At 41.4% G+C, this 55,674-nt stretch overlaps 10 protein-coding genes across 11 annotated transcripts; 5 read left to right on the top strand and 5 right to left on the bottom strand.

The window, feature by feature from the left end:
* The first annotated feature begins 19,743 nt into the window (after window positions 1–19,743).
* Window positions 19,744–28,149, top strand: LOC117146903 (chondroitin sulfate synthase 1). 2 transcript variants are annotated; one of them, XM_033313512.1, is made up of 7 exons: window positions 19,744–19,761; window positions 20,201–20,392; window positions 22,477–23,333; window positions 23,450–23,590; window positions 23,649–23,814; window positions 25,923–26,336; window positions 26,440–27,449. In XM_033313512.1, the coding sequence occupies exons 3-7, from the start codon at window positions 22,569–22,571 to the stop codon at window positions 27,447–27,449; spliced, it is 2,496 nt and encodes an 831-aa protein (XP_033169403.1). In that variant the 5' UTR covers window positions 19,744–19,761; window positions 20,201–20,392; window positions 22,477–22,568. The 2 variants fall into 2 exon arrangements, with proteins under 2 accessions (XP_033169403.1, XP_033169404.1); XM_033313513.1 differs by lacking the exon at window positions 19,744–19,761 and having other exon boundaries at window positions 19,768–20,392; window positions 26,440–28,149.
* On the bottom strand, window positions 24,005–25,783 carry LOC117146904 (alkaline phosphatase, tissue-nonspecific isozyme). The gene is made up of 2 exons (XM_033313514.1): window positions 24,406–25,783; window positions 24,005–24,341 (listed from the first exon to the last, which is right to left on the bottom strand). The coding sequence occupies exons 1-2, from the start codon at window positions 25,640–25,642 to the stop codon at window positions 24,136–24,138; spliced, it is 1,443 nt and encodes a 480-aa protein (XP_033169405.1). The 5' UTR covers window positions 25,643–25,783; the 3' UTR covers window positions 24,005–24,135.
* A 31-nt stretch (window positions 28,150–28,180) lies between the features above and the next one.
* On the bottom strand, window positions 28,181–29,959 carry LOC117146905 (DALR anticodon-binding domain-containing protein 3). The gene is made up of 3 exons (XM_033313515.1): window positions 29,223–29,959; window positions 28,778–29,093; window positions 28,181–28,715 (listed from the first exon to the last, which is right to left on the bottom strand). The coding sequence occupies exons 1-3, from the start codon at window positions 29,957–29,959 to the stop codon at window positions 28,428–28,430; spliced, it is 1,341 nt and encodes a 446-aa protein (XP_033169406.1). The 3' UTR covers window positions 28,181–28,427.
* Window positions 29,960–30,529: 570 nt separating this feature from the next.
* On the top strand, window positions 30,530–32,537 carry LOC117148013 (protein krueppel). Its single transcript, XM_033315174.1, has one exon. The coding sequence runs from the start codon at window positions 30,646–30,648 to the stop codon at window positions 32,371–32,373; it is 1,728 nt and encodes a 575-aa protein (XP_033171065.1). The 5' UTR covers window positions 30,530–30,645; the 3' UTR covers window positions 32,374–32,537.
* A 790-nt stretch (window positions 32,538–33,327) lies between these two features.
* Window positions 33,328–34,995, bottom strand: LOC117147601 (dnaJ homolog subfamily C member 25 homolog). Its single transcript, XM_033314551.1, has one exon. It carries the CDS (start codon window positions 34,753–34,755, stop codon window positions 33,754–33,756), a length of 1,002 nt encoding a protein of 333 aa, XP_033170442.1. The 5' UTR covers window positions 34,756–34,995; the 3' UTR covers window positions 33,328–33,753.
* Window positions 34,996–35,153: 158 nt separating this feature from the next.
* On the top strand, window positions 35,154–36,178 carry LOC117147602 (E3 SUMO-protein ligase NSE2). Its single transcript, XM_033314552.1, has 2 exons — window positions 35,154–35,371; window positions 35,421–36,178. Exons 1-2 carry the CDS (start codon window positions 35,293–35,295, stop codon window positions 36,038–36,040), a joined length of 699 nt encoding a protein of 232 aa, XP_033170443.1. The 5' UTR covers window positions 35,154–35,292; the 3' UTR covers window positions 36,041–36,178.
* An 863-nt stretch (window positions 36,179–37,041) lies between these two features.
* On the bottom strand, window positions 37,042–37,750 carry LOC117147662 (nuclear nucleic acid-binding protein C1D-like). The gene is made up of 3 exons (XM_033314638.1): window positions 37,645–37,750; window positions 37,316–37,592; window positions 37,042–37,252 (listed from the first exon to the last, which is right to left on the bottom strand). Exons 1-3 carry the CDS (start codon window positions 37,692–37,694, stop codon window positions 37,046–37,048), a joined length of 534 nt encoding a protein of 177 aa, XP_033170529.1. The 5' UTR covers window positions 37,695–37,750; the 3' UTR covers window positions 37,042–37,045.
* A 175-nt stretch (window positions 37,751–37,925) lies between these two features.
* On the top strand, window positions 37,926–40,462 carry LOC117147661 (CWF19-like protein 2 homolog). Its single transcript, XM_033314637.1, has 3 exons — window positions 37,926–39,199; window positions 39,254–39,976; window positions 40,041–40,462. Exons 1-3 carry the CDS (start codon window positions 37,976–37,978, stop codon window positions 40,167–40,169), a joined length of 2,076 nt encoding a protein of 691 aa, XP_033170528.1. The 5' UTR covers window positions 37,926–37,975; the 3' UTR covers window positions 40,170–40,462.
* Window positions 40,463–41,319: 857 nt separating this feature from the next.
* LOC117147868 (UPF0454 protein C12orf49 homolog) lies at window positions 41,320–42,998 on the top strand. Its single transcript, XM_033314945.1, has 2 exons — window positions 41,320–41,891; window positions 42,016–42,998. Exons 1-2 carry the CDS (start codon window positions 41,790–41,792, stop codon window positions 42,565–42,567), a joined length of 654 nt encoding a protein of 217 aa, XP_033170836.1. The 5' UTR covers window positions 41,320–41,789; the 3' UTR covers window positions 42,568–42,998.
* Window positions 42,999–43,047: 49 nt separating this feature from the next.
* On the bottom strand, window positions 43,048–44,310 carry LOC117147867 (probable isoaspartyl peptidase/L-asparaginase CG7860). Its single transcript, XM_033314944.1, has one exon. It carries the CDS (start codon window positions 44,214–44,216, stop codon window positions 43,218–43,220), a length of 999 nt encoding a protein of 332 aa, XP_033170835.1. The 5' UTR covers window positions 44,217–44,310; the 3' UTR covers window positions 43,048–43,217.
* Between the last annotated feature and the right edge of the window lie 11,364 nt (window positions 44,311–55,674).

The raw sequence follows: 55,674 nt of genomic DNA, 5'->3' as shown, positions 1-55,674 counted from the left end.
TTAGCAACCCGAAAGTTTCAACTGATTGACTGAATGGCAAAAATAAAATTAGCTTTAAATATGTTTTTCGCAAGCAAGAAAATGAAGGAAATTGAAAACGCAGCTTTTCAATGTGAAATTATTTTGTACTAATTGTTACTCACACCAACACATACACACACACACACACATTTAGAAACGACATGCACACACATACACATTGAAATGTTTGTATTTCTTTTTAGGAGTATACTTTAAATTAAAATACATTTTTTGGAAAATTTTCATTAATTATGTACAAAATTTGTTAAAAAAAACGAAAACTATTTCAAAAATGCCATGTACACATATTTATACACAAACGCACACATACACACACATGAAAAGAAAAAGAACAAAACGAAAATGAAACAAAAAGAGGAGAAAATCAACCGCATACACAGACAGAAATTGTATTAATTTTTTATTCTATTAAATTATTCTTATTATTATTTTATGTTTATTATTATTGTAATGATTTTTTTTGTAGCTTGTATAAAAATATATATATATACATACTCTATATTTAATAACTGATTGATTAATTTTAAATAATTAATCAATGGCGAGCAAACATATTTAATTCAATGGAGAGCTAAACAAACTTATACTAATAACTTAAATTTAGTGTTTACGAATTAAACAAAAATTGAGAATCAAAAAACCAACAACAAAACACACACACGGAGAATAAACAAAAACTACAAAATCATAAAGCCTTTATTTTTTTATTAATTACGACGATCGCGATGAGTTGATGAATTTATTCGATTTTTGTTAAATGCGCAAAAGCAAGAACAACGAAACAAATCAAACCCGAACTATGAAAAAAATGGAACAAAAATGCAAATGCATAGGAGTAAATTGAAATATAGACAAAATATATTCGAAATATACTCAGATATATATACATATTTATATATATACACAATAACAATCAAATTCTGCTCGTTTTACTGATCTGTGGGCCAACGTTCTTCTCTCATCGACCATTTTTATTAGCCAACTCAATTTTCGAAATGGCATTTCGCCGCAGACAGTCAGACAATTAAGCCCATAAATTAAATTATGGAGCAATTATATCTCGCTTTTTATAACCGACACACCAAATTATCCAAATGACTCTAATGGCCCAAAAAGCTGATTGTCAAATGACCTATTTCGCAGATCTTTCAGATTTTTTTTGGGGCTCTTTACACTTCCGGCCAAACTTTTGATTCGATTGTATGTTTTGCATAGAGAAATATATCACAATGATGTCTATACATCTTATAATTGTATAGTGAGTTGGATTCAAGATCCTTGTTCTTGGTATTTGCAATCCTTACCTTTAATCTACAATTATTCTGCTAGAATAACTACATACGTAGACCTACTGAGTACCCATGCGCTATCAAAATGCTTTCGAAATTTGAAATCCCGCCAGATTAGCGAAGTGAAATCAGTTAGCCTGATCGAATACCAAGTTGTTGGCACTGCTGCTGATGTTGTTGCCGTTGAATGAAATCGAATAATTAAATATTGGCATAGTCACACCTTGTTGACAATTATTGACAGGCTGATTGGCAAACAAATGAATATACTTTACCCATTGCCGTTTTTGAACTGTCGAGGGGCGCGGCCAGTGGCACGACAATTGGCCCTGTGACTCTGGCTTTGTGGCACTGAAAGAAATGCTTCAGCTCGATCTTATCAACTCTGAAATGTGGACTCGTTGAAGAGTAAAAGATTGTCCTTCTGCTCATTTTCATTGCAGTTATAAATAAAATATAGTATAACACAATAGAAAGTATCTTCGTATCTCAATTCATTCGAGTGCCAAAAATGCCCTTGTAATACTCTTTTTTCTCGCCGTGTAGCGTGTGTGGGTGGGTGGTGGTGGGAGGTGATAGGTGGTGGCTGTGGGTGTGGCGGCTACCGAAAGACGCCCAGCTCGACGGAGATCCGAATCCGCAGCATCCGTCATCGTCATGGGACGCAGATTAGATCCAAGCATTGAGCTCTGCCATTGCCATTGGCGTTGGCGTTCCACGATTCGTGTTGACACTATCTCTCGAAAATCGATCGCTGGAACATCTGGGAGCTGGCATTTGGATTTGCATTTCTGGCGCTATCAGCCGATTGAGTTGGCCGGGCCAAACCCTTCGGATCCGGCGATTGGACCCCAGCCACACCATACGTATCCATAATAGCCATAAAATCCAACGCAGAGATGGTATCTGCCACTCGCTTATTTATGTGTCACACCGAACACGCTCACGACATTTAAGCAGCACTCAATGGCGTACTACTCGTATTCATACTCATACTCATACTCATACTCGCACTCGCACTCATACTCGCACTCACAGCCACACTCATAATCATCAATTATCCGACGCTGTCTGATTTTTTCATTCGCAGTCGCGCGGGTAATTGCCGCAAATATGCAAAGCATGTGTAAAACTTTATTGATATACAATGTGAATAAACGTTTGCCTAACTTTGTTTTGATTGCAGCTGTCACTGCACCGCACTCACTGAAATCAATTCACCTCTCGATTGCTCGGCCACGACTTTGCGATACACTTTTATTGGCGATCGCTGGCGATTTCACGCTCAAATAGATCATGAAACGGATGCACTGAAAGAACAGAAATCAAATCAGGAATATATTCAATGTAAACATTTTCTTGGATGTTCATTAACATATTCATTGAAGAAAGCGATGCTAGTTGAGTGCACATATAGTTCTCTTATCTTGGCATGAACTTTTTCTCAGTGCACCACCCGATTGGCCCATTCACGAAACAGTTTATCGAATCCAACTCTCGGACAACACAAGATCACGCGAGGCTGGCAGGTCTTTTTCGATGCGGTTGAGCTGAATGTCGAGCCTGGGCTAAAGCTAAATCGCAAGCGTACGTATCTGTCAGATACGAGCGCACTTGTTCGGCGGACAGATAGAGGAAACGATATAGAGAAATCGCCGCTAAGACAGGCGATGACTTCATCTATCAGCACTGCAATTGCTCCCCAAGCCGATCCATATATCAGGCAATGCGAGATCATTAAAACGGAATTAACTGAAATGGAAATGGCAACAAATCGAACGCCATTATAATCGGTATATCAAATGGATGCAACTTATGGAGTTGCATTTGAAGAAACATGCTAACTGGTTTCCGCTAGCTCGCTTATCAATAATCAATATCAGTCCACAATTCTGCCGCCTCTCCTTCTGCGAATTCCGCCCACTCGAATTTATTGGTGTCACTCCCGCAATCAGTGAACTTGCAGCGCGAATGTATCTCGTATCCCGCGGATCGCCTGGCAGCCTGCGTCGCTGATTGTTAACTGATTGCATACAAATGCGCACCAAGGAGGTCAAATCATGTTGACACTCGTGTCGCCGACTAATTGCACCTACAAGCTCAGCAGACCAGATCAGCTCGGGTTATTTGGGTCATTCCGGGTAGGGTATTGATCAGCATTAGTTAACTCAGTGGAGAAATGATTAAACATAAGCTTCAAGCATTATTTTGGCCAAGTTAAAGGGTATACTTGCCACTCACAAGCTGCTCTGAAAGTTGGACAGTGGAAACACATCTGATATCACTACAAATTGGATCTCTCCAATGAACAGATTCGCATCGGAAATAAACAGAATAGCGATATGTATGGCTGAAGAATTGTGGAACCGATTCGATTAGCATGCCGGAGATTTCTGCGTAAAATTAACACGAAACCCGAAATTCTCCAAATGCCACGCTCCAATTCGAATCATCCGTCGAATGTTTGAAATGTTGATTGTTTCCCTGGCCACGCGATCTGACATAATAATAATAATAATGAACATAAAGCCTGAGGAAATTTCAATTTCAATTTCGATTTTATATATATTTCATTTTTGTTTCGATTTTATGAATTAAAAACCAATTTGGACGTGGGGACCTGGACATGGCCAAAAAAGGGGCCAAAACAAATCATGGCGTCGACAAATTTGGAACTAATTATAAATGCAGGCGGCTCGGCCAAAAGTGGAGCGCTCCGTTCCAGTTTCAGTTTTCGGATTTCAGTGTTTAGTGTTCGTTTCCAACTCTGAAATTGAAAAGAAGTGTACTGAGAAAAATTAAGTGAACTGCGTGCCTCAAGATCAGTTAGCTAGCTACGTGCAAACTAAGTTTTCCAAAAAAGCATTGCATACTTAATGGCATAGTATGGTTTTGCGGGCATAAAAGAATATTGAAATGCAAAACAACATTTTTTTTTATCAGTGTAGCGGCTAAGCAATGGCAGTGGGCGGACAGTTAAAAGCGGAATGAAATGAACCATACTGAAGCGAACCGGCATGGAGAAGTCATGAATGAATACCCCGGATTGGATGCCCAGATGGACGTGGATGTGGATGCGGGAATGGTTTGGAAATGGATTGGAACGGGTGGGCGGCTTCGCTCGGGGCGTTGGCGGTTCGCCGGCAAAGTGTGAAACTAATTTGTCAGCATGACAATAACAGCCAAAAGCCATAAACATCATAATAATATTCAATAAACATCAGCGAAATGCGCCAATTAACCGCCACCGATTTGGCTGCGGAACAAGCGAACTTAATGCCATCGAAAATACGGAAAGCGAATAGACACGCCGCCGAATGGAAATTGTGCAAGTATTTCACATTAATTGAATTATAAACGCTGCCGGCTAATAAAATCGATGATGTAAATTGCACTCGCTGGCATTTAACACCTTCGCCGCTGGAATTTCATCTATTTGGATGCCCTCCCGCTGTTCGGATCACCGCGGGGCATATGCACTTCCATTCCATGCCAGGAATTCTGTTTCCCAATCTCGATCAGTTGGATGATATATGCAACTTCCGTGGTGAATGATGATCTCCGTTTGGTTTTGGCTAACAAACGGAAACTGCACACATTTGGCACCTTAGGTATGCAATCCATTAAAAATTGCCATCATAATATATATACAAATTATTGTAATAGATACAATTTTGAAACAGCCAGCTCAAGTCAGATTAGTCAGTTGAGAAAGTATCTCGAATGCTCAGGTAATTGTATCTTATGGATACTGAGTGGAGTGTGCTCACAACTTCGGCTTGAGTTTGGCGCACGATTTTGATACTTGATTTATTTATGATACCAGCAGCTAGTACCGTACCGTCCCCACCCTCGCACCATCAACCCCCCTCCCCTCACCCCCCGCAAAAAGGGGAACATGTTTCAGTGCCAATTGCATGCAAATCGCATGCGATTGCAGCCGCTTTGAGCTACAGCCAAAGCCATAGCCATAGCCAAAGCCAAACACAAAGCCTCCGATCGGGTATTGGGTCCGATCTGGTCGGACTGGATAGCTATATGTCTCTGCTTCTGTGCCGATCTCCCCCTCCCCATCCTCACCCCTTTGGAGCCCCTCGTTGAGTGGGGAAGTTGCGAGCAGCCGATTGCCGCGGGGCTGTGTAATTGTAACGCAACAATCAAAATCAATTGCTATGTAAATAAAATTGCAAATTAAATTACAAATTGATTACCTCACTGAGTCATTAATTAAAGAAAATGCTGTACGTTGAATGGAACTAAGATATTTAAGCCAGACCTGCCATTATGCTCGCTGTGGACCAGCGGCTCCAAATTGCAAACATTCTTCATCAGGCAATCTGGGTTTTTGGTTAATAACGTAAATTGGTGGCTTGAAATCTAAAAAGACTCCAACATTTAGGAATTTTCATTAGAAGTTCGCTATAAAAACATAGCAATTCATTTTTGTCAAAATTTTCGCATTTTTTGTAAGGGGTAACATCATTAAAATTAAAAAAAAATGGCGAAAAAATTTAATTTTAATTTTTAAACACAGTTCGATTAAGAATTTAATTACGAGCTCAACAGGGCATAACATTCATTATTTGGATCATTATTTCAAAAGTTATGATCAAAAACTTGTTTTTTTTTTGCAGAAGAAAATGAAGAGAATAATTTTTGGAAAAATGCAATTTTTACTATTGGTTTTTTCTGTATAACTTGGCTAAAAATGGTAAGGCAGTTGAAAGAATTACCGTATTTTACTCCTAATTACCAATACTAACTATAAATATTACTTTTTGACGGACTTAGGAAAACTTAATTTTTGTCAAAAATTTCGCATTTTTTGTAAGGGGTAACATCATCCAAATTTGCAAAAAATGGCTAATAATTTAATATTAATTTTTGAACACAGTTCGATTAGGAATTTAATTACGAGCTCAACAAGGCATAACATTCAATATTAGGATCATTATTTCAAAAGTTCTGATCAAAAACTTGTTTTTTTTTTTGCAGAAAATCAAGGGAATCATTTTTGGAAAAATTCAATTTTTATGATAGGTTTTTTCTGTATAACTTGGCTAAAAATGGCCAGGCAGTTTAAAGAATTACCTTATTTTACTCCTAATTAACAATACTAACTATAAATATTACTTTTTGACGGACTTAGGAAAACTTAATTTTTGTCAAAATTTTCGCATTTTTTGTAAGGGGTAACATCATCCAAATTTGCAAAAAATGGCGAAAAATATTTATTTTCATTTTTGAACGCAGTTTGATCAGAAATTTAATTACGAGCTCAAAAAGGCATAACATTTAATATTTGGATCATTATTTCAAAAGTTATGATCAAAAACTTGTTTTTTTTTTGCAGAAAATCAAGGGAATAATTTTTGGAAAAATGCAATTTTTACAATTGGCTTTTTCTGTATAACTTGGCTAAAAATGGTCAGGCAGTAAAAGAATAGCCTTATTTTACTCCTAATTAACAATACTAACTATAAAAATTACTTTTTGACGGACTTAGGAAAACTTAATTTTTGTCAAAATTTTCGCATTTTTTGTAAGGGGTAACATCATCCAAATTTGCAAAAAATGGCGAAAAATTTGAATTTTCATTTTTGAACACAGTTGGTTTAGGAATTAAATTACGAGCACATCGACGCATTACATTAGATATTTGGATCATTATTTCAAAAGTTATGATAAAAAAACATGTTTTTTTTTTGCAGAAAATCAAGGGAATAATTTTTGGAAAAATGCAATTTTTACAATTGGCTTTTTCTGTATAACTTGGCTAAAAATGGTCAGGCAGTTAAAAGAATTACCTTATTTTACTCCTAATTAACAATACTAACTATAAAAATTACTCTTTGAGGGACTTAGGTAAAATTAATTTTTGTCAAAATTTTCGCATTTTTTGTAAGGGGTAACATCATCAAAATTTGTAAAAAATTGGGAAAAAATTGAATTTTCATTTTTGAACACAGTTCGATTAGGAATTTAATTACGAGCTCAACAAGGCATAACATTCAATATTTGGATCATTATTTCAAAAGTTATGATCAAAAACTTGTTTTTTTTTGCAGAAAATCAAGGGAAAAATTTTTGAAAAAATTCAATTTTTACGATTGGTTTTTTCTGTATAACTTGGCTAAAAATGGTCAGGCAGTTAAAAGAATTACCTTATTTTACTCCTAATTACCAATACTAACTATAAATATTACTCTTTGGGGGACTTAGGTAAAATTAAATTTTGACAAAATTTTCGAATTTTTTGTAAGGGGTAACATCATCAATTTTCATTTTTGAACACAGTTCGATTAGGAATTTAATTACGAGCTCAACAAGGCATAACATTCAATATTTGGATCATTATTTCAAAAGTTATGATCAAAAACTTGTTTTTTTTTTGCAGAAAATCAAGGGAAAAATTTTTGAAAAAATTCAATTTTTACGATTGGTTTTTTCTGTATAACTTGGCTAAAAATGGTCAGGCAGTTAAAAGAATTAACTTATTTTACTCCTAATTACCAATACTAACTATAAATATTACTCTTTGAGGGACTTAGGTAAAATTAATTTTTGTCAAAATTTTCGCATTTTTTGTAAGGGGTAACATCATCCAAATTTGCAAAAAATGGCAAAAATTGAATTTTCATTTTTGAACACAGTTCGATTAGGAATTTAATTACGACTCAACAAGGCATAACATTCAATATTTGGATCATTATTTCAAAAGTTATGATCAAAAACTTGTTTTTTTTTTTCAGAAAATCAAGGGAAAATTTTTGAAAAAATCATTTTTACAATTGGTTTTTCTGTATAACTTGGCTAAAATGGTCAGGCAGTTAAAAGAATTACCGTATTTTACTCCTAATTAACAATACTAACTATAAAATTACTTTTGAGGACTTAGGAAAATTAATTTTTGTCAAAATTTTCGCATTTTTTGTAAGGGGTAACATCATCAAATTTTCTAATTTTTTCATTTTTGAACACAGTTCGATTAGGAATTTAATTACGATCTCAACAAGGCATAACATTCAATATTTGGATCATTATTTCAAAAGTTATGATCAAAAACTTGTTTTTTTTTTTCAGAAAATCAAGGGAAAATTTTTGAAAAAATTCAGTTTTTACAATTGGTTTTTTCTGTATAACTTGGCTAAATATGGTCAGGCAGTTAAAAGAATTGCCGTATTTTACTCCTAATTAACAATACTAACTATAAATATTACTTTTTGACGGACTTAGGAAAACTTAATTTTTGTCAAAATTTTCGCATTTTTTGTAAGGGGTAACATCATCCAAATTTGAAAAAAATGGCGAAAAAATTGAATTTTAATTTTTGAACACAGTTCGATTAGGAATTTAATTACGAGCTCAACAAGGCATAACATTCAATATTTGGATCATTATTTCAAAAGTTATGATCAAAAACTTGTTTTTTTTTTTCAGAAAATCAAGGGAAAAATTTTTGAAAAAAATTCAGTTTTTACAATTGGTTTTTTCTGTATAACTTGGCTAAAATGGTCAGGCAGTTAAAAGAATTGCCGTATTTTACTCCTAATTAACAATACTAACTATAAATATTACTTTTGAGGACTTAGGAAAATTAATTTTTGTCAAAATTTTCGCATTTTTTGTAAGGGGTAACATCATCCAAATTTGCAAAAAATGGCTAAAAATTTGAATTTTCATTTTTGAACACAGTTCGATTAGGAATTTAATTACGATCTCAACAAGGCATAACATTCAATATTTGGATCATTATTTCAAAAGTTATGATCAAAAACTTGTTTTTTTTTTTCAGAAAATCAAGGGAAAAATTTTTGAAAAAAATTCAGTTTTTACAATTGGTTTTTCTGTATAACTTGGCTAAATATGGTCAGGCAGTTAAAAGAATTGCCGTATTTTACTCCTAATTAACAATACTAACTATAAATATTACTTTTTGACGGACTTAGGAAAACTTAATTTTTGTCAAAATTTTCGCATTTTTTGTAAGGGGTAACATCATCCAAATTTGAAAAAAAATGGCGAAAAAATTGAATTTTAATTTTTGAACACAGTTCGATTAGGAATTTAATTACGAGCTCAACAAGGCATAACATTCAATATTTGGATCATTATTTCAAAAGTTATGATCAAAAACTTGTTTTTTTTTTTGCAGAAAATCAAGGGAAAAATTTTTGAAAAAATTCAATTTTTACAATTGGTTTTTTCTCTATAACTTGGCTAAAATGGTCAGGCATTAAAAGAATTACCTTATTTTACTCCTAATTACCAATACTAACTATAAATATTACTCTTTGAGGGACTTAGGTAAAATTAATTTTTGTCAAAATTTTCGCATTTTTTGTAAGGGGTAACATCATCCAAATTTGCAAAAAATGGCTAAAAATTTGAATTTTCATTTTTGAACACAGTTCGATTAGGAATTTAATTACGATCTCAACAAGGCATAACATTCAATATTTGGATCATTATTTCAAAAGTTATGATCAAAAACTTGTTTTTTTTTTTCAGAAAATCAAGGGAAAAATTTTTGAAAAAAATTCAGTTTTTACAATTGGTTTTTTCTGTATAACTTGGCTAAATATGGTCAGGCAGTTAAAAGAATTGCCGTATTTTACTCCTAATTAACAATACTAACTATAAATATTACTTTTTGACGGACTTAGGAAAACTTAATTTTTGTCAAAATTTTCGCATTTTTTGTAAGGGGTAACATCATCCAAATTTGCAAAAAATGGCTAAAAATTTGAATTTTCATTTTTGAACACAGTTCGATTAGGAATTTAATTACGATCTCAACAAGGCATAACATTCAATATTTGGATCATTATTTCAAAAGTTATGATCAAAAACTTGTTTTTTTTTTTCAGAAAATCAAGGGAAAAATTTTTGAAAAAAATTCAGTTTTTACAATTGGTTTTTTCTGTATAACTTGGCTAAATATGGTCAGGCAGTTAAAAGAATTGCCGTATTTTACTCCTAATTAACAATACTAACTATAAATATTACTTTTTGACGGACTTAGGAAAACTTAATTTTTGTCAAAATTTTCGCATTTTTTGTAAGGGGTAACATCATCCAAATTTGAAAAAAAATGGCGAAAAAATTGAATTTTAATTTTTGAACACAGTTCGATTAGGAATTTAATTACGAGCTCAACAAGGCATAACATTCAATATTTGGATCATTATTTCAAAAGTTATGATCAAAAACTTGTTTTTTTTTTGCAGAAAATCAAGGGAATAATTTTTGGAAAAATGCAATTTTTACAATTGGTTTTTTCTCTATAACTTGGCTTAAAATGGTCAGGCACTTAAAAGAATTACCTTATTTTACTCCTAATTACCAATACTAACTATAAATATTACTCTTTGAGGGACTTAGGTAAAATTAATTTTTGTCAAAATTTTCGCATTTTTTGTAAGGGGTAACATCATCCAAATTTGCAAAAAATGGCTAAAAATTTGAATTTTCATTTTTGAACACAGTTCGATTAGGAATTTAATTACGATCTCAACAAGGCATAACATTCAATATTTGGATCATTATTTCAAAAGTTATGATCAAAAACTTGTTTTTTTTTTTCAGAAAATCAAGGGAAAAATTTTTGAAAAAAATTCAGTTTTTACAATTGGTTTTTTCTGTATAACTTGGCTAAATATGGTCAGGCAGTTAAAAGAATTGCCGTATTTTACTCCTAATTAACAATACTAACTATAAATATTACTTTTTGACGGACTTAGGAAAACTTAATTTTTGTCAAAATTTTCGCATTTTTTGTAAGGGGTAACATCATCCAAATTTGCAAAAAATGGCTAAAAATTTGAATTTTCATTTTTGAACACAGTTCGATTAGGAATTTAATTACGATCTCAACAAGGCATAACATTCAATATTTGGATCATTATTTCAAAAGTTATGATCAAAAACTTGTTTTTTTTTTCAGAAAATCAAGGGAAAAATTTTTGAAAAAAATTCAGTTTTTACAATTGGTTTTTTCTGTATAACTTGGCTAAATATGGTCAGGCAGTTAAAAGAATTGCCGTATTTTACTCCTAATTAACAATACTAACTATAAATATTACTTTTTGACGGACTTAGGAAAACTTAATTTTTGTCAAAATTTTCGCATTTTTTGTAAGGGGTAACATCATCCAAATTTGCAAAAAATGGCTAAAAATTTGAATTTTCATTTTTGAACACAGTTCGATTAGGAATTTAATTACGATCTCAACAAGGCATAACATTCAATATTTGGATCATTATTTCAAAAGTTATGATCAAAAACTTGTTTTTTTTTTTCAGAAAATCAAGGGAAAAATTTTTGAAAAAAAATTCAGTTTTTACAATTGGTTTTTTCTGTATAACTTGGCTAAATATGGTCAGGCAGTTAAAAGAATTGCCGTATTTTACTCCTAATTAACAATACTAACTATAAATATTACTTTTTGACGGACTTAGGAAAACTTAATTTTTGTCAAAATTTTCGCATTTTTTGTAAGGGGTAACATCATCCAAATTTGAAAAAAATGGCGAAAAAATTGAATTTTAATTTTTGAACACAGTTCGATTAGGAATTTAATTACGAGCTCAACAAGGCATAACATTCAATATTTGGATCATTATTTCAAAAGTTATGATCAAAAACTTGTTTTTTTTTTTGCAGAAAATCAAGGGAATAATTTTTGGAAAAATGCAATTTTTACAATTGGTTTTTTCTCTATAACTTGGCTTAAAATGGTCAGGCAGTTAAAAGAATTACCTTATTTTACTCCTAATTACCAATACTAACTATAAATATTACTCTTTGAGGGACTTAGGTAAAATTAATTTTTGTCAAAATTTTCGCATTTTTTGTAAGGGGTAACATCATCCAAATTTGCAAAAAATGGCTAAAAATTTGAATTTTAATTTTTAACACAGTTCGATTTGGAATTTAATTACGAGCTCAACAAGGCATAACATTCAATATTTGGATCATTATTTCAAAAGTTATGATCAAAAACTTGTTTTTTTTTTCAGAAAATCAAGGGAAAAATTTTTGAAAAAAATTCAGTTTTTACAATTGGTTTTTTCTGTATAACTTGGCTAAATATGGTCAGGCAGTTAAAAGAATTGCCGTATTTTACTCCTAATTAACAATACTAACTATAAATATTACTTTTTGACGGACTTAGGAAAACTTAATTTTTGTCAAAATTTTCGCATTTTTTGTAAGGGGTAACATCATCCAAATTTGCAAAAAATGGCTAAAAATTTGAATTTTCATTTTTGAACACAGTTCGATTAGGAATTTAATTACGATCTCAACAAGGCATAACATTCAATATTTGGATCATTATTTCAAAAGTTATGATCAAAAACTTGTTTTTTTTTTTCAGAAAATCAAGGGAAAAATTTTTGAAAAAAATTCAGTTTTTACAATTGGTTTTTTCTGTATAACTTGGCTAAATATGGTCAGGCAGTTAAAAGAATTGCCGTATTTTACTCCTAATTAACAATACTAACTATAAATATTACTTTTTGACGGACTTAGGAAAACTTAATTTTTGTCAAAATTTTCGCATTTTTTGTAAGGGGTAACATCATCCAAATTTGCAAAAAATGGCTAAAAATTTGAATTTTCATTTTTGAACACAGTTCGATTAGGAATTTAATTACGATCTCAACAAGGCATAACATTCAATATTTGGATCATTATTTCAAAAGTTATGATCAAAAACTTGTTTTTTTTTTTCAGAAAATCAAGGGAAAAATTTTTGAAAAAAATTCAGTTTTTACAATTGGTTTTTTCTGTATAACTTGGCTAAATATGGTCAGGCAGTTAAAAGAATTGCCGTATTTTACTCCTAATTAACAATACTAACTATAAATATTACTTTTTGACGGACTTAGGAAAACTTAATTTTTGTCAAAATTTTCGCATTTTTTGTAAGGGGTAACATCATCCAAATTTGAAAAAAATGGCGAAAAAATTGAATTTTAATTTTTGAACACAGTTCGATTAGGAATTTAATTACGAGCTCAACAAGGCATAACATTCAATATTTGGATCATTATTTCAAAAGTTATGATCAAAAACTTGTTTTTTTTTTGCAGAAAATCAAGGGAATAATTTTTGGAAAAATGCAATTTTTACAATTGGTTTTTTCTCTATAACTTGGCTTAAAATGGTCAGGCAGTTAAAAGAATTACCTTATTTTACTCCTAATTACCAATACTAACTATAAATATTACTCTTTGAGGGACTTAGGTAAAATTAATTTTTGTCAAAATTTTCGCATTTTTTGTAAGGGGTAACATCATCCAAATTTGCAAAAAATGGCTAAAAATTTGAATTTTAATTTTTAAACACAGTTCGATTTGGAATTTAATTACGAGCTCAACAAGGCATAACATTCAATATTTGGATCATTATTTCAAAAGTTATGATCAAAAACTTGTTTTTTTTTTTCAGAAAATCAAGGGAAAAATTTTTGAAAAAAATTCAGTTTTTACAATTGGTTTTTTCTGTATAACTTGGCTAAATATGGTCAGGCAGTTAAAAGAATTGCCGTATTTTACTCCTAATTAACAATACTAACTATAAATATTACTTTTTGACGGACTTAGGAAAACTTAATTTTTGTCAAAATTTTCGCATTTTTTGTAAGGGGTAACATCATCCAAATTTGAAAAAAAATGGCGAAAAAATTGAATTTTAATTTTTGAACACAGTTCGATTAGGAATTTAATTACGAGCTCAACAAGGCATAACATTCAATATTTGGATCATTATTTCAAAAGTTATGATCAAAAACTTGTTTTTTTTTTGCAGAAAATCAAGGGAATAATTTTTGGAAAAATGCAATTTTTACAATTGGTTTTTTCTCTATAACTTGGCTTAAAATGGTCAGGCACTTAAAAGAATTACCTTATTTTACTCCTAATTACCAATACTAACTATAAATATTACTCTTTGAGGGACTTAGGTAAAATTAATTTTTGTCAAAATTTTCGCATTTTTTGTAAGGGGTAACATCATCCAAATTTGCAAAAAATGGCTAAAAATTTGAATTTTCATTTTTGAACACAGTTCGATTAGGAATTTAATTACGATCTCAACAAGGCATAACATTCAATATTTGGATCATTATTTCAAAAGTTATGATCAAAAACTTGTTTTTTTTTTTCAGAAAATCAAGGGAAAAATTTTTGAAAAAAATTCAGTTTTTACAATTGGTTTTTTCTGTATAACTTGGCTAAATATGGTCAGGCAGTTAAAAGAATTGCCGTATTTTACTCCTAATTAACAATACTAACTATAAATATTACTTTTTGACGGACTTAGGAAAACTTAATTTTTGTCAAAATTTTCGCATTTTTTGTAAGGGGTAACATCATCCAAATTTGCAAAAAATGGCTAAAAATTTGAATTTTCATTTTTGAACACAGTTCGATTAGGAATTTAATTACGATCTCAACAAGGCATAACATTCAATATTTGGATCATTATTTCAAAAGTTATGATCAAAAACTTGTTTTTTTTTTTCAGAAAATCAAGGGAAAAATTTTTGAAAAAAAATTCAGTTTTTACAATTGGTTTTTTCTGTATAACTTGGCTAAATATGGTCAGGCAGTTAAAAGAATTGCCGTATTTTACTCCTAATTAACAATACTAACTATAAATATTACTTTTTGACGGACTTAGGAAAACTTAATTTTTGTCAAAATTTTCGCATTTTTTGTAAGGGGTAACATCATCCAAATTTGAAAAAAATGGCGAAAAAATTGAATTTTAATTTTTGAACACAGTTCGATTAGGAATTTAATTACGAGCTCAACAAGGCATAACATTCAATATTTGGATCATTATTTCAAAAGTTATGATCAAAAACTTGTTTTTTTTTTGCAGAAAATCAAGGGAATAATTTTTGGAAAAATGCAATTTTTACAATTGGTTTTTTCTCTATAACTTGGCTTAAAATGGTCAGGCAGTTAAAAGAATTACCTTATTTTACTCCTAATTACCAATACTAACTATAAATATTACTCTTTGAGGGACTTAGGTAAAATTAATTTTTGTCAAAATTTTCGCATTTTTTGTAAGGGGTAACATCATCCAAATTTGCAAAAAATGGCTAAAAATTTGAATTTTAATTTTTAAACACAGTTCGATTTGGAATTTAATTACGAGCTCAACAAGGCATAACATTCAATATTTGGATCATTATTTCAAAAGTTATGATCAAAAACTTGTTTTTTTTTTGCAGAAAATCAAGGCAATAATTTTTGGAAAAATGCAATTTTTACGATTGCTGTTTTGAATTTTTCAAATATGTGGTCCTTTTTCAGCAACTCCTTTAACTCAATTTACTTCTTCCATTTATCCTGCGCTTCTTAGATTTCTTAGATCCCAAGACTCCGACTCGTCCCACCCTACCACTCAGTAGCTGCACTGTAAGAAAAATAATCAACTTCTTTATACACTTTATAAATACCTTTCAACGAGTCTAGTATACCCTTTTATTCTACGAGTAAAGGGTATAAAAACTGCCACTGTAAAGGGGCAGCCCGATCGAAGGTAAAAACAATATATATCCATTTAACAAATGTTCCAATTAGCATTGTGGGCGGCTTGGGGCGTGGCTCAAAGGTGAGTGGCTCGGTGGGTTCGGTGGGTGGTTTTTGGGTGGGTCACTTGGTCGCAAGTCGAGAAAACAAATGTCGTGCTGGGCAAAACAACGCAAAACAGAAAGGTAATCTGCAACTTCGCTTAGCGAAGAACTTAACTCTCTGTTTAATATTAACAATAAATCATACTATTTGTAACTACTGTGTTATTGTTTACTTGTTAACTTTCGTTGAGATTAGGAGGATCATTTAATGCTGTTATAAGTCACAGCATTACACGGTATTTATGGATCGAAGCCAGAAATTCGGAGCGTGATCGCCGACTTTCCGAGGCGACTTCATTGTCGTTGGCACGACATTTGCTTAAATTATGGCCAGCACAGCGCCGGTGACCAAACGAGGACAGTTTGTATATATCAAATATATATATATGTATATATATATATATATATATATGTAACTGGGCCGACTTCCACTTCGAGTTGGACAATAAGTGCTCCACTGGTGGGTCCGGATTGAAGCGGCTTCGATTGTTTTTTGGCCGTGCCCAGGCGCTCTGTCAATCAACCGATTGCGGGGGCGGTATGAATATAATATATTGGGGGGCGTGGCCGACCCCAAAAAGCCACCGCTACTAGCTGTTGTTGCTGTTGTTGTCTTTCATTAGTCGTGATTAGTTTTGAAAAGGAGCCCAAACTGCACAAGAATTGGAAATTTGAGCCCGCTGTTTGTTTTGTCGCCATTGGGCGTATAAGACATGCACACCCACACATCTATTATAATTAAATATTAATATAAATATAAATAAAATTAATATTATTAATAATATTTACTTCCTTGGGAATATATAAGTTTAAAACATTTAAAAATCGCGTAGCAAGTGCTGTATGGAATCATTCAATTTAAGAGTATAGCTTTATATGCACTTTATTCCATACCCAATTTAATGGGTATTCCAACGGTCGAGCATTGAACTCCCTGCTCCAATCTTGCGCTTTTTGTTTTCTTAATTCGAAGTCGCGCCACGCGCCACAAACAACAACAAAACAAACACGCCACTTGGACTTGACAAATTGCGAGCAACGTTTACAATTGAAACAATTTAATCAAACAACAAGCAAAAGTGGCAACTTGGTGGGGCACATCTGGTGGAGTGGGTGGTTTGGGGGGCAGGGGACGATGGACGATGGACGATGGACAACACACGGTGGCAAATCAACAACAGAAGCAGCCGCCGCTGAGTTCCACATTTCGTGGCCCCACTGTAAAAATAAATAAATAAACATATAAATAAATAATTGAACTGATATCCCAATCATTAAAAAATCATTCAAAGATAAATCGTAGAGAATGCTTTTACTGCTAAAATAAAATGTAATAGCCTTTCTTCAATATGGGAAACCCTAGCTGACAATTAAAAAACAAACAAAAAATAACTGAAAATTAGATACAGTAAAATACTTATGCTCTTAATTAGAACTTAAGAAATTCCAATGACATAATCCATTTAATGGGTGCAAATAAATGGGGAAAAACCTACTTAACTAATTCAAAAATAGTCCAGTCAATGAAATTCATCGCAATTCATCGTTAATATCCACCAGAACGCCAGGTAGAAAGAGAGGGCACGAGGGCCGGCGAAAGAGATGGGGCGAAAAGTTGAGAAGGTGAGTGATTAATGGGCATTTAATAGCCGGTTCGCTGATCGGCAAAACGCGAAGAAGTCGTCGCGATAAATTCGATAAAAACAAAACTGTAGGCCGCTAAATGTTGCCATTTATTAAAGATAAAATATATATAGAGATATATATATATATATAAATGTAGCACTGGTACAAGCCAAACGACAGCGGAATAGATGGATAGATAAATAAATAAATAATAAATAAAGTAAACAAACAACATCGCACCGATCGCGTTGCATTTGCATATCAACTTTTCGCATTAAATTCAATTGAAAGCTTTTCTCACTTTAGCATCATTTTGAAATTCAATGAGCCGCCCTCGCCCCCGCATTTTCGTATTTCAGACTTGAAGTATTGCTAATGTATTTATTGCCATCGGATGCGAGCACAAAATTTATGATGGCATTAAGCAAATGTTGAATGCAGCAAAAAAAAAAAAAAAAAGAAAAAAAAAAAAAAAACAACAAAATTGAGCACCTAGAAATGCAAAAATTTATAGTGTTACTTGTAATTTACACGAGGCACAACACAACATAACATATCCACATATTAACCCCATGAATACTCGCCTGCCATTAGCATGGTTAATTTTATTCGCCGCTGTCAGTTTAGCTGGAACGCATTTGTTTCGCAATTCCCATTTTTTATATCCAGCATTAGCCAGTGATTGCTCAGCGAATTCAATCATGATTGATCGCTTTTTCGGAGGGGGCTTTTCCAGGTTAGAAACTCGAAGGGTGGAACCTTCAACGGGTTACGTGATATCCTTCCATCTGATGACCAAGCGAATTAATTTCTCAAGGAGGTTTCAAGCTTAAAACGCTGGTAAATTCATTACCTAATAACTACTTATTAACAATTTTGTACTGCCTTGAAAATTCAATGTCAATTTTATTATAAAAATATATGTAGGATTAGTATCTAAAGAATTATTAATTTATAACGTATGCAAAAGTATGAAAAATTTAGATACACTAGCTTAAATGTAGATAAGAAATAACTATACATTACAGTCTTATTTACATGCAAATGTATATTTTCTTGTTATATTTGACGTGGCACAAATGCGCCAGCAGGCGGATATTTATAAAACTACAATTTACGTTTATCATCAGTTAGAGAGATGGCGCATTTACCAAGTGGCGCCATCGAATGTCTAAAATGAATACTAAGATTTGCAGATCAATTTGAAAAATTTGTATCTTACTATATAATAAGCTTAGAGAAAATATCTAGCTTACTTATTTTCAATTAATTTCAACCTCGCAAATCTTGTACGTATTTAATGCTCATTTTTTGGCAAAAGATTCAGTGGAATCGAATTCTGCGAACTATAAAACGGAGTAACGAAGCGGGTGATTTCGGGCCACATGTTGCCATGAGCCAGAAAAAAAAGAATTACCAAGCAGACAAATAGCAGGCGGTGCGATGAGCAGGCCACTCAACATTCTGCTATCAGATACAGATACAGATACAGCCGTCTCTCCGAAAAGCAAAGATACGCACTGAGAGAAACCGCCGGTGGCCAACCAAAAACAAACCAGAAAGCTGTTCTCTCGCTCAATTTACTACTTTCATTTCTGAATATTCCGTTTGTTTTTTAAATTTGTAACTTAGTTTGTTTTTGTATGAAGCATGTTTACAAAATAAATCATATTATCATATTCATATGATATGATATCAAATGATCATATTCTTATTTTCAAATTTGCATCATAAATCGAAAGTAAAACGAATTCTACAAATTTCTTACCCATAAGAATTCTTTATATTAATTTTTTCATATGTTATCCTAGTATATCTAACCAATTATTTGAAGTATAACCGCTTGTGGAAAATATCTATAAGTTACTTGCTAGGTTACTAAGTACGTAACTATTTTATAACTATACTTCAAGAAAGGTGGATACAATAAGGTGGATATAGCAGTGATGGTTCAACAGCGATCACCGACGCATCTCTGACGCAGCGCAGAAAGAGAGAGAGAGAGAGAGAGAGGGAGAGGGAGAGGGAGAGAGCAGAAAAGTATCTGAGAGATACTTTCGCAAAGGTGGCCGCGTTCGGTCGACCGATCCGATTCCGATTCCGACGCAGTTCGTCGACGGCGGTGCGACTACTTCTCGGATGGATTGGTTAGTTCTTGCAAGGCGCTCAACGTTTTTCGGCGCTTCTATCGGTGGTCGCTGTTAAGATATTTATTGGCAGACATAAAAAAAAACCGAAAACGCAACAGTTTGTTAAATAATTTAATTCGCCGCTGCGAAGGAAAAAAGTGAAATTGCACATTACGAAGTTGGCTTAATTATTTTCTGTGCGTGTTGGCTGGTGTGTGTTACTTTTTTTCGTGAAACGACCTTTGCGAACTTATCGTCGTAACCAGCGAAAAAAAAAGCAAATAGGCAGTGACAACAACAACGAGGGCTAATAATAATTAAAACAGCGTGTTGTGTTGTTGTCTGCTCGCCGAATTGTCGCTGTGTGCGTGCCCGAGTATCTGTGTGTGAGCCACTGAGTGTGTGTGTGTGTGTGTCTGTATGGGAGTATAATCTCTCAACAATTGCGTACCCCTAGTCAAGATCCTCCACTTCGCAATTGGGATACTCCCACTCCACTGACGTACATGCATATGTATCTACTCGTCATACTCCCCGATCATCCGATAGATGCGAATTGTCAGCAAGAACCCAGTTAAACCGGCAAAAAAAGGCGGCAAAAGTGCTGACCCAGCATTCGACGGCAACCTGATCGGATCACTTGGAACAGGTGAGTTGCTGCTCGGCAGTTCAATTAAGGCCAATAGCTGAGGCATGTCCATACGAACACCCAACGTGCTTAGCAAATCAATCCAAGATGGTTTAGTTTGTATCTTAAGTATATGTATCTTTATTGAAAATCTTTCACAGTTACTATTACATCTTTCATGAAACCCTAATATATAATAAAAAATGGTATGTGATTTTCTTGTGAATCCAAAAAAAATGTTAGCCAAATTACTTGGAATATATATACCACAACTTTAATCTTTGGTCTGGAAAAATTATTGAATCACCGCAGCTTGCAAGAAACTCATGACGATATCTGCTTAATCCGATTAAAAAATATGTATAAAAAATGTGCCCTATCAAAATCGTATATGTGTCCATTAGGACTACCAATGTTCACCATGTGGGCCTTTAAAAAATATTTCTTTCTTGCTGGTCAAAAAAAAGTACATATATTAAAAATAGAACAGAAGTACAATCAAATCCGAGAAATCTCGCCGCTGTCCCCCGGCGAAAATGGAAATGGGCAACAACCCAGACTTGTTTAAAATCTCGGCAATTTGCTGTCAAGGTCCGAGAATCCGAAACGAGACTCAAACCGAACACTTGGGCATTAAAAAGTTCATTAAACGAATTCTGCGAGCCCGCCTGGATTCTCATACCCTTCCACCGGCGCAGCTGATTACTCTCAGGCAGATAAGAAATAATATTCAAACAAAAAATATACGTACCTACCTATATATACAATAAGTCAAAGCACTCGTTTTAAAGCAGTGCCTTATCTATGGTGCGGCCATAGAAAATAAAAGTTAAGTTAAGATCGCAGAGGCCGAAAGTTGCATAAGCAGCTAACCAAAGGTGCGCCCAGGTCTCACCTGTACAGGTGACTCAGTGGATGGCGAGAAGGTCAGCTGGCGAGCAGAACGCTTGTGCGTCTAAGCTACACTGCGAGAAATGTGTTAAGAGTCCTTGTACCTTTTCCTTTTTAAAACATTAGAAAACATCCTTTTTAAAACATTAGAAAAGCACACAAGTTTTACGAGAGTTTGAAAAATTCTAAGATATTTTCTACTTTCATAAAATGAGTTATTAACGATGAGATACAAAGACTATCTACGATTTTTTGCTGTTCAACTAAAAGCCATTATAAGCAGAGGCACTGCCTCCTGTTTATTTCCAATGTGTGTGCTCCCATTTTCGTTTTCGCCTGCCTTTGATTTGTTAACCAAATAGTTTCCCAAGCTGTTTGTTTATTTAATTAGCACTCGGCTACGCACATATTTACTATATCCAAGACGATGTGGCCGACGCACTGGAGGCGACTTTTCGAAGCTACCGAAGCAAGGTTCCCGGACAGGCGGTTCTACAATTGTGCCAAGTGCCATTTGCCCAGCTCGCCCACGCAGTCATCTCAATTTATAAATAGATCTAGATTATACACGGCACATCTCCCATCTTGCATCTCAATCTCGGCTCAAGTGTCCGCGTCTCGCGAAGATCGACGCCGGGGGCAATGAAGTGGGGCACATCGGACACCGGTGGTGCATCCGAGGCTAATGGAAAACAATTCCAGGGAAATGCCGCAATGTTTGCGGAGCCACTCCAACGTCAAATTTCCATTTTCAATTCCCATTCCATTTCCATTTCACTCACGCAGCGAGTGTAAATGAATTCGACTTTTAGCTATTTACACTAAATCGGATTCCTGAGAATATAGCTGATTGTATTGATATGTATTGTTTAAACAAAATGAGAGAAACTATAAAATTTTAGGGCTTACCTGTTCGGCAGATTGATTTTCAAACTTATTGAATAACTTCTATTCGAGGGAATACACAATGAGAAACGTATTGTTTTTCATACAAATAATAATTTATAAATAAATTAAGAAAATTGCAAACTTGTTTTTTAACTACATAATTCCTTAATACAAATTCCTGTTCAAATTTTATGTTTATTTTAATATATACTATTATATAATATTTTTCCCAGCGCAGGCATACATGACGTATGCGTAATATTTCCGGCTGCTGGCACGAGCCATTAATTTATAGATCGCTCCCCTTTTCTCGTTTCCGCGCACAGGAATCCCCATGAGCAGCGCCCACTGAACACCAATGCCATTGCACTTGGAATTGGATTCGGATTAGCGGGGCTATACATATACTCTATACAGGATGCTGCAGCACAAGATGACGAAGCGGAAGACGCTGATCATCGGCTTCTTTGGCATCGCCCTGGGCCTCTGCATCGGCACCATGCTGAAGAACTACCTGGCCCTGGAGATCGTGAAGCGGTGCAGCCTGCGCCCGACGAATCTCAAGACGCCGGCGGATATCATTGGGCTGCGGGAGGAGGACACCATACAGAACTCGCAGCGGAATCTGGTCTTTGTGGGCGTGATGACGGCGAAGAGCTTCCTGGAGGGCAGAGCGCGGGCGGTGTACGATACGTGGGGCAAGGAGGTGCCCGGCCGGATGGCCTTCTTCAGCTCGGAGGGCAGCTACTCGGATGACCTGCCCGTGGTGGGGCTGAAGAACGTGGACGATCGCTATCCGCCGCAGAAGAAGTCCTTCATGATGCTGTACTACATGTACGAGCACTACATCGACCGCTTCGAGTGGTTCATCCGGGCGGACGACGATGTCTACATGGAGCCGGACAAGCTGGAGCGCTTCCTGCGCTCCATCGACAGCTCCAAGCCGCAGTTCATCGGCCAGGCGGGCAAGGGCAACAGCGAGGAGTTCGGCCTGCTCTCCCTGGAGTTCGACGAGAACTTCTGCATGGGCGGACCGGGTGTGATCCTCAGCAGCGAGACTCTGCGCCGCGTGGCGCCACACATACCCAGCTGCCTGAAGAACCTCTACAGCACGCACGAGGACGTCGAGGTGGGGCGGTGTGTCCAGAAGTTCGCCGGCATACCGTGCACTTGGAACTACGAGGTGGGCAATCCCAATAGTTGGACTCAAAGAACAGCCAATTAGATCCATTGTTAGAATTCTTTGAACTCTAAAATACTCGCCTTTAAATGAAACGCTTCTTTTTCCCAAAAATCCAGATGCAGTACATCTTGCGGCACAACTCCAGTGGCCGAAATGCGTACACGGGCAAACTGAAGCGTAAGGAGATCCACAACGCCATCACCCTGCATCCCATCAAACAGGCGCCGCTCATGTACCGCCTGCACTCCTATGTCCAGGTGGGTCATCACTGTAAACGCAAACATATAAGAGGATACTACTGAATACATATAACAGGGTTTGAAAGCGGAGGAGATGCGCCAGGAGTCGCTGCTGCTGCATCGGGATATCAAGCGGATGGCCAAATACCTGGAGGTGCCGGACGAGAGCACCTACATGATGCCCAGTGTGTCACCGGAAAGCGATTCCACCAAGAGGCACTTCCAGGATCACAACATATTAGGTGGGTGGCACAACTTAAAGATACATATATAAAAAGATACATAAAGTAGATAGAAAGATACTAAGTTAGAAAGTTTCGAAGATAAGCAGATACAAGGTAAGAGGCACTTCCAGGATCACAATATATTGGGTGGGTTGTACAAATTAAAGATACTTAGCTAGATGCATAGCCAAAGAGATACATATGTAGAAAGATACATAAGGTAGATAGAAAGATACTAAGTTAGGTAGTTAAAAAGATACATAGATACAGGGTAAGGCATGCAAGATCATTTATTTAGAAGAACAGAAAACGAAAATTTATCCGAAAAACTTTGAAAAATCAGGCAGTCAAATCCGCATCCGTGTCCTGGTTGCAGAGAGTGACGCTATTGCCCAGACAAGCGGCATAACCCATGAGATGGGGCAGCAGATTCTGCTCCATGACGCCACCGAACATATGGGATTGCGGGCCCATTGCAAATACGACCACATCCTCGCCAGAATGCACGCCCTTCCTTCCATGAATATAGCTGGGCGTGTAGGATGCTGGTCAGGGATTAAAAACGGGTTATTTGGAGCAACTACAACCGGAACCATCGAGATCACTCACTGGGACTCAGGGTCTTGCTGGGACTCTCCCGCCGTCCATCCTTGTCCAGGCTCTGCCACTTGCCGATGGCATAGTTGAGGGTGCTGTATGGCACCCCGTTCACATCCCGCTGCTGTGCACCCATGCCCAGGATGGGTGTGCCCCGCTTCGCGTATCCCGACATGCTGAGCGTGTGCGAATGATCGGCGGTGACCACCACCAGAGTATCGCGCGGATCGGTCATCTGGATCACCGTCTCCACAGCCGCATCGAACTCGAGCATCTCATCGAGGGCGTAGCCCACCCGGGTTTCATGGTGTCCATGATCAATCCGTCCGCCCTCAATGAACACGAAGTAACCATTTCCATCCTCCTGCGACTTTCTCTCCAGTTTTTCAATGGCCGCCGCTGCCATGTCGCAGAGTCGCGGCAGCTCCTTGCTGGCGGCCAGGTGATAGGACATGTGGCTGTCGCTGAAGAGACCCAGCAGTGTACCGGTAGCATCGCTGCAGTTCCTCAGCTCCTTCAGGGATCGCGCGAAGCAGCCATTGGGATTCGATTCACGCCACTGAGCCAGCAGATCCTTGCCATCCCGTCGCTCATCGGCAAATTTGCCCAGACCACCGCCCAGGATGACATTAAGATTCCGTCCCGGCTCCTCCTCCACCAGCTGTCGCGCAATCTCCAGCTCCTCGCCGCGCCTGCTCACATGGGCGTAGGCACCCGCCGGACTGGCGTCCGTCAAACGGGTGGTGGTCACCACTCCCGTGGCCTTGCCCGCTCGCTGTGCCCACTGGAGTACGGAGTCCACGCGCTCACCACTGCCACTCTGACCCACTGTGCCGCTGTGCGTCTTCACACCGCCGAAATAGGCGGTGGCCGTGCAGGCGGAGTCCGGTGTCTGCTCGTCGATGCAGTACGTCTTGCTCAGTCCGGTAAAGGGGAATCGTTCCACGGCCAACTGTGCCTCCTCACCGCGTCCTCCGCGCCGTTGCCCCTTCAGAATGCGGGCGGCCGTTAATGTGGTGATGGACAGTCCATCGCCCAGGAGCATCACCACATTCTTGGCCTGTCGGACGTCGGCGATGGAGTCCTTGGTTCTGGCCAGACGTTCGCGCAACTGAGTCTGCGCCTGGCTTAACCAATGCGACGATAGCAGCTCCTCCGCCCGCTGCACTTGATCCACCATGGGAACGGATAGCGCAAGGATGGGGTGGAGCAGGAACAGGATCGGCAATTGCCTCAATTGGAGCAACATCTTGACTCCGGATTTTCGGGATTTTTGGCCGGGGAAAACCGAATCCGATCTGACTGTCGCCGCCGCCAGACGTTCGTTTTAAAGGCCAACTCCGTTGGGGAGTATGGAGTATCAAGCCAATCCACCGGAAAATTAACAAGCACCACCTGGTGGGGCGTGTTTCCATTAGAGCACATTTGCATTGGCCCAGTTCCAAGTGAATGATATGCATAACACGTAGATTGCCTTCATAAGTCAGAGACTCCGTCCACTAATCCATTCTCTTCACTTTCATCCACAGGAATCAGTCCGGAACTGAATAAATTCGTGCCAGCAAGCACCGACGACCTCCTGGACTGGTCCTTCATTGCCCGCAGCCTGTACTCGGCCAGTTCCGCCAATCCCAAGCAGAAGATCGACTCGGCGATGCGCGAGGGACTGGAGGATGCCATCACCGAGGTGATGGAGAACATCAACAACTATTCCAGGCAGCGGGGTCGCGTCATCGAGTTCCGGGAACTGCTCTACGGATACCATCGACTGGACGCCCTCCACGGCCAGGACATGATCCTCGATCTGCTGCTCATCTACAAGAAGTACCGGGGCAAGAAGATGACAGTCCCGGTGCGAAGGCATCTCTACGTTCAGCGCGCCTTTACGGGCATCTTTGTCAAGGAGGTGGACGAGGACTTCTACAATGTCACCCTGCAGCAAAGTGAGTATTATATTCTATTTCAAATATGTATACCCATGTGGGGCAGTAACAGCTTGGAGAGATAACTTACATGGTTATTGTAACTGCCCTTTCTCGACGACAGGTCTCCTGGGCAGCCTGTTCCAGAACGGAATGGCCCGCTTGAGCAGCCACTTCACGATGCCCAGTGGACTGCTGTCACCGACGCAGGACAAGATCGTGTTCGTCCTGCCCATCGCCGGTCGTCTGGGTACATTCGAGCGCTTCCTGCGCACATACGAGCGCGTCTGCGTGCGTGGCGAACAGCACTGCGACCTCCTGGTGGTGATCTTTGGGTCGCCGGACGAGCTGGGCGATCACCTGCAGCTGCTCCATGATCTGCACGCCCGGCATGTCTACCAGCAGGTGAACTGGATTCAAAGAAGCAGCGCCTTCTCCCGTGGCGTTGCCCTGGACGTGGCCGCCAGATCCTCGTACATTCGTCAGGAGGACATCATTCTGTTTATCGACGTGGATATGGTCTTCGAGGTGGAGACGCTGCAGCGCGTGAGGATGCACACGCAGCGGGGCAAACAGGTTTACCTGCCCATCGTCTTCAGTCAGTATGATCCGCAGAGGAGGAGCGGTGATGCTGGGGGATCCGAGGACGAGGGAGAAACGCCCAGGATCGACGACGAACGTGGCTATTTCCGGCAATTTGGGTTCGGCATCTGTGCCATCTACAAGTCGGACATACTCGATGAGGATATCAACGGATTCGACAAGGACATCACCGGCTGGGGCCTGGAGGACGTCAAGTTCCTGGAGAAGATCGTGCGCGTGGGCACCAGGCAACGGGGCTTCCTGGCCAACACCGCCGAACTGGCCATGGACTACAACGAGGCCGCTGAGCAGTGGCGCAGATTGAGTGTCTTCCGTGCACCGGATCCCACGCTGGTGCACATCTACCATGACATCAGCTGCGACGTGCAGCTGGATGCGCCGCAGTACAACATGTGCCTGGGCACCAAGGCCAACTCCCTGGGCAGCACGCGGCTAATGGAGCAGCTCTTCCACAGCAGTCCCGAAAATGTCCAGTTTGCCGCCGATTTCAATCGGCAAAAGCAACAGCAGCAGCAGCAGCAGGCCAGGTGATGATCGATCCCATCCAGATCCAGTGATCCCCGCCAGCGCTCCTGCCACATAGTATTATGCTAAATGTTTCCTACATGCCAAAATAATTGGTAAGTCCCTGATGCTAAGTCCATGTACATGTAAGGTCAATAATGATGAAATGGGTGAAACAACTGTAAATTGATAGGATAGGTTAATACAATATATACATATGTGGACATTTTCATGACCTGGTACATACCATTTAGTTTTAAAATGAAACGAAAATAGATTTTGTATGCTAAAAACAAATTAAATGTAGATAAGAGTAAAACGGAACATTTATGGCGATTACATTTAGTTACCAAAAATCATTATTATGTATCATTAACATTATTGTGTTCTAACCAAAGTCGCTGAAACCATTTAAAATTGTTCCAATGTAAATTCGAATTGTATAGATAATTGTTAGGAAATAAAAAGTATTTTAATGGTTGTTAGTCCCTTCGAAATAATCAATTTTTTTATATACATACATTGAAACATTTTAGAAATACGTTTCGGTTGGGTTTTCAACTCTAGATAGCTAGGACATTCATACATTAAGATGTAGCCATGTATGCGCGATGATTCCTGTTCTTAAAATGTAGCATTATTAAGTGTTTAAACAAAATCGCATTTCAATGATAATCGTAGTGTCGATACTTCTTTCAATAATAAACGATTCGATTGTACAAAATGAGCTTTTGTATTCATACAAAAACCAAGTCTTTTTTATTCAACGTTTCAGCGTTTTGTATACAAGTAAATACTGCAATATTTTGATTATTATTTTATAAAATGAGAAATGTAACTATGTTATATGAGAATTGTATGTTCATTTTAAAGATCACATGTCATTATTATATTATTATTATATTATTACCGCCCACTGTTGAGACAGCTTTCGGTTTTGGTACGGTTTCGCATCAGCCTCTTGTTTTTGTGTTTTTGCGTATAGAAGATATGCTCAACATATCTTTATACGTAGTCCACCGGTTCTATGCCCAGGACGGCCAGAGCCGTATTCATGACCTGTCTCACCGCCTTGATCAGGTAGATCCTGGCGTACAGGATCGGCATAAGTTCATCGCGCTTCTGAAGAAGGACCTTCTTACGATAATAAAAGCGACTGAAGGCGGCAGCCAGGTTCTCAACGAAGTGCACAAGCAGATGGACACCGCAATTACCCTGGTCCAATTGTTCCATTGTGGACTCCATTAGCTCCGGAAAGGTAAGGAGGTAGCCATAAATCAACTCCCAGTCAACCTGCGCATAAAGGACATAGAAAATCATAAAATGACAACAGACAGCAAACAAAAATCACATACACCATCCTCTAGAACGCTAAAATCGATCTCATCCAGCAGTGGCAGTCTCTCATAGGCACCAGTGCTAACCTCATGATGAAATTTGCGCAGCAGCGTCTCCATACGTGCCGAATTGTACAAGATGTACGAAGCACCCTTGCAAATTCCCATTCCAAAGCGCACCATACGCACGGCGCTGGAGTGGCGCACCACAAAGAGATCCACAATCACGGCAGCGGCTCCAAGACGCTTCGTCAGCGTCTCAAGGCTGCTCATTCCTACCGGACACATTCCGGACCGTTGCGTGGCCATCAGCTCCATATGCTTGCGGCGCAGCCTACATTGAAGGAGCAGAATACGTGCACGAAAAAGAAAGAGATGCAAACATATGAGTTTTTAGGTTAACTTGGAAAAAGAGCTTGTCGAAACATGTACTGATATAGTACATACATATGTATGTACTTACTCTAAGTACTCGTTAACAGTCATAAAGGTGGCGCCCATATTCATGGGCTCCAAAACAGGACCGCTTGTGAGGCACACATGTCCCACGGGCTTCTCGCGCTTGCAGCATTTCTCCAGTTCGACAGTCACACAGATGGTGTCCTTCTGGCGGTCATTCGGCTCCACAAGGCGCCAAGACGAGTAGTCAACCAGGCGCAGCAGTATCTTGTATAGTTGCTGCACGCGATAATGGCGCAAGTCCTGCCCGCCATCGACGGCTCCGGCATCGGCTTGCAACTGCAAGCATATGGTGCGCGAATGGTTGTTTTTTGCCGACCGGCCGTAATCGCCGCGCAGCGTGAGCACAGATTTAAGCACGTGTGCAATAATCGGATGGCGCTGGAAACGCAGAGAGTAGCGTTCCTTGTTCAGCACAGTGACTTCGACGAGCGGAAAACGCCACATGCGAGACTGCTCGATCAACTCCTGGCGCTCCACCTCGGTGGGGAGCAATTCGTCGCCATCGATGCGCAGCTTCAGACCCTGCATCTTTAAATATTTTTGCCAGTAACGCGGAATTGCCGCCACAGTCAAGTCACCCTGCTCGGTCAATTCATCGTTGTTGTAACGGATCAACTTGCCGAAATTCTTCAAAGGCAACGGAGCCGCAGCGTCGCCGCCAGACTCATCCGTCTTCTCCGGCTGGGTCAAAAACTCGATTAGCTTCTGGCCAAACTGCACCATTGGATAACAATTCATTTTTCACTGAATAAAATCAACTTCTTCTGACTGCCGTCAAACGCAAATCTTCTGAATGCCGACACGCGCAAATCTTCTCTTCGCCGATAAATAGTTTTACAGATTAGCGCGAAATATAACAATTTAAATTCCGTTGAAAATAGTCCGACTTATAGAAATATAAACAAGCACTTGTAAAGTATGAAACTAGAGATGATATGCCACTAATGTAATAAAAGGTATTTCGAAGTTGTCCTTCTCAAATGCTTAATTTGCTGAAAAACAACCGTCACGCCAGACGCACTTTTCGTAAAGGAAAGTCAACGATAAATGAATCGCTAGAGGTGAGTAATCAAATCTACAAAATAATCGATACAAAATAATCTTTCCCAAAAAAATCAATCGAATGATAGTTGGACTTACTTTTTACCACTTTCAAATATACCCCTAAGCAGAAAGGGCCTGTACATTTTTAATTTAAAGAAATAGACAAACAGGAAATAACCCATCCTAAAAAATATACGATAACTAATAAAACGATAATAGCGCGAGTCTCGTGATTGCCACACTGAGTGTCAGGTACCGAAAAACACGCAAGTGCCATCCCTATTTCAAAATAAGTGTTTTCTTGTTGCCTGCGCGTGTTGCGAATTTTGGGAGCAGCTTGAGCAAGAGCCATAACGCAGGTTCAGTCCGAGATCGGAGCAATGTCCAACAACCTGCAGCCGCGTGTGGTGGACCTGGGCGTGGCGTGCCTGGTCTGCCTGGCGGAGGAGCCCGAGGCCAGCTCGATCTATGGCCACGACCCGGAGTCTCCTCATATGCTCATCCTGGACAAGATTCGCTGCTGCACCAGCCTGCAGCTGGACAGCAGCCCGTCGCAGCTGCAGCGCTTGCCGGACAAGATCTGCAAGCAGTGCCATCTGGAGTTGTCCGTCTCTTATCGCTTTCACGAGAAATGCACCGCTGTCCAGAAGCTATTTCGCTCCGCCAGCCGCGCTACCTCGACCTCCGCCGTCTCCGGCACCGCAGCTGCTGCTGCTCCTGCTGCTGCTGCTGCTGCTCCTCCTGTCCCTCCGCTGGTCGATAAGCAGCAGGAGCAGCTTAAGCATGATCTGGAACAGGCTCACGTTCGGCTGCCTGCAACACTGAAAATAAGGAGGCTCAACGTGGATCCCTGCTCTTCCAGTTCAGTAAGCGGTACAATAACTACAAGCACGGAGCCCTCCGAGGATGTCAAGGAGGAGAAGGCTGATTCACTTTCCCTCATACAAGAGGGAGCCATGGCCTTATCCCTGAATGACTTGCAAGCGCCGGATCCTATTACTCAGCAGGCAGAAGAAAAGGACCCTGAAAGACAGCAGGATGAGGATGAGGGGCAGGCCAAGATGCTGGGACTGGATCCCTGGGATGACGAAAACACGCCGGAGCATCTATACGAGATCGAGACTCCGCTCATCGATGAGTCTGTGGTGGCCAGCCCGCCGTTGCCGTTGCCGCCGACTCCGCCCGCCAACCATCAGAAAAAGCGCACCTACCGTCGCGCTTCGCCCAATGTGAAGCAGGAAAAACTGCCGGTGACGGGGAACGTGGACGATGATTTCAAGGTCGGTTCCACGACCAAACGCCGCAACTCCGAACGCTCGCCAAAGATCTGCGAGGTGTGCGGTAATACATACAAGTACCAGCACGCGCTAAATGCCCACATGCGACGTCACAACAACGAGCGGCCATATTCCTGCGAGGTTTGCCAGAAGGCGTTCATCTCCAACGTTGAACTGCGACGCCACATGCGCGTCCATACCGGCCAGAAGCCCTACAGCTGTCGCCACTGCGAGCGTCGTTTCTCGGACTTCGGCAGCAGCAAGAAGCACGAGAGGATCCACACCGGCGAGCGGCCGTATGTGTGCGAGGTGTGCAATAAGGGATTCGCCTATGCTCACGTTCTGTCCGCCCATCGGCGGACGCACACCGGCAAGAAGCAGTTCCAGTGCACGCAGTGCGACAAGGGTTTCACCAAGAAGACCTATCTGTCGGCTCATATGGAACAGCACCGTGGCTCGGGCAGCGGCGAGGCATCGGTCTCATCGTCATCCGCGGATGCATCCAGTCGCAACAGGAGTGCCTCCGCACGGAAGGAGCCAGCGCGCAAGGAGGCAGCGCGCAAGCAACAGCAAATCCCCGAGTCCTTCTCGCTGGACTCCGTAGAGCTGGAGCAGACGAAGGTTCTCGAGGAGTGCATTGTGGCGAATGACTTCATGTTCAACGAGGAGGACAACGCGGAGCAGGAGGCCAATCACCGCGAGGGGCTGCAGCATGACGATTCCTACCCGTACGTCGGTGGCTATCAGAGCGTTGACTCTGTCAAGGAACTGGTCGGCGATCTGCTGGACACCGAGGAGTTCTGTGACGAATCCAAGTACATGATAGAATAGTATTACTACCGGGACAACTAACCGCACCACTAAGGGGCTGTCTTCACACAAGGATGGCACCAAACTTCCCCACCCCGTACCATTTAGACAACCAGGCTAAGAAGCGTAGCTCTAAGAAATCGGTGTAAATAAAATGGAGATACTCGGATAGAAAGCTTACGAAATATTGGATATTTTTTATGGAAAGTGGCTGTAAATAGAAGTTAAATAGCAATGAAAATGAAATATTACTTAAGAGGAATATTATTTGGGGAGCAATTGCGAAAAACCTTCAAAACCCAGAATAAGTAGTTAACAATGTGCATTTATAATCTAGCTAATTTAAAGAATAAATGAAAAGGTAATAAATGTTTATAATTTAAGTAAGTTTAGTAAGTTATGCTCATATTACTTTAAACAAACTGAGGACTTTGATTCTTTGGAAGAAATGAAGAAGTAATAAATGTTTATTAGTTTAGTAACCTATGCTGTTATATTACTTTAAACAAACTGAGGACTTTGATTCTTCAGAAGAAATGATACGGCAATAAATGTTTATTATTTTATTAACTAATGCTTTTAAATTACTTTAAACAAATTGAGGACTTTCAAGACATGTTTAAATAAAAATTGGTATACGTGAACTGCGAGTAGCGAAATTCGAGAGCCAGACGTATGTATCTGAAACTAAAGTCAGCATTTCGCAAAACAAATAAACTTTATTTGAAGGCTACCATTGAAAAATGCAGACTTCTTAACTCTTCAGCTTATTTTGCGGCACGTACTTAAGTTTAACTTTCATCAACCCCACCAATCGAAGAAACAATAAGAAAACGAAATTGTTTCTAAGCAAACTGTGTAAACAAAAGCACGGAGAGATGCTGTTTAGAGCGAATAAATGCCACGAGCTCGAATTTTTGGCCATCCAGAACAACTGTTCAAACCAGGCACAGTGAACCATCAGTAAGAGAGACGTTTGAATTTTATCTAGTTTATTACAGTAATCGGGTTAGTCAAGTTAGTTAGGAAACACGCAAATGCGGCGTGCTTTTTTTTGTGACCAGCCAGGTAGGGGTATAATTGTTCTAGGGTTGTTCGTTCACGCCAGCCAGTGGGCACTGTGCCGACGCGAACCGAACTTGGCCACGTTCTTGAACCGGTTTTGGCGGATCGCTCCGGCGGGGTCAACGTTTCGCCCTTTGGCGGACGACACCGGGACATTAACATAATTCATATTGATATAGTTGGTGTACAAAAAATTTCTATATATATATGTATAAATGTATCAAAATTTAGACGGTATGGGGATGCCGAGGGCGAGGAATTTGGGATCGGTTTTACAACACGCACACAACAGACTTTTAGATGGAACAATAAAACTTGAACATCGCAGAGCAGCGGCTAATCCTCGAAGGTGATGCGTCCGGGTCCGTGGTTCTTCATGTATCGCCTGTACGCCTTGTATCGTGGATTCTCCGCCAGCTTCTTCTTCATCTCCTCGTCCTGTTCTGCCTTCCAGGCGACGAAGTTCTCGCGCTTCCACAGCTTCAGATGCAGGTACTCCTCGATCAGCTTGTCCTCCTGCGCCTCGAACTGATGCTGGCCCATGCCCAGGTGCCGACGGATGAGGTAGAGCTTCTGCTCGCGGCCATACGGCTGCTTCATCACCGTGTAGCGCCAGAACCACTGCGCGTGCCACACGATGAACGAGAGTATCGTGTAGGGGCAGATGATCAGCTGCACCCACAGCACATCCCAGAGCGTCGGCTTCGCATAGCCGCCCTTAACGTCCATCTTCTCCTCGATCACCCGCCGGATGATCCGTTCCAGCTCATCGCGCTGATCGTTCTTGGACATACGATTCTTGCCCTTCTTCTGGATCTTTTCCTGGATCTCGTCGCGAGCTATTTCCAGGGCCTGGTTCCTATACTTGGGCACCGTGGCAAAGTACTTGATGGCCGAATCGTAGCGCTGCCAACCGGAATAGTACTGGATGACGGACACAATGGTTAGGACGACCACGATCACCACGCGCACATCCACCTTCGGCGCCACGCGTCGCCGGTAGTAGCGATAGTAATGCGCATAGTATGCATCCGGGTTGTCCAGCATGTAATCGTAGTCCGTGCGCGACTCCTCATCTCGCAGGATCTCGTAGGCGGTGGCCACCAGCTTGAACTGCGTCTCCGCCGCCGCCTTGGCCTCGGCACCCCGATGCAGATCCGGATGATAGCGCCTCGCAAGCTGGCGGTATGCCTTTCCGATCTCCGACTTGGATGACTCTCTGGTGACACCCAGCACGTCGTAACAGTTTTCCTTGCCACAGTACAGGCCCTCCAGCAGGCCTAGGGCCATTGTGGGCAGCAGGGCCAAGAGCACCAGCCGTAGTCCGTGCGTCCGCATCTTGGATAGCGCTTTCACCCTGGGGACACGTGTAGCTGCAGCTGAGGCAAGCGGTGGTGCACAGCTGGCACTCGTTGGCTGGGATCGGATCGGAGCGGATTGCTTGTGGCTTAGCTTGGTCCGCAGCAACTGGTGGCGGTGGCGGTCGCGTTGGCGCTGCTCGTCCGTCTGCTCGGCGTTTGTCCCACTGAAAAGTTGGCCGCCGCTCGTTAACCAGGTTGACTTTGGCCGATAACCGCGATAGCTCGCGGGTGGGTATGACCGTATGTTGGGGACTTGGTCACTCTAAGTTAACTCAGCAGTTATCCTATTTTACATTTTATTTTAGCGTCGCTAATTTGACGCATATCTATTTTACTTAAATTTCAGGGTTAAAATCCATGCTTATATACCACGATTATTTACAGTTCGCAAAATAACGATTACACCTTCGATACGCTGCCTATCGAACTTATCGGTCCAAGCTGAACCGAAGCGTCTGTCTTGAACACATATCCAAATATCCTAGAAGCGTCTGCATAAAATTTGGGCTCTAAAATGGACTTCAATTACCATGTGGATTCGGCACTAACCACTTTATCGGAAAACCATAAGTTCTTTAAGGAAATGGCAGAATGTGAGTTATGTGACGCACCGAAACATATTTAAAACACACCCACCCACAGTCGTTTCTGATTTCAACGATGGCGGGGAAATCCAGAAGTTGCTGGACCAGAACGTGGAGCTCGCCGAGGATCTCATCCGAACTAAGAGCAAGCACCAATTGCTCAACAAGGCTCTGAAGCATGCCAAAAACTCTAGCAACACCGTCGAGAAGTTCGAGGAAGTCTGGAAGGAGCGCTCCGCAGCGGTGGAGCAAACGCGCATCGATGTCAAGAACTCAGCCGAGTTCAAGAACTTCATGAAAGCGGTGGAATCGGCAGCTCCCCAGAAGGGTGCGGAAATCAATGGTCAAGCGAATGGCCCCGCCCATGATGAGGACCTTATCATGGAAGCCACCGGCGCCGAGGTCTTCTCGCTCTACGATCCCTGGTCCAAGGCCCTGATAAAGAACCCCGTGCGTAACAAAATTTGCGGCCACGTCTACGACCGCGACTCGGTGATGCTGATCATTAAGGACAACATTGGCATTCGATGCCCGGTGCTCGGCTGTGCCAACAGGTCCTACATCCAGCCAGTGCACCTGGTCAAGGACCACGACCTACAGCAGAAGTTGCAACAGCGCATGTCCGACGCGATCGAGGATGAATCTTCCTCGGAGGAAGAGGGACAGGCAGATCATTAATTATGCGCAACTTCATTCTTGTCGACTAATAAGCAAATAATAAGCGCCTTTAAACTTTAAGATTTAAATAAGACGTCGTCTTGTTAAGATTTAACTTTATAAATAAAAAAAAACACTCATGTGGATTGATTGAAAGAATTTTCGAATTTTATTATATATTTTCATACCCGTTACTCGTAGAGTAAAAGGCTATACTAGATTCGTTGAAAAGTATGTAAAAGGCAGAAGGAAGCGCCATTAAACAAATTTTCAAAAATATATACATATATCAAGTATCTTTTTTAAGTGCTAGATAATAAGTAGGCGATGATTTCAACATTGTTCTTATGCAATACCATTTTTAAGTAGGCGATGATTTTAACTTTGTTCTTTTTCAATACTATTTTTGACATTTACACTCATTGTGCTCCAGAAACGAAGTCCCAACAATAAAAACTGAATCAATGAGGTAAGCAGCAGTATCGCAATTTGAAGCACCTTTCGACGATGGAAAATATACCTGATCTAGGGCATGACGATGGATGGGGCGAGGATCCGTCGCTAACAGGACAAGGTGCTGATAAACTCCTCGTTTTCCATGGAAATTCCTTTATTAATAGAATTTTCTTCTACAGTATATACAGACGTGGTTACGACGCGGTCTTGGGATCTAGGAAGCCCAGGATAAATGGCATAATGCTGCGGTTTCTGAGCTTTGTCAATCATATTCATTCTTATAACAAATGAATAATAACCAATAATTCTGATTTAATTTTTTTCGTTTTCAGATTAGTTTATTATAGATTAGTTTATTTGTGTGTAGAACGTTGTTGATATTCACTTAAAAAACTAATTGGTAGGCAAACGATTCCAGCTTGTAAATCTAGTTTCATTAACTTTTTTGACTTTTGCGATGAGTCGAATGCTTGTGCATTCTTTTTTGCTTTTTTTGATATCAGTGAGGAAATATCGTGTTTTCTATACATTTTTAAATACTACTATTGAATGAAGACTTGGTGATATAAATTATTTGGGAGCTTCTTCCTTGCTTTTATTATATTGTTTTACGGTGACCATAACTCCGTTCATGTCCACAAATCGTGTGTGGGTTCCAGCTGCGATAAATCGCTTGGCAGCGGGCATATCCAGTCTTGGCGCCGCCAGAGCTTCGTTTATTTCCCTATAGCGGGCAAGTAGGTCCCTTGTACGACGCAAATCGTGCATCACAGCATGCTGAAATGGAATCATCGAATGGTAATTGGCGCCATGTGTGTAATGTGTGTATATTGCACTCACATTTGAGACATCTTCACCCTGCAGTTTCAGGTATATGAAAAACAGTGTGCTGTTCGAGTATACCAGATAATTATCCAATTTAATTTGTTCATTTGTGTTCAATCTGCGTTCTGCCTGTAGAGCCAGTGCCTTCTCCGTATCGGCTTCCAGGAGTTCGATGCTGCTGTAGAAGGTTTTCAGGATGCGTTGCATGCTTTCGTCCTCCTGCAGTCTTGTGTCCAGGTAAGCGTTGCAGGGCAGTCCATTGTCGACAGCTTGATTTTCTTCAGCCATGTTCCTAAAATGGAATTAAATTCATGCGCGCATATTTACATATGGTTTATGCTTACAGTGCGACCGTTGTCCGAAACATAAAAATAACAGATTCTATTAGAAGCATTCAAAAAGCGCCGCTTCCACTTCAACATTCTACATATGTACATATATGAACAAGAGATAATGCTATAGTCGAGTTCCCCGACTGTCAGATACCCGTTACTTAGCTAATGTGAATGCGAACGCGATATTTTATCATTTTTCTTTATTAAACAATCAACTTTTTCAATAGTGAGTTAAGCGATATGTCTGCTATTCAATAGTGGGTTAATCGATATGTCTGTTGTGCATGTTTGTTCATCTCTAACACAAATGTTTTGGTAAACAAAAGGAACCAAATTAGACATGAGCTACATACAATTTGAAAGCGGCAGGGAGAAGGACAAGGCGCGCCAGGAGCTCCGTGAGGCCCGGGAGGTGATGCTGCAGCAGGCCAAGGAGCGGGCGGAGCTGCGTGGGCAGCGGGAGAGGCAGAAGGAGCTGCGCGGCGAAGCCGACTGGATGCTGCCCGCGGTGGCCAAGAAACTGGAGAAGCCCGCCAAAAAGTCAAAGAAGAAGGTTTCGAAGCACAAGTCCAGGTCCAAGTCCAAGTCATCGAAGAAGAGCAGGAAGCATCGCAGCAGCAGCAGTAGCAGCGAAAGTTCCACTTCATCTTCCTCCTCGTCCAGTGAGGATGAACAGGAGCGCAAGCGACGCAAGAAGAAGTCCAAGAAGAGCCGTAAGGAAAGTGCCAGCGAGGACGAGTGGGTGGAGGCTCCTCCGCCTCCCGCGGCGGACAATATCACTAAGAAGGAGCCCCCTCAGCGGGACGACTGGATGACCAGCGAGGCTCTCCTTCTGAAAACGTTCTCCAGAGAACGCAAGGAGCCAGCGAAGCCCAACGAGAAGGCCCAACAAATTGATGCCTACGATCCGGCCAAGAGTGGCCGTGAGCTCAATCCTTACTGGAAGAGCAATGGCACGGGTCTGCCTGGTTTCCAGAAGCCACAGGACGATGATGAACGGCAGGACAAGCCGCATCCCAGCAGCTCCGCACAGGGATCCTCGCGCGGTTGGCGAAAACCAGGCGCAAAGGCTCCCAGTCTGCCCAGAAGAAGCAGATCCCGCTCCAAAAGTGCCACATCTCCATCATCTGATGAGGAGATGGAGGAGCAGGAGGCGGTGCAGCAGACCAAGTCCACACCCTCCTGCCTCACAGACGAACAGATCAATGAGCTGGCCGGCAAGGCCATCAAGGCAGAGCTCAAAGGAAAGAAAGAACTGGCGGCGGAACTCAATAAGCAATTGGAGGCGGCACGTAAGGAGCGAGCAGAATTCATTGCCTCCGGCCAGTCACTGCAGAAGGCAAATACTAGGCCAGCCAAGTCCAAGGCCTCGGCAGAGCATGTGCTGCTCACCAAGGTGGACCAGAGCGGCAACGTGCGTCCGCTGGTGCAGTCCGGCGATCCGAACGAACCGTACGGTGGCAGGAGGGGACAAAAACGCGGCAGCAAGAAAGTGGACACCCACGTGGATGGCCAGCGTGTAAGATACTTTGCCGATGATGACCGCTACGATATTAAGCAAATGGTAAGCTCAACTTTCAAAAGCAAATACTAAATAGTAACATATTTTAACCTCCAGTTCGAGCGGGAGAAGCACGCCACAGCCGCAGAAGCCAACCTGCAGTATGCCGACATTGTGTCCAAGCACAAGAATCCCAACGATGACCTGGAAGACATATTCGCTGACAAGGTGCGCAAGCAGATCTCAGCCGGCGATGCTGAAAAGCGGGAGATGCAGAGCGCCATTAGGGAGCACGAGAAACTGGCGGCCACGCTGGACAACTGCGAGCGGTGCTTTGACTCCGCCAAGTTGGACAAACAGCTGCTTGTTTCCCTGGGCGATAAGATCTACCTCAGTTTGCCGTGGTACATGGGCCTCCAGAGCGGTCACTGCATTCTGACGACCCTGCAGCATGCGCCCTGCTGTACGCAACTAGACGAAGATGCCTGGGAGGAGATGAGCAACTTCCGTAAGGCACTCACCCGCATGTTCGCTGCACGGCGCCAGGATGTCATCTTCTACGAGATTGCCAACAAGCTGCACCGTCGGCCGCATCTCAGCGTGCACTGCATCCCCATTCCCGCCAGCCAAGGAGAGATGGCGCCCTTCTACTTCAAGAAGGCCATCGAGGAGTCGGAGCAGGAGTGGTGCATAAACAAGCAGCTGGTCTCGCTGCGTCAGAAGTCCCTGCGGGCGGCCATTCCCAAGGGCCTGCCCTACGTGTGGGTTCATTTCGGCATGGACTCGGGCTTCGCTCACGTCATCGAGGACGAGGATCGATTTCCGGCCAACTTTGCCCAGGTTCGTTGGCATTGCTCGCTCTTATTTGACTCAAATGTATGCTGATTGCACTTGATACTTTCAGGAAATCCTCGGGGGAATGCTGGAGCTCAACCCGAATGCTTGGCGAAAGCCACGAAAGGAGGCAAACCCCATCGGAAAGGTCAAATCCTTCGCTGAAAACTGGAAGAAATTTGATTGTACACAGAACTAGATAGATGCATTGTACAAAGCAGATATCCTAAGATCATTTAAAGTCAGAAAAATGTAATATATATTTTTATACATTATAAAAACCGTTTCAATTGCATTTACTTTATCGAGGATGAATCTTCCTCGGAGGACGAGGAACAGGCAGATCATTAATAATGCGCAACTTCATTCTTGTCGACTAATAAGCAAATAAAAAGCGCCTTTAAACTTTAAGATTTAAATAAGACGTCAAGTCTTGTTAAGAATTAACTTCATTAATAAAAAAAAACACTTATTTGGATTGATTGAAAAGAATTTTCGAATTTTATTATACATTTTCATACCCGTTACTCGTAGAGTAAAAGGCTATACTAGATTCGTTGAAAAGTATGTAAAAGGCAGAAGGAAGCGCCATTAAACAAATTTTCAAAAATATATACATATATCAAGTATCTTTTTTAAGTGCTGGATAATAAGTAGGCGATGATTTCAACATTGTTCTTATGCAATACCATTTTAAGTAGGCGATGATTTTAACTTTGTTCTTTTTCAATACTATTTTTGACATTTACACTCATTGTGCTCCAGGAACAACACCTATAGGATTTGCTCCTAACTTTTTCTTTTTTTTTTGTATATATCATGCGGAAAACCAAGTCCCAACAATAAAAACTGAATCAATGGGGCAAGCAGCAGTATCGCAATTTGAAGCACCTTTCGACGATGGAAAATATACCTGATCTAGGGCATGACGATGGATGGAGCGAGGATCCGTCGCTAACAGGACAAGGTGCTGATAAACTCTTCGTTTTCCATGGAAATTCCTGTATTAATAGAATTTTCTTCTACAGTATATACAGACGTTGTTACGACGCGGTCTTGGGATCTAGGAAGCCCAGGATAAATGGCATAATGCTGCGGTTTCTGAGCTTTGTCAATAATCATATTCATTCTTATAACAAATTAATAAAAACCAATAATTCTGATTTAATTTTTTTCGTTTTCAGATTAATTTATTATATGTAGAACGTTGTTGATACATTATTTATACATTATAAAAACCGTTTTAATTGCATTTATTCTATAAAAATAAATAAATTTCAAATTTTGAATCGTCGATAACACTATTCGATTAGTATTTTTCCCTATCGGTATTGCGCAACACTGGTAAACAGCTGATTGAAATATATAAATATTTAGCAATTTGTTTTTGTGCCTGCTAACGAATTTCGCTTCCATTTATTGCAATAAAAAGATATATATTACAAATAGAGGCATAGTGGTCCAGTAACAGATTGCACATATCATGCTGCAACGCAGAGAAAAGAGAGCTCCTCCTTTCAATTTGAAGAGAGTTGTTTCCAACGGGGAAGTTGCCTAGAAAAGTTCATCAACAATCCATAAAAATTTCATCACTCTGATGGAGAAACATGTTCAGTTCTGAGTGAAAACTGCAACGACACTGCAACTGGATGTGATCACGACCAGCAGAAGTAGGTGAAGCTATCTGAGGAGTGACAGCACCCAATGCGCCAGTAGCATTCAAACCGAAGAATTCCCCGATTGTGACCACTGCCATGTCCGTGTCCCAGGAGAATTACACCCGCCGGGAGCTGTGATGGAGCGCTAGGTTCTGGCCAGGATGTGGCCAGCCGCCCTGACACGCCTGCTGAGACGCCGGATTGTGTACATCGTGCTGGTGGTACTGCTGCTCATCTACGGATTCGGACACATTTTCGATCGGGTGAGTGCAGGTGCTCCAGCTGGCAGTTCCTAGCTCCTGGATCTGAATCTAATGAGAAGCATTAAGTGGAACTTCACTACATGATGCAACCCGTTGGCTAATTGAGTTACTTTTGTATGCGCAGGACTCATTTTCCGGCCTGCACTATGACGAGTATATGGTGCAGCGCACCCGACCGCTCCTGTGGACGCAGCAGCTCCTGGCGCCGGAGGAGCAGCTCAATCGCACGCGCGGCGATCCGGAGGCACACTGCCGCAACTCTGTCCAGGGCCGCCAATGGCTGGCGGACGAGCGAGGATTCGTGTGCCGACGCGAGGAGGTGCTAACCAACGGCTGCTGCAACCTGGAGCTGCCCGGCATTGGATACTACAGCTGCCGCACGTGCAATACCAGCACCCACTGTTGCGGTGTTTACGAGTATTGCGTCTCCTGCTGCCTGCACCCCGGACAACAGCCGCTGCTGGAGCGCGTCCTGCAGGCGCCCAACACGCCCAAGTACATCTTCGCCAGCGTGACGGACCACTTCGAGCTGTGCCTGGTCAAGTGCCGCACGAACTCGCACTCCGTGGAGCACGAGAACAAGTACCGCGATCCAGCGGCCAAGCATTGCTATGGTCTAACCGAGGCGCACGAATCCCAGCGTGATGTGGCGCCCCAGGGAGCCAGTCGCAGCTGACCACTGCGTCCACCTTCCACTGTCCACCGTCCAGTGCGATGACTCTGCCTTGTGTACAACGTTTTCGGCCGCCACACATAGACGTTCAACGGATGAGCTTTACCTCGAACTGGAAATGAGAAAGTTTTAAGTCATCAGCTGGTTCGTTGGCAATATTTCTACTAAGTCAGGGATCGCTTTAGGCTAGAAGTAATACGTTTTCTCTCTTATTAACTGCTTAATTATCGTGAAAAGTTCATTAATAACAACTATAGAAGATAATCGAACACACTTTTTTAAACTAAATCGAATTTAGTTTGTATCTTTAGCCAACTTAGATATTGTATAGCTCTCTTTTATGTTTAATGGCTTTAATTTCATTTTATAACGCAATATAAGCTATAGAAATGTGCAATTTTCGTATTTTAGCGTAAGTATAATACGATTGATTATCAATGTTTAATTGTGTAAATAAATAAGCACGGAATAGAGTGGTCAACTTTAATTTATTTATATATTCTTTTGATCAAATGAACTAACTATTTAAAACAAATGCTTGTGCTTCTTATTGAAACAAGTAAAATTTATTTATGGATTAACTTTCTGAAGTTTAGAGGATTCTTTAATACCGGAATATTTCATAAATCCTTGGATAGGTACTCCGAATTTAGTTACGTGGAAACTGTGAACGGCTCCTGGTGCACCACCTGACCCTCGATGCCGTAAAAGATGGTGCCATCCTGGACATATCCCCACGCCATGCGACGCGACGTGAAACTGATGCCCAGGTCACCGGAGTGGCCAACCACGATGGCGCCGCCAGTGCCACCCAGCCGTTTGGTCATCTCGCGGCACTCCTTGTCGGCGGCGGCCTGGGCGGACAGTCCCTGGTACTCCATGGCGGCCAGAATGCGCTGGGCCAGATTGTAACGCATGAGGGTCTCGCCGTGTCCGGTGGTGGAGACGCCTCCACGGCAGTTATCCGCATAGGTGCCGCTGCCCAGAATGGGTGTGTCCCCAATGCGACCCGGCCACTTGCCGGTGATGCCGCCGGTGGAGGTGCCTACCACAATTTGGCCCGATGCGTCCATGGCCACTGCACCGACTGTTTCGCCACTGGGATCCGTTTTCGGCACCGGCTTGTCCTCGGCCAGTTCCGTGCGGGCAAAGAAGGGATCCTTGCCCTGGGTCATCTGATCCTGGAATTCCTTCAGCGTGAAGCGAGCGCCCTCGGTGACCAGTGCTCCCGGCTGCAGTCGCTCGCTGCCCGTGGCCAGTGCAAGCTCCTGGGCCGCTGCGCCGCCAAGGAAGGTGTGCCGCTGCTTCTCCATCAGGCGACGCGCCACTGTAATCGGGTGCATCACATCCTGCAGCAGGGTTATGCAGCCGGCTCGCAAATCGCGACCCTCCATCAAACTGGCCTCCATTTCCACCTGGCCATTGGTGTTCAGGCAGGAGCCGTAGCCGGCGTTGAAGTTCTCGTCCAGCTCCATGCTGCGCACCGCCGCCTCCACGGCGTCCAGGGCACTGCCTCCGCCGCTGCCATTGTCCGGACTCAGTAGCCCCCAGGCGGAGCGCAGGGCCTGCTTAATGCCCGCGAACTTGCCCGCTATCCTGGAGTCCGATATATCACCGGCTCCACCGTGGATGAGCAGAACTGGGCGTGGCATTTCGAAGATATTCGCCGTCAGCTGCGGAGATTTTATGGAGATGTGGCAGGCAGCTCGAGCAGCTGATGTCTGGTGCTCCGATTGCTGGGGAATTGTTTTATACTCTCTTTGTCTTTATGGCTCTGGCTCCTTTGTTGGCAAAGACAATGCCCTGCTCAAGGAGTCCATTAGCAACTGAAGTGATTTTAAATACACTTTTGATTTATTTTCCAATGGCAAGGTAAGTGATATTAAAATCTGTATTAGATTTGTATGAAATTGCTTTAAATATTATATTTTATTGATTGATTATATTTTATGTTAATGGTTAGGGTATATAATTGGTCAGTTCTTTATTTGAAAAATATGACAATTATGGTAAAAGCTTTCGTTTTCGGTGGTTTTGTGGTCTTTCTTATCTGAAAAATGCATTTCAATTTAGTATGCTTATTATATATAGTTTATTTATCAGGAAATTGTACAAACCAAGAAACAATAAATTATAAATTATTAATATGGTATAGTATTTTTCACACTTGTATCAACAGTGTGCAACCCAAAAGGCGTAAGGGTATTCGCGTTTCGACTTTAATCATTTATGTAGCTCTCTGCCGCTTGGTTTTTGTTTTTTTTTTCTCTCACATGCACTGTGTGATAAGGCGACTAATCAGGTTGTTCGTGCCGTTTAAATATTATATATATTATAATGGGCGTGTGAACCAGCAGATAGATAAGGGTCTGTATGGGTAGAGGTGCAGATACATATGTATCTTGTTGTGGCATCCGACTCTTACGAATCTCTTTGCAAAACAGGCTAAACTTGTTGGCAATGTTTATGGAAAGGCTCGAGGAATGGAAAAACAAATATTACTCTGCACAAATACGCACTCTTCAGCTGTTTTAATCAATTGTTTCAGATCGAAATTCTCATGGAGCTTACAATCAATCAATTATCCGAACACAGTAATTCCCCAACAGATGTGTTGGTTCTTTCTAAAAATACCACTATTTTCCACACCATTCAATGGTGAATGGTTAATTTCGTGGCCATTGGCCATGTCATATTCATCACCATCGCCATCCATTCCCATTCCCAGTGACATGTTAAAGTTCAATGGTCTTTGCCCGCCGCACGCGTCACTTCACCAGCGCACCACAGTCAAGCACGCACATGGAGTGCACCACCCTGAGGGGCATGACACCACCCAACCGCCATACCACCCACAGTTCACCCTGCACCACCAAGCCACTATGGAAAATTTGATCACTTTTTTGGCCAAATATATTTATAGTTCTTATTTATGCAGAACTAAACATTAGTCAATTATAAATGCATTTTATATTTAATATTATCTTAATCGACCGACTTTTTTTGGCCAAAAAAAGGGCTACATTTCCCATAGTGCAACCAACCACCCCCATGGCCGCAATGATGATGAAGCAATTAAAGCAAAATGTTTAATCAAAACACTCGACGGCAGTTGTGGCGGCGCCATCTACTGGTGGTGACGCTGGTGGCGCCCTCTGTTGGTGGTGTCACAAGCAACAAAAGATCAATTTACTAGATGTTTTCTAACTTAAATTAGATATTGTGCGTGTTTAGATTGCTTGCTTTAAATTAATAAAATTTTATATTACTAATATATTACTATATGCTTAAATTAATATCATATTATATACATATTTCTCATATTTTACAGAAGAGGAGTGCTGGTGTGGATTTAAAAGCACTGCTCGATTGTTTGAGCCACTTGAATCTTGGTGGTGGTGCGTGGGGTTCCCGTGAACTGGTTTATATGGCCGGGGATTCCCGCGCCAGTACATCGGAATATTCGGTGCACACTCGAGTGCATAATAACATTTTATGGCATCGAACCGTGAGCATGGCTTTGCTTGAACTCTGACCCCCTCTACTCGTTATAATTTCTCCCATTTCTCTGGGGGGCCTGAATGAAGCAATTTTGGCCATCCTCTCCAGCCATTTACCCCGCTGCCATTTGTTTTTTTTTTTTCTTTGCCGCTGCCAATTTTCCAGCGAAAAGCCCCCGCCCCAATCGTTTGGGGATCAAACGTAAATTTCACTTTGTGCAGCGGCGAGGAGCTCGCAAAAAAGGCCAAAGAAACAGCTGCAGGAACAATAGACGCGCTGAAATGGGCGTTGGACTTTGGGAAGGGGTGGGGTTGGTTGGGTTGGTTTGGAATTTATAAATCAAAATGTCAGAAATTGTTAACGATTCGAGCAGCGATGGGTTGTGTGTCAGTCGTCGTCCGCACATGACCCCCATCATCGCAACCATAGTCATTATCAACGCCATTATTGCCCCCAATGAACTCTTCTCGTCCAGCGGGCTGCGAAAGGATAAGGGAAAGGATCCGGGGTAATAGTTGACGTACCTTCTGGCCTTAGCGATCTAATTGGGTGTGAAATGCTCATAACAGAAAGGTTGCATATATGGATAGGGATGGGGATATGGATGGGAATGTGGATACTAATGCGGATGGGGATGCACAGGTGTGCGGGTTTATGGAGTGCCACTTGGCTCATTACCGGATTAAGCTTAAATGTCGAGCAGATACTTCAATCCTCTTCAATGAATTTTTACAACTGCATGCGGAGACTTCATTTAATATTCGAAAATTCAAATTAATACAAGTGTGGCGAATGCCACAATTAAATTGGCTTTTCGCTGAAGCAAACCCCTCGAATTAACGCATTTTATTGTTCACAACAAAATATGCGGCGCCACAGTATTACATACACATACACATACATGCGAGCAATTTGGTTTTAACTATAATTTACTCTAATGTGTTTTTAATTGCGTGCAACAAAATCCGATTAGTTAATGCAAAATTGGTACATTTTCGACATAATTTCTATCTGCAAATATATTGGCTCACTTCAATCAGTAAATATAATTAATTATTTAGTTTAAATTCTAAATATAAAAATCAATTTGGTATAATATATTTTAGCAACAGGATAACTACACATTTCCGGCTCAAGTCGCAGCTGAAAAGTATGCTACGATAATAATTGCGTTGGCATTGAAGCATGAGCCTGATGTGATGATGTCATTGTCTGATTGGAGAATCCACATCCAAAGGACGACCATCGCTCCACGCGTAGATGACCAAAGTAACGTCAGGGATCAAGGTCGCAACACCTGAGATCCACCTGTCGATTCCTTGAGGGCAAGGAAATCGGAAATCGCAACCGGAGTGACATTGACAATGGCGACAAAGACGCCAGAGAGCCTCTTTTGTTGCGGCTTACGGCTGCCATTCAACGGCTGCCATTCCATTTCCATCCACTTAACCCACCCACCCACCAACAACCACCTTCCAAGTCAGCACCACCATCCATCCAGTGGGAAAGCGGATAATTTGCTGTCTCTGGCATTTCCCGAGGAACCAAGCTGCTGAAAACACCTTTCTCGGCTCAATTCATTTTCCAATTAAGACCGTTTTTCAAACGAACTGGTTTTTTATAGACTGTTCAAAATTTGACTAAAATCTAGAAAAGATATATACACCTATAGCTCTATAAATTTAATAACAATTTATTATAAATATAATTGATGAAGCCAAAGAATAACAATTGGGCTATGAATAAAGGTTTAAAAACTAACCATATTCGCTTAAATTGTTTTATTTAGAATTTAAGATTTTAAGATACCAATATTCACATGTTTAATTGAACACTTGCCACTTATTTCTCGCAGTGCCGCACCGAGTAACTTCCCCAATTAAACTCTTGATTGTGTGGCGAATTTTCGCTCGGTTTTGATTCCTAATGGATTCAGAAGGAATGGATTGTAATCCACGTTGCCGTATCGGTTACACTTGGACACTTGGCAAGGTCGTTGTCCTGCGTCCTTTGAACATCCTGGCTGGCAAATTAAATTGTCAGCTCCCTTTTGGCCATCTATTTCGCATTGTTTTTCCCGTCCGAACGACACCCCCTCCGCCCAACGTAGATTTCAACTTGACTTTGATTTCACGTCTTTCGGTCTTTTCCGTTCGAGGCGGCCACTTGAAAATTAATTTAGAATAAACCGCAGGCGATCGACGGCTCAGCACAGTGGATATTATCTGTTTATCCAGTGCCAGATAATTGAATTTATCGACGTCTCATTCCCAAGTTTGTTTGGGCCAAATTGCGTGTTATAACTTAATTTCCTTGCGCCATTGGCAACTCGCAACTTGCCCATTCAGCGACTGCAGCAATTTGAATATATCTATATAGTACTATATACATTCTATTTGGCCCACTTTTATCGATTGTTGGGAATTGACCTCATCTATGCGTTTATTGCTGGCCTGGACTTGGCTGATAACAATTAAAGCTGGCCTACACTCGAAAAACAGAGATTTAGCTATCTTTTAGATGTAATAAATAAATTACTTATAAGTAGATAAAGTATCTTTCAATTGTGATATTTTAATTTATGCACATTTTTCATGAATATATCTGTTACAAATATATGGAGTGCAGTGTAATTGGAACATAATGGGAAATGATAAAGTTTTCCCTCGCCTTGGAAACTTTTGTGCTGGAATCTGCTGCCAATAGATAGCTTCCTTAATTCTATTCAATCTACCACGACTAACTAATTCAATTTCAATATACTTTGGGCTGATTTTGGCTTGAGTATTTGGTTAATGAAGTGCGTTGCTGTGTCCTTGATGTATTTAAACCTTTAACAATGTGCACAAAAGTAGACATACATATAACCATTTCAATAGAGTGAATATTCAATAGCGTTGCAAGGGGTAAATAAACAATTTTCCCAACATTCAGTGCCACAGAAAGTTTTTCTTGGACTCGAGTTTTGTGTGCTGTTTCCATTTCCCCGGGGAAATCCCTTGTAAATCGCAGGGGGTAACAAATAACTTTTGCAATTGCGATTAATATACGTGTTACTTTGCCCGCTGGATGTCCTTTTTTATCCTTTTTTCTCCTTTTTTTTTGGTTTTTCCCCTTGTTATTGCAGTTTGCCCTGTTTTGCCTTCTGTTTTGGGCTTCATTATGGCAATGAAGAAATATGAAGCAGCAAATGACAAGCAACAGGGGTGGGGGTGTGTGTCCTGCTGGGTGGGTGGTTGTGGGTGGTGCGGTGGGTGGCAATGAACTCTCTCTGCGGCTGTTTACATGGTTTTACCGCCAGCAAAGACAGCGGCAACTGGGGAACAAAGTTGATGAAACTCCCCAAAAAGGGGCGGCGGTATGTGGCGCTAAGGGGGCGGGGCAGTGATATAGTATTTTGCGACGCAGAATGGCCTGACTCCAGGCTCCATATAAGTGTATATGTACCTACGTGTCCAGTTGCTGTGTCCACTGCAACTCATGCGGTTCATGCAACACAGTATTCAAAGTTACAACACTCTTCGCATTTCAAAAATCAATGCCACACATTTTCAGAGGTGAATTCAATTCAATTGCGGTTGCAAGTCTTTTTTATTTATTATTTATTTATTTATTTATTTATTTTAAATATTTATTTAAATATTTTGCAATGCAATTTTAGATGAGCTATTTTAGTTATTTCCGCCGCATAAACGCCGCATTTTTGCGAAAACTTTCGCACAGGACCAACCGCCGACGAAAAGTAAAAACCAACAGGAGCAACATTGGACAAAGGACATCAAACACTTGGCTTTTTATGTGCTATGTGTTGCCTTGGTGGAAATTTGATTGCCCACGTCCTCGGGTCACTCCCCTTTTTGTACCGCAGCCCTTCCATTCCCTTTCCCAAATCCGCCGCATCCCTGATCCTTCAGCGCCTGTCGCTCAATTGTCCTCTCTGCAAAGGCAGAAAAAGTATTGAAATGATTAAGTTTTATAAGCAAAGTAAAGTTTTACAAAGTATCTAAATATCTAAATATATATATATATATATATATATATATTGGTTTTTGAATATCCTTGCAAATTCCTTTGTGAATTCACACAGCTTTTCTTTCTGTGCACATATTTATTAGCTCTTACTCCCGAAATTTGTTGCGGCTTTCTATGTGTGTGTGTTTGTGTTTGCCTGTGTGTGCCCACACACACACACACGCATCAGCCCCGCCCACTGCGCCCACTTCGTTCACATTTCACTCGATTGTCAGTTTCAGTTTTTGGCTCTTGAGACGAGAGTTTGTGTTTCATTATCGCGGCTGTCCGCCTCACTCCCCCTTCCACCGCCATCCTTTTCTTGTTTTCAGTTCATGTGACAGTACCCAGCAAGGGGTATCAAATTCAATTGCAGGTATGTTGGCACTTAGGAACTTTGGGACTCTTAAGCTGAACGGAAAGTTGGAAAGTTAAATGATGTGTTTGAAGCTATATAGACAAATAGATATAGAAAATAAAGCTATATAAAATATTAAGCGAATTCTTTAGAATTTGCACAGTCGTGGCTATCTATGTATCTTTATATCTATGTATCTTTATATCTATATATCTATGTATCTATATATCTTATGTGGAATGTTGGTTACTGTGGCTTGGCTGCGAATCGATTTGCATGCTGCTCCGCTTTTACAAAGTCACATCGAGTCGCATCCGTCATTTGGCTGAGTGATGGGAATTGGGATTGGCCATATCCTTCTATCAGTTTATCCTTCTATATGTGCTATATAGTGCGCCGATCCAGCAGTGCGGCTGCCATAACGCTAGCGACGACGCTCGTGTCTGGCTGCCCCGCGGCGTTGACCTTGAACTTGCAGCATGCGGCAGCTACAGAATTATAACAAACCCCCTATCGAAACCCCCCATCAGAATTTCCCCAACCCACGGGCAGAAAGTTTCGCTTTCTCCTGCCCCCCATTTGTTACACTCTTTTTATTCGGTTTGATACGCTTTTCGTTTCGTTTTGTTTCGCTTCGGTTTTCGGTTCTTTGGGGCGAGTGTTTTTTGTTTTTTATGTGCGTGCACTGCGTTCCGATTGGATTTCAGAATTAATTTGCTACCCAGCTCCATCTTAATCCGCACCGCCCACCTGCAACCGCCGCATCCCCTCCAAATTTAACCACTTTCACCGCGGAGCAGGAAGTTGGAAAATTTACGGAAAATCTCGGCTTGGGCATCGCGATGAATATTACGGTCGACAATTAAGGGGATTTACACAGCACATGCATCCTTGTAATTATTAATATTTTAATTGGAAGAACCGAGTGAGAGCTACCTTAATTGTTATCAATTTATACGTTTCCGTTTTTTGAAAAAACAATTACCGCTTGACAGCTTTAAGTGACGGAATTTATAGAGGGCATTAGCAAAGCTATTGCCAAATCGATTCCACTTTCAAATGCGATTCGAGATTTAGTATTAATATTCCACAAGACATAGTGGCTTTAATTTGCTAAACTCTTGACTAAACCTTGATCCGCTTTTCTTTAATTTACATACGAACAATCAAATGCTCAATCACTCAACAATACAGCAATTGGAAAAATCGTGTTGCAGCTAGGAAGGTGTAGGTGGGTAGGGGGGAAGGGGGAGCAGTAATGGGAAAAGGAAAAAGGACGAAGGACGAAGGAGCCGGCCAAATTGGCGAGGGACAATACGGGCAGCTGTCCATAATAAATGTTGAGCCCACGTTTGTGGCCACGCACGCATTACGCCGCTTTCAATGTCCTTCGGCCATCATCCCGCTTCCCCCTCTCCGCACGCTCCTCTGACCCCTCCTCCCAAACCAACCACCCACCCACCTGCCCCATCAAACTGTACTTTCACCTGGTCAGGTGGGTGTCCGGACCTACTCCATCGCATTGTCAGTGGGCGAGCTCAAATTGCGCCGGTCTGCGACTTGGAATCCATTCACATCTACGCACTCCTTTGCGTCCATTTTCAGTTTATATAGTTGCACTGCGAGAAATTGGCATACACATCAACTCGATCTAATTTGCACAGAGAGAAAATATATTCAAGAACTTACTAGAGTTGAATTTTACTCAATAACAATTATAATTTGCATTTTAATAAGTATATAATATGTAACTATGTATCTATTATTGTCGCCCAGTGTATGTATCTATATATCTAAGTATCTACTATTTTCGCCCAGTGTATCTATGTATTTTTGTGTACCGCTTGTGGGTTAATTTTTCATGCTAATGAAGGGGGCATGTTAATTGTTTGTGTTGCATTCGCCGCCTGGCAGGTGGCCAAACAAGCCCAAAAAAAAAAAAAAAAATAGGGACTACCTTTCAAAGGAACCGGATACCAAGGATAATTGCCAGGCCATCAGGTGGGCTCACATTTTTGGGTTGCGCCAAACAAATCATTGGCATTAATTTCGAAGCAGGAAATTAAGAAGCGTTTTCTGGACTACGCACACACAAGTACGGGGGTCAGGGGTCAGTAGGTGGGGCAGTTCATGGCAGGACAGCCTTGACCCTAATGCCTTCGCCTTCGCCTTTGGCTTTGCCACTGCTCTTGGCTTTTGGCCATCCGAGTAGCAGAACTTTAAGTGATTTCGCTGGTGGCCTTCGCAAGGCGAAAACAATAAAATCATCGCAAACTCATTCAGAAATTATATATAACTTATAACGCAGACAGTGGCGCGCAAAAAGGGGATCCTTTTTGATTGATAACTACAACGATTTGGATTGAATGGGCGCATTCAAGGCATCCGGCTAAGTATTTCGATTAAATCTACAGATATATATCCATATATCATGTGCCTCTGCATGCCCGTTTACACATGCGGTTGTAATAAAACTCTTGTGGCAAGGATTCAAGGATTCATTTCGAGATTTTCGAACTTTCATGTAAAATATGAATACTGTCGAGTGGAATGCGAAAACTTTAGCGATTGCCAGCGAAATCAATATTCAGCTATTTAAAGTGTAATATTTAAGATATTAAGTGGGATATCCAAAAATTGCTAGCATAATTCAGTTTTTTTTAACAGAATTTCACAAAAGATAACCCACTCAAAGCCACAACTTCGATGGGAAACACTTAACGTTTGCATTCGCAAAAACAATTTACACTGCACAAACGACTTGGAAGCAAGTAATATTCAATAGCCATTCGGAAGTGCCAAATATGTGACAGGGTATCAATATTCGGATCATAATATATGTTTATGCACCCATAAATGGCGCCGTCTCGTGGGAAATGTTTCGACAATCTGTTGAATATTCGCTTTAATGTCTTTGTCTATTGATTTAATGGCCCCACGGGAGTTGGCCACCGAAATGCGGTCACATTTCTCTGGCACACAGAGAAAAAGCCGGAGAAATGGAGAGGGACGGCACGATGGAGCGGTGAGCGAGACGGAATGTATCGCATATTTGCATACTGAGCTGCGTGTGTGCGAATGAAAATGGAATTTAACTCATTTTGATCAAAACGATACCAGCCACGCCCACTGCGCCACGCCCACGCGATATCGCTTTTGCCTGCGAGCTGTCAATGGGGGCGTATGCGAAAGGGGCGTGGCCCGTAATTACTGCGATTGGGGGGCGGTGGAGCGGTTGAGCTGCTGAATTTTCAAAATTTATAGCATACTTTGCGACGCATTACGTATACGCAGCGTGGCCAGAAAGTTGAAGATGTGCTCGTATGTGTGCGTATGCGTTTGGTATGTGTGTGTGTGTGTGCGAATGTAAGTGGCAAGAAAGTTGAATTTTTATTGAGCAAATTCACGAGTCCCCTTAAATATTTCAACACCAAGCAGTGAGAGAAATTGTCAAAGGAAAAACTCAAGGAGGCATCCTGCATCCGCGTCGCTTTATGACACACCCAATGGCGTCGTAAAAATCCAACATGCACTCCCAAGCACCTTCAGGCGTAAGTCTCCAAGCTCCAGGCTTGTCATCCACCCATCAAAACCAGGTGGCCATTGCTTTATTTCGGATATCTTTCGTCGACTTTTGAAACTGCATTAAAGCAAAGTTATGTAGGAGGCCCTAACCCTTGGACAGTGAGGATGGAGCAGGCCGGATACGGATTGGGCCATGCCATCGAAGTGATTTACTTTTAGTTGGTTATCCCAGTTTGCAGCTTGGTTATACTTCTCTTAAACAAGAGCAATTAGTTATTATTCTGTTCGAAGAAGAACTGTGCATCTGAATCTGGCGAATGCACATGACACAGATAGTACTAGTTCCCGGTAGTGGAAGGTAGTAGTCGCTGCAGAGGACACCACCACCTGAGGTGGAGTGGCGCAAGTGCGTCGTAAATAAATAAGCTGCATGATGCCAATTGATGGGGTGTGGTGCTGAGTGCCTCGGTGGCCCGGTGGCGCAGTGAGTGGGCCAAGGACATTTGTCGCTGCAGGTCCGTAATTAGAATACATTTTGTTTACCAGTAGCTCCAGCTGCGACTGCACAAGTCAGCATTATAGAATATCCGCGTCAATGGGCGGGTCAGCGCGCGGGGGCGTGGCAGCGTATAAATTAAATTACCAGTAGACAGGACTCGACACTCGGTAGCCAACAGGTGGGGCCACCAACGAAGTCGCCTGTTTCCGCACATTTTAAACAACAAGTGGGCAAAGTCTTGTGAATTTAAAGTTACTGATTTGGTTGGGCTCCACACTAGATAGCCGCATTCAACGTTGTAAACGTGGCAATCTGTGGATTGCATTTGCTTCAGTCCCTTGTCACATTAAGGCCCTTCTGAGCGAATGCAAATGGCTTTGACGGGCCCCTTTGATTAGCTGGAAAATCAAGGGAAAACTTTGATCAAAGCGTCCTGTAATTAGGATGCGCCAAGGTGCAGCCACGAGAAAACTTGGCATCGCCCTTCGCTTTTGCAGCCGGGCCAGGAACTCTTAAAGAACTTAAATAGTATATAAATTGCATAACTGTTCACTGGTTAGGATATATCGATTAAATTCACCATAAAACTGAAGTTAATTTGCTTGAAGTCCGCAGAAACTTTCATACTTCTCTGGCAGTGATATCCCCTTACAGCATTTGAGAGAACGACATAATGATGGCTGTGTTTTGTTGTTGATTTCCTGGGAATATTGGTGGGGGTTCGCCGCCAATCGAGTGGCATGTTCCAAGGCCAGAGCCTCCATCTTCTACTCCCCTTTCCGCCATTTCAGAGTCTCAATTTTCCGCAATTACCCCTTTTGGCTGGGCCTGTTAACAAGCAGCAATTAGTCAGCGTTGCACTCGTTTGAAATGCAAGATGCAACAGGTGTCCTCTCTCCACTGGCTTTTCCGCCCACCCAACGCTACCGCTTCGCACCTGGGCGCTGGGAAATGGCAAATGGGAAATGGCACTGGGAGGTGGGAATTGGCAAATGGCAACTGGGTTGTGGGCGAACTGGGCCTGAAAGTGAAAACGGATGCCAAAACCCGTTGATGGCAAGTGGAGGGTTTCTCTCCGGGATGACTGAGATTGCGGAGATGTAATTAAGTCCACTGCATTTGTCATTTGTCAGAGGGGCTCCACAAGGACATGGTTAAAATGTCCCGGTTGTCCTTTTTGTCCTTTTTGCCACTCGTACTTCAGCTGTCGCCTGGC

This window comes from Drosophila mauritiana, chromosome X (assembly GCF_004382145.1).
Source record: "Drosophila mauritiana strain mau12 chromosome X, ASM438214v1, whole genome shotgun sequence".
Classification (NCBI taxonomy): Eukaryota; Metazoa; Arthropoda; class Insecta; order Diptera; family Drosophilidae; genus Drosophila; species Drosophila mauritiana.
Note: the sequence above shows the minus strand (reverse complement) of the source record. Positions and strands in the feature narration are given on the sequence as shown.

Bases quoted from the DNA above. Each gene is read 5' to 3' on its own strand.
- LOC117147661 (XM_033314637.1), top strand. From the start codon at position 37,976: ATGAGCTACATACAATTTGAAAGCGGCAGGGAGAAGGACAAGGCGCGC. The intron at 39,200-39,253 runs GTAAGCTCAACT...TTTAACCTCCAG, and splicing joins GCTACGATATTAAGCAAATG to TTCGAGCGGGAGAAGCACGC. The intron at 39,977-40,040 runs GTTCGTTGGCAT...TGATACTTTCAG, and splicing joins TTCCGGCCAACTTTGCCCAG to GAAATCCTCGGGGGAATGCT.
- LOC117147662 (XM_033314638.1), bottom strand. From the start codon at position 37,694: ATGCTTCTAATAGAATCTGTTATTTTTATGTTTCGGACAACGGTCGCA. The intron at 37,593-37,644 runs GTAAGCATAAAC...ATTCCATTTTAG, and splicing joins TTTCGGACAACGGTCGCACT to GAACATGGCTGAAGAAAATC. The intron at 37,253-37,315 runs GTGAGTGCAATA...ATTCCATTTCAG, and splicing joins AGGGTGAAGATGTCTCAAAT to CATGCTGTGATGCACGATTT.
- LOC117148013 (XM_033315174.1), top strand. From the start codon at position 30,646: ATGTCCAACAACCTGCAGCCGCGTGTGGTGGACCTGGGCGTGGCGTGC.
- LOC117147601 (XM_033314551.1), bottom strand. From the start codon at position 34,755: ATGCGGACGCACGGACTACGGCTGGTGCTCTTGGCCCTGCTGCCCACA.
- LOC117146905 (XM_033313515.1), bottom strand. From the start codon at position 29,959: ATGAATTGTTATCCAATGGTGCAGTTTGGCCAGAAGCTAATCGAGTTT. The intron at 29,094-29,222 runs GTAAGTACATAC...CCTTCAATGTAG, and splicing joins ACTGTTAACGAGTACTTAGA to GCTGCGCCGCAAGCATATGG. The intron at 28,716-28,777 runs GTATGTGATTTT...CTTTATGCGCAG, and splicing joins TTAGCGTTCTAGAGGATGGT to GTTGACTGGGAGTTGATTTA.
- LOC117146903 (XM_033313513.1), top strand. From the start codon at position 22,569: ATGCTGCAGCACAAGATGACGAAGCGGAAGACGCTGATCATCGGCTTC. The intron at 23,334-23,449 runs GTGGGCAATCCC...CCAAAAATCCAG, and splicing joins CGTGCACTTGGAACTACGAG to ATGCAGTACATCTTGCGGCA. The intron at 23,815-25,922 runs GTGGGTGGCACA...TTTCATCCACAG, and splicing joins CCAGGATCACAACATATTAG to GAATCAGTCCGGAACTGAAT.
- LOC117147868 (XM_033314945.1), top strand. From the start codon at position 41,790: ATGTGGCCAGCCGCCCTGACACGCCTGCTGAGACGCCGGATTGTGTAC. The intron at 41,892-42,015 runs GTGAGTGCAGGT...TTGTATGCGCAG, and splicing joins TCGGACACATTTTCGATCGG to GACTCATTTTCCGGCCTGCA.
- LOC117146904 (XM_033313514.1), bottom strand. From the start codon at position 25,642: ATGTTGCTCCAATTGAGGCAATTGCCGATCCTGTTCCTGCTCCACCCC. The intron at 24,342-24,405 runs GTGAGTGATCTC...ATCCCTGACCAG, and splicing joins CAGCAAGACCCTGAGTCCCA to CATCCTACACGCCCAGCTAT.
- LOC117147867 (XM_033314944.1), bottom strand. From the start codon at position 44,216: ATGCCACGCCCAGTTCTGCTCATCCACGGTGGAGCCGGTGATATATCG.
- LOC117147602 (XM_033314552.1), top strand. From the start codon at position 35,293: ATGGACTTCAATTACCATGTGGATTCGGCACTAACCACTTTATCGGAA. The intron at 35,372-35,420 runs GTGAGTTATGTG...ACCCACCCACAG, and splicing joins CTTTAAGGAAATGGCAGAAT to TCGTTTCTGATTTCAACGAT.